This window comes from Tachyglossus aculeatus, assembly GCF_015852505.1.
Source record: "Tachyglossus aculeatus isolate mTacAcu1 chromosome 12 unlocalized genomic scaffold, mTacAcu1.pri SUPER_6_unloc_2, whole genome shotgun sequence".
Lineage (NCBI taxonomy): Eukaryota > Metazoa > Chordata > Mammalia > Monotremata > Tachyglossidae > Tachyglossus > Tachyglossus aculeatus.
Genome location: NW_024044829.1, coordinates 11,964,000 through 12,036,088, shown reverse-complemented (window position 1 = coordinate 12,036,088; position 72,089 = coordinate 11,964,000).

Here is a 72,089-nt window from a genome sequence, read left to right as displayed (position 1 = left end):
GGGGCTGGGACAAGCTTTCACGAGTCTGTAGCTCCTGGCGCACCTTTTGCCATAAGTTAAGATCGTAAGAAGCACCTTCAGGGAACCATGTACAATGATCCCGAATCCATACTAATAACTGAACCATTGGTATGGGTTGCACTTTAAACCCTTGCTCCTTTAAAATACGTTGCAAAATCTCAAGCTGCAACTTCTGCTTTCTCGTGGCTGATTGCCCCATGCAGTCAATTCTTCCGCGGCTGCTCACCTGTTCCTCCTGTGGATGGTGATTTCCTGGTAATCGGCCGAATCTTTTATGAATTCATATCCTACGTCCAGCCTCGGGTACACCACCGGATCATAAGTTCAGATTTGTATTCCCGATTCGGGTGCCATTTGTGGTGTATGAAGACAGGGACTCCGGCTAGGGTAAGCACGAAATCGTTTATTGGGTTAAGCAGCAAGACTTTTATATCTTTCAGTCACATTCTGTATTTTTCCATGTTCCTGTGTTTATAGCTAACACCGCAATTCTGTAACCTTCAAGGCCAGTAACAAGTAACACCCATCTATGCAAGGCTGTAGGGCTGATAACAAGTAACTCTTGCCTGTACAAGGCTGTGATAACAGAGACCAGCCTTTTGGCCACAGCTTTCCTCTCTATTCCTTGTTTACTTGGCCCTGCTGTTCCCCACAATAGAAGAAAGAGGGAAATATACGGAGGAGAAAGATGAGTATGTGAAAAAGCAGGAATCAATCAATCAATCAATCGTTTTTATCGAGCACTTACTGTGTGCAGAGCACTGTACTAAGAGCTTGGGAAGTACAAGTTGGCAACATATAGAGACAGTCCCTACCCAACAGTGGGCTCACAGTCTAGAGGGGGGAGACAGAGAACAAAACCAAACATATTAACAAAATAAATAAATGGAATAGATATGTACAAGTCAAATAAATAAATAAATAGAGTAATAAATACCTACAAACATATATACATATATACAGGTGTTGTGGGGAAAGGAAGGAGGCAAGGTGGGGGGGATGGAGAGGGGAAGGAGGGGGAGGCAGTTTGGGAAGGCCTTCTGGAGGAGGTGAGCTCTCAGTAGGACTTTGAAGAGAGGAAGAGAGCTAGCTTGGCAGATGTGAGGAGGGAGGGCATTCCAGGCTAGGGGGATGACATGGGCCGGGGTTAGACGGCGGGACAGGCGAGAACGAGGCACGGTGAGGTGATTAGCGGCAGAGGAGAAGAGGGTGCGGGCTGGGCTGTAGAAGGAGAGAAGGGAGGTGAGGTAGAAGGGGGCAAGGTGATGGACAGCCTTGAAGCCGACGGTGAGGAGTTTCTGCCTGATGCGCAGATTGACTGGTAGCCACTGGAGATTTTTGAAGAGGGGAGTAACATGCCCAGAGCGTTTCTGGACAAAGACAATCCAGGCAGCGGCGTGAAGTATGGATTGAAGTGGGGAGAGACAGGAGGATGGGAAATCGGAGAGGAGGCTGATATAGTAGTCCAGACGGGATAGGATGAGAACATGAACGAGCAAGGTAGCGGTTTGGATGGAGAGGAAAGGGAGGATCTTCGCAATGTTGCAGAGTTGAGACCGGCAGGTTTTGGTGATGGCTTGGATGTGAGGGGTGAACGAGAGAGCAGAGTCGAGGATGACACCAAGGTTGTGGGCTAGCAGGAAAGAAAACTGAAAGTACAAAATACTCCCAAAACATGGGAGAAATAAGTGGAGAAGACAGTAAAATGACTTGAAAAAAGAGATAAGCAGACGAAAAGGGCTAGTTAGATGTACCTGAATACAAAGTAAAAATACTTGCAAACAGTCTCCTCGACTTTGTGGAAGAAGCCAGTTTTGGGCTGGGATTTTCTCTATTGCTGTATTGTACTTTCCAAGAGCTTAGTACAGTGCTGTGCACACAGTAATCACTCAGTAAATATGATTGAATGAATTTCCCAAGTATTTGGGAAGACAAAATATTCTGGAGTCAAAATAGACACACATAAAAGGAAGGAGTCGAATAACAACGATCAAAAAAGAAACTCCTGCCCAGGAATCAGAAGGTGCTTTTAAAGGCAGGAAAATGTAAAATGTAAAAGAAAGAAAGGGGAGAGGCCACTAGAAGAAAATCAGGAAGAAGGAAAGGGAGAAGGAACAGGACAGGAGAAGACTATCATTTGAAAACCCAACCATATATTGACAGGATACACGTGTGTGTGTGTGTGTGTGTGTGTGTGTGTGTGTGTGTGTGTGTGTGCATGCACACTCACATTTAGTTTCATATTCTATTTTAAATACCATCATTATCCCCATCCCCAAATGTTTAGAAGAGTACACTCAAGTGTTGGCTGTGCAGAGACAAATAATAGTGAAACTGAGGTAGTGGAGAAGCAATAATATACTCAACACAACACTGTAGATTAGCAGTGGGGACAAATGAAAATGGGATAGTTGTTCCTGCCCAGATGTGTGCATATTTGCCAGCCTGATTTCCCCTTTTAGACTAACTGATGACCACCTCTAGAGTGACCTGAAGTTTAACGATCCTTACTTCCAATATCATTTCTCCGTATCCCAGTTAGAACAGGTACTAATGGGAAAAGATTCAGTCTCTTGATGCTGAAAGGCTGAAAAGTGTATGGATGGTGATCCAGTAGAATTTCATGGATCCAGTAGATTTCTGGCATCCCTTGGGGGACGAGAACTCCAATGAGCCCAACAAGTCAAGTTTCTCAGTCCTGCTTGGTTCCAACCATCTTAATTTGCAAAGTTTGGATCTCAAACACCCCTAGCCTCAAGTTAAGCTTCTCTTCTCTCTGATGAATCTGACATGATTCCCAGATTTACTGAAAATTTGTTTGTTCTGCAGGACTCTCAAGAGCTAAGCCATCTTTTCATCCACAGCTTAGGAGACCACAAGAATTAAATCTGTCACTGCTAGCATGACAAAGAAACACATTCAGTTAATCTCTCTGTAAGTATGAAAGATACGCTGGAAATGCTGTTTTGAAAAGGATTGAGCAGAGAGCAGGAATATTTAGGGGCCTTAAAGTGAGCTGGGGAGTTATTCTCCAGGGGCATTTTAACCAGATTCCCTCCGAAGTGTCACAAGCCAAAAACCAGATTTCATTTCCATTTCTCCCTGGACAGGAACAGAGTTCAAATGTTACCTCAGGTGAACTGTTTTCTTTTCTTCTCAGCTTCTCTCTAGGACTAGGCTCAGGGAGTTTTTCCACTGAATGTACAGTATATTTGCTGTAGTGCCGGAGAATTATGCTAAATTCCTCAGTCATTGATCAGGAAAAATGGACGAGCACTCCAGACCTGAACGATTATGTCAAGTAATGTCTGTAGTGCTCTTGGCTTGCACAGAATCATCCACATTCTCTCGTTTCTCCCTTACCGTGATCCCTCTGGGGCACAGAATGCAACAAGCAAGGAGATGGGCAGGAGTACAGAACATTGTGAAGTACCATCTTTGCCCACGTTATCCAGCCTCCGGTAGAACAAGGGGCTAGAAAACACAGATCTTCTGACTCCCAGAGCATGGCAGGGAATGTGTCTGTTTGTTATTGTATTGTACTCTCTTAAGCACTTAGTACAGTGTTTTCCTCACCTTAAGGTCTCGATAAATACTACTGAATGAATGAATGCGTGGCATGTCTGAGAAAACAAGGAAATTCAACCAAATGTCTCCCAAGGAGCAGCCTTCAGCGGCCTTGGAGAAAGGGGAGGGAAAAGGTGTAGTAAGCCTTGTAATTAGTCAACAGAGCAGGGTAGAGAATGAAGGATGGGTGCCAGGCTGGGATCAGATTACATCACATGACTAGCAGATATCAATCTTAGGCAACAAGGTTTATTGCTGGTCATAAATCAACCCCTTCTACTAAAGGTGGGTAGATCAGATAGGGGGCCCAGTTGAATCTGTAAACCAGTCAAACCCTTATTTCATAAACTGCACACTTTCTCCTCCCTCCCATAGGATACCCCCTCTCTGAGGCAATGTGAGTTCCCAGGAATAACACCTGGGCAACAAGAGCACTCACTCAAGCCTCCAAAGAGGTGCCCAGGGCTGCCCCTAAGACCACTGTTCTGGGAATGGGGAGGGTCACTCAAATCAGTGATCTTCAGGGCCACAAATCGTGATATCATTTATTGAGCATTTGCTCAGTGCATAGCACCATACTAAATATTTGGGAGAGTGCAATCGAGTTAGAAGGCATACTCCCAGTCCACAAGACATTCATAGTCTAGCAAGGATCTTCCAATGTGACTAAATGTAGGAATTGGTACTGTGGTGCTCAAGATATAGTCCTGCACAAGCCAAATTCCAGGTTCTCACTGGGCCATAATAAATGTGCCCTGAATCTAAGCCCACACCTGATGTTCCATTGGCCAAGCCCATTTGCAAATCACCTGACTTTCAGAAATTAGGGTGAGTTCCTCACAAGCATACTAATGATACACAAGTTTAATAGCCCCAGCAGTATTGTAAGCTTGTTGTGGATGGGGAACATGTCTGCTAATTCTGTTGTACTCTCCCAAGCACTTAGAACAGTGTTCTGCACATAGGAAATGCTCAATAAATACGGTTGATTGATTGACTGATTGGATAACACAGACTTCTCACATACATGAGGTACCATCTGTGTGTCCTTTTCGGTGGCCATATTTTCTAGAGGACAATCACAAAGGATAAATAATATCATACTTATTGAATATCCTGGGTGCTTACTGCATTAAGCACTTGAAAGTGTACATTGTAACAAAGTAGGTTGACACATACTTCCAAAGGAACTGAGAACAGTCTACAGAACAGGGGGTGGGGCCACTAGTATGTGTAGAGGTGTGGGTGGGGGGAAGGAGTGGAAGCCCAAAAGCAGAGAAGATGGCAACAGTGTGACCAGAGGGGAAAAGAGAGACAGAGAGGTCAGCTTTAATCTCCATTTTACCGACTGAGAAATTGAGGCAGAAAGTTGTTGGGTAATTTGCCTAAAGTCGTTACATTGGTCAAACTGTTTCCTGAATTCCAAATCCAATACTCCATTAACTATTTGGAAATCCTTTCAGGATAAATAGAGTTGTGCATACAGGGTGATGGTGAAAGAAGACAGAACGTATCCCCTAAAACTTGTCCACGGGTCTCATCTGTTCATTTATCTTGTGGTTTTAAGAAAAGTCTTTAATTTTCCATGACTTCAGCCCTGAAAAGGGAGTACGAAGCAGTATGTTCTACAGGAAACAGCAGAGAACTGGGAGCCAGACGACCTGGGTTCTAATCCCATCTCTACTAGCAGTGGTTTAGTGAATAAAGCATGGTCCTGGGAGTCAGAGCGATATGGGTTCTAAACCAAGCTCCACCACATTTCGTCTGTATGATCTTGGTCAAGTCACTTCACTTCTCTGGGCCTCAGTTCCCTCATCTGCAAAATGGGGATTCCTTGTTCTCCCTCCTCTTTATCCCTGAGCCCCATGTGAGATCTGATTAGCTTGTCTCTAGTACAGGGCTCGGCACATAGGAAGTGCATAACGAAACACTTATTATTATCATTATTATTATAAGTCTGACTTGGAAATGGAATGGGAATGATGTCTGGGAATGACAGGGGACAAAGGCCTGGCTGTGTAGAGTAGGGTTATGGACATCAGTCACACCTCCTCTCCAAGTGCTCATTTTCACTTACAGCATTGGCCTTGCTGGCCTGCTCCCAGACTGAGCCCCCTTCTTCCTCTTCTCCTCCCCATCCCCCTGCCCTACCTCCTTCCCCTCCTCACAGCACCCGTATATATGTTTGTACAGATTTATTACTCTATTTTACTTGTACATATTTACTATTCTATTATTTTGTTAATGATGTGCATCTAGCTTTATTTCTATTTATTCTGATGACTTGACACCTGTCCACATGTTTTGTTTTGTTTTTTTGTCTGCTTCCCCCTTCTAGACTGTGAGCCTGCTGTTGGGTAAGGACCATCTCTATATGTTGCCGACTTGTACTTTCCAAGTGCTTAGTACAGTGCTCTGCATACAATGTGCTCAATAGATACAATTGAATGAGTGAATGAATGAATGAATAGCAGGAGACTATGGATGCTAGCCTTGCCTCAGAGCTATCCCTAACATTACCCCTTACCTGAAATCTAATCCTAAAAATAGCCTAAACCCTAGTCCAACTAATAATACTAGCTAAATCAGATCCTGATTATACTCACTTTATACTCTGAAGGCTAAGTTTATTTGTAACAAGCTGCTCTTCCTTTTATTTGAGTGCTATATTCTCCCAAACCCACCTCAAATGAAGAGGTTGTCACCTAAATTCTTCTTCGCCCTTTCTTAAAATGCTTGCGAAAATGCTTGTGAAATATTTTGCATGAACAAGCTCCAGCCCCCACCTCCCACCACCCATTTCATTAGCCTATGGAGTTAATCTAACAACATAAATTGACACCAGAATATTTGATGATGCAAAACCCTAAATAATCTCCTAAAGTTCTTAAAGAGTCAGTGAAGCTCCTTCTGTGCCTCACCTACCACCAGGGAGTGACTTATACATATCCCACAGAAGAACTCACTGAAAACTAACATTTGCTGACACAGCACAACCCATACCAAAACACAATTTCTGTTCCCTAGAAGTTTACAATTAATTTTAGCATCATAATTAATTTTTCATCTCATTAAGCAGAAGCTTTTTTTTAGTGACAATGTCATTTCAAATTAAATAAGGAGATACACAACTGGGTAAGATACAGTCCCTGAGTTGGAGGAAGAAGCATCATGGCCTAATGGAAAGATCATTTGCCAGGGAGTCAGAGGCCTGGGCTCTAATCCCAATTCTGCCAATTGCCTGCTGTTTGATTTTGGGCAAATCACTTAATTTATCTGTGCCTCAGTTTGCCTGTTCTTCCTCCTACTTAGACTATGAGCGCCATGCAGGACAGGGATTGGTGCCAACCTCACTAACTTGCACCTATCCCAGCGCTTAGAACAGTGTTTGAACCATAGTAAGTACTTAGCATATACCATAAAAAGAAGGGATTATAATCTAAAACACAGGTAGACGTCATGTTCCTTCCAAGCCTATGGACAAAGAAACCTGTATTTGCAGCGCTATTGTTTGCAGTGCATTTGGAATGTACCCAAATGAGTAGGTAAATGACACCAAAGATAGCTAAGAATGGAGGGAGACATAGGAATACATTACATCTGCATGATTTTCTCTCTAAATGCAGTTTACAGCACCACACCTTCCTCATGGCTGTTTTCATTGCTCTGTTCCTCAGCGTGTAGATAAGGGGGTTGGACATGGGGGCAATGATGGCGTAAAACGGAGTGAATACCTTATCCTCGGGGAAGGTCTGGGCCGGCCGGAGGTAAATGAAGATGTAGGGCAAGAAAAGCAGTGCCACCACGGTGATATGGGAAACGGAGGTGGAGAAGGCTTTGTGACACCCTTCCGAAGAGGGGGTCCTCAGAGTGTCTAAAATGATGATGTAAGAGAAGATCAAGATGCAGGGATCAATGAGATCAATGAGATAAATCATTAAGATAAATCAATTTATCAATCTATTTATCAATGTATCAATGAGATAAATGAGATCAATGCAATTATCCCTGAATTGGCAAGGACTAAAAATCTTATCACGACAGTATCTGTGCAGGCCAGTTCCAGAAGAGCGTAAACATTTCAGAAATAGTGATCGATCTTATTGGGGCCACAGAAGGGCAAAAAAATGACAAGGAGCCACTGAACGATGGAATGGAGAAATGCTCCTCCCCAGCACACTGCAACCACTGTGGCACACCGCTGCTTGTTCATTATGACCACATACTGCAAGGGTTTGCAGATGGCAACATAGCGATCATAGGCCATCCCCACAAGGATGAAGACCTCAACTCCACCAAATAAGTGCATGGTAAAGAGCTGCATCATGCAGTCACTGAAGGAGATGGTTTTCTTCTCAGACAGCAAATATCGGACCAGTTTGGGAATGACCATGGAAGTGTAGCAGACATCCATGAGGGATAAATGGCAGAGAATGAAATACATGGGCTGTTTGTTAAGGGAACTGCCTCTGATGGTGATGAGGATGAGGAAATTCCCAAACAGGATTCCAACATAACAGGAGATAAACAGTCCAAAGCAGAATATCTGCACATTTGTGTCACTGGACAGTCCTAAGAGAACAAATTCTGTGACATTGTTCCTATTTTCCATCCTGGGAATAAGGAATATTCATCTGAAATGATTACAAAATGAAACACTGTAAACATTTAGAAAATGGCAGCTCATTGCACATATAATTTTAGACTTCATTTAATTTTAATTTAGACTAAATTTAATTTTAGTCTTTTAGACTATGAGTCCACTGTTGGGTAGGGACTGTCTCTATATGTTGCCAATTTGTACTTCCCAAGCGCTTAGTACAGTGCTCTGCACATAGTAAGCGCTCAATAAATACAATTGATGATTGATGATAATTGAATACGACCAGCAATATTGTTTCAATGTGTATGAGAACACGGCAAGAGAAATTTAATATCTTTTCTGAAAATACATCCCTTTCATTTCTAGTGAGATGATAACTTTTTTTATTTATTAAGCACTCACCACGTGCCAGGCATTGTGTTAAGAACTGCAATACAGACTAATCAGATAGGAAACAGTCCTGCCATATCGGGCTCACAATCTAAGAAGTAGAGAGAGGAAAAATTTAATCCCCATTTTACAGCTGAGAAAACTGAAGCACACAAGAAGAAGCCCCGCCTAATGGAAAGAGCATGGACCTGGGAGTCATGAGATTTGGGTTCTAATTCCAGCTTTGCCACCTGCCTGCTGTGTGACCTCGACCAAATCATTTAACATCTCTGTGCCTCAGTTTCGTCATTAAAGCCTACCACCCTCCTACCTAAACTGAGAGACTCAGATGGTATAGGGACTGTGCCTGGACTGATTATCTTGTATCTACCCTAGTGCTTAGTGAAGTGCTTGACAATAATATGGCTTTAACAAAAACCATGATAAAAATCATAAAAATAATAATTATCCTTCATCAATTCCTGTGCGTAACACAGAGTAAGTGCCTAATACCCTATTATAAATCAGGCAATCAATCGTATTCATTCATTCAATAGTATTTATTGAGGACTTACTGCATGCAGAGCACTGTACTAAGCACCTGGGAGAGTACAATATCACTGAATTGGTAGACACAATCACTGCCTATTCTCAGTATTGTTAATAAGAGATTGAGTGGCTTGCTCAAGGTCACCCAGCAGTCCAGCAGTCCAGGGGCAGAGCTGAGACTAGATCCAGGTTTCCCTCTCGCAGTCCTATGATCTTCTCACTGGCTCATGGTGGCCAAGAATAAATATATGTCTCTATAGATGATATCTGTCACATGAGGAGTTTCAGAAATTCCTGTCTCTAACAAAGCCCATCATTCATGGGATTCCTTTAAGAACTACCTGGTTAGGGCAAGGAAATCACATAAAAGTGTTTATTCAGATATTTTTAAAACAGATTTTGAGATCTGCCAAAAGAGATATGGAGGGTTAAAAATGAGTCTGGTCTGCCTCACGTTATTTTAGAATTATGCTGTGATTTAAATGAAGACCAAAATTTACACTCAACTTTCCAAGGAGAGTCAGCCAATTTGAACCTAGGTCTTTGCAATATGGCTTTCTTTTTATACTAAAATGACCAGGGACCTGCACAGGAAAAGTCCATGGACTAAAGCCTGAGAACTGAAAGATCAAGAGAGAATGGTCATGTTATAAAAAAGAAACAAAAACTCACCCCTTTGTTAGTCTTCCCACATTGATGCATTTCTATGTGGTTGAATCTTTATATCCAGTCATGTGTACCAAAAGGATTTTCACAGCTGCATCAGGACAGAACTCATAACTCAGTGGAAGTGCAACCTTCACAATGGATTGGGGCAGTTTCCGAGAAACTGGAGTTTCTGAATCTCTAGTCATCTCTGGTTTCCCAGGAGTCAAATTTATTTCCTTGGGTCTGTCTGAGGCATGCGCCCACCTGTTTCTTAGCTCAGAGGAAAAAAAAAAGAGACAACTACAAAGTTTTCCCCCTCAACCCAGAAAATATATGGGGCAGAGCTATCTTTGGGAAAAGTTTCTCCCAGAAGATGCAGCTAGCTGTTAAAGGTCCAGGGACCCTACCAGATCCCAAAGTCCCTGAAGTTCTTCCTTTGAGACTATGAGCTCCACGTGGGACAAGGATTATGTCCTACTCAATTTTCTTATATACACTCCAGTGCTTAGTACAGTGCCTGGAAAATAGTAAGTGCTTAACAATTATTATTATTATTATTATTATTATTATTATTATTATTATTGTTGTTGTTGTTGTTGTTGTTGTTGTTGTTGTTGTTGTTATTATCAGAGGTGGTTGTGGAACAAACCAGGAACTTTTCTTCAACATGTTGAAAACAAGCTCATGGGCGATTCTTTAACTTTGCCCATATTTTTTACTTTAATTGAACTCTTTGCTGATCATTTCCTTCTCCCCATATTATACCCTCTTAACTACTCACTCAGTTCCTTTGTGGCCATCCTTACCAATTAGGCACACAAAGGTTGATTTATGCTGTTATTTAACTACTTAATTATTCATTTATCCATCTTTCCATGTTATTTTTCATCCAATTGGAAATTATTCTTTACCAGTCACCCCCAATAGATTATAAGATCATTGAGCACAGGGATCACATCTTTTACCTCTATTGTATTACCTCATTGGTTTAGAATTCTGTTCTGCATACAGTCATCACTCAATATATACTATAGATTACTTCATGAGCCTGTTACAGAAAGCAAATGTTTAACGCTATCAGCCTAAGGAATAAAGGTTCATTCATTCTTAACTTTGAACTGTTTCATTCCACCAGTTGGCTACTGAATTAGGCAGTTACGAAAACACTGAAGGAACTCATAAAACAAAAACAAGAAAACACCATAGAGAAGAACTAGTAAAGTAATAAGTAACATAAATCTTGTGGTGCTGGGCCATTATAGTCCTTAATGGGTATAGACCCAAGTGCAAGGATGACGTGAAAATTCCTGAAGCGTTCCATATTTTTCTGACGATTTTGACACCTGTCTACATGTTTTGTTTTGTTGTCTGTCTCCCCCTTCTAGACTGTGAGCCCGTTGCTGGGTAGGGGCCGTCTCTATATGTTGCCAACTTGTACTTCCAAAGCACTTAGTACAGTACTCTGTACACAGTAAGAGCTCAATAAATATGATTGTGTGAATGAATGAATGAATTGGTGTAAGTGGAGCAAGATTTGAAAGCCAAGGTCTAGTAGGAGATCAGGATTTGTGTTAGTGCCCTCAGACTTTACCTGTTCCTCTAAATAATGTTTTCATGTTTTTGTTTTGTTTTTTTGTTTGCTTTTTATCTTCTTTCTATCAGTCTTGATTGTATGCTCTGTGGACAGGTATTGTGTCTACCTACTTGGTTGTACTGTACACCTCCAAGTGCTTAATACAGAGCCTCGCACAAGGTAAACACTCAATAAGTAGTAATAATAACAATAATAATGGTCTTTGTTAAGCACTTACTATGTGCCAGGCACTGTACTAGAGAAGCAGCGTTGCTCAGTGGAAAGTTCGCGGGCTTGGGAGTCACAGGTGGTGAGTTCTAGTCCCAGCTCTGCCATTTGTCAGCTGTGTGACTTTGGGAAAATCACTTCACGTCGCTGTGCTTCAGTTCCCTCATCTGTAAAATGGGAATTGCTGGGACTGTGGGCCCCACGTGGGACAACCTCATATTACCTTGTATTCCCCCACTCCAGAGCTTAGAATAGTGCTTGGCACATAGTAAGCACTTACCAAATACCATCATCATCATCACTATTATTATTATTGCTAAGCACTGGAGTGGATACAAGCTAAAGGGTTTGGACACAGTCCCTGTCCCACACGGGGCTCACAATCTTAATCTCCATTTTCCAGATGAGGTAATTGACGTCCAGAGAAGTGGTGTGACTTGCCCAAGGTCATCCAGTAAGGTCACCCAAGGTGGAGCTGGGATTAGAACCCAGGACCTTCTGACTCCCAGGCCCATGCTGTAGCCACTACAACATGCTGCTGCCTCCCAAGAAAAATTGATAAGTTGAATGATAGTAAGCAGAGACACCACCAAGCTAAGTCCTGCTCAGAGCCTGCACGGCAGCGTCGAGCTTTCCTCAGCTGAGACCAGTCCAGCCTGGCTCCCCTTGGCTCCTCCAGGTCCAGGTCTCCTCAGCTCTCTCGGGGCCAGCTCTGCCCTGCTCCGCCGTGCTCATCTCCATCTCTTCAGGGTGCCACTCCATACATTTTAGGGGAGGCCAGTTTGCCACTACATCCCAATTGCCTCCTGGGATCTAAACCCAACTTGAAATCTAGCCTAAAGTCAATCGTTCAATTCATTGTCATATTTATTAAGCACTTAGTGTGTGCAGAATGCTGATGTAAGTGCTTCGGAGAGTACACTATCACAATAAACAGACACATTCACGTCATAGTCTTAACTTTTGCAGAGTGACCTAGTGGATAGATCACGGGCTTGGGAGGACCTGGGTTCTATTCCTGCCTCCGCCACTTGCCAGCAATCAATCAATCAATCAATCGTATTTATTGAGCGCTTACTGTGTGCAGAGCACTGTACTAAGCGCTTGGGAAGTCCAAGTTGGCAACATATAGAGACGGTCCCTACCCAAAAGTGGGCTCACAGTCTAGAAGGGGGAGACAGAGAACAAAACCAAATATATTAACAAAATAAAATAAATAGAATATATATGTACAAGTAAAATAAATAAATAAATAGAGTAATAATAGAGTAGTAATATGTACAAACATATATACATATATATACATATAAACAGGTGCTGTGGGGAAGGGAAGGAGGTAAGACCGGGAGGATGGAGAGGGGGATGTGGGGAACAGACATTAAAACAAATAATTGTATAGTATTTATTAAATCGTAATATTTAAATATTAGATTGATATTTAAATATTAAATATTAATGTTGAATATTAATGCTTATTAAATACATATATAATTATAATAATTAATGATTTTGGTACTTGTTAAGTGCTTACTATGTGCCTAGCACTGTTCTAAGCGCTGGGGGAGATACAAGGTAATCAGGTTGTCCCACGTGGGGCTCCCAGTCTTCATCCCCATTTGACAGATGAGGGAACTGAGGCCCAGAGAAGTGAAGTGACTTGCCCAAAGTCACACAGCTGCCATGTGGAAGGATTAGAACCCATGACCTCTGACGCCCAAGCCCATGCTTTTTCCACCGAGCCATGCTGTTTCTCTAAATAAATTATTATTAGATATGTACCTAAGTGCTGTGGGGCCGAGGGTGGGGTGAATATCAATAATAATGATAATAACAATTAGGGTATTTGTTAAGCACTTACTATAATAATTCCTGCCTCCGCCACTTGCCAGCAATGTGATGTTGGGCAATTCACTCAACTTCTCTATGCCTTAGTTACCTCATCTGTAAAATGGGAATTAAGCCTGTGTATCCCACGTGGGACATGGACTGTATACAACCTGTTTGGATTGTATCTACCCCAGCACTAAAGTACACTGCCTGGAAAATAGTAGACAAATGCCATTTAAAAAAATCACTGACGTTAACACCCCTCATCATACTTCTGATAATAAACTGATTTTTTACCTGCCAATGATGGGCAAATAAGCTTCACGTTATAAAATAAAATGGTAACAAAGATATCTGAACATTCTCATGGGGGTGGTTCCTTATTGTCCCTTTGGCTTGTACATCCTATTCTTTAAACTCCATGGGCATGTACATTATTGTCTCTAGACTTTTTATAATTACGTTTCCCAGTATTTATTATCCATTCTAATAGTTTTTACATTTTTCCAATTATTCATTCATTCATTCAATCGTATTTATTGAGCGCTTACTGTGTGCAAAGCACTGTACTAAGCACTTGGGAAGTACAAGTCGGCAACATATAGAGACGGCCCCTACCCTTATCAGCAGCCATCTCCACATTCTGAGTTACTTGCTCTTTCAAGTCCTAAATCCTTACATCACAGTTGCAAGTGCAGAGGAAGGTACACCTAGAACACAGTCCCCTTTCCTTAAATGAAAAAATATGATCCCAAATAAATCCTTTCCACTGAGCAATTCCAGACCTCCCCAACACCTTTAAACCACCTCAGCCTGGGGAATTATTCCTTAGCAAAAGTTATTCACCAATAGACAGAGCAAAGTGAAGATTCCTTTTTTAAATGTTAAGTTTCTACTCTGTGCCAGGCACAGTAATATGTGCTGGAGTGGATACAAGATAATCAGGTTGGGCACAGTCTATATCCCCATGGGCCTCACTGTCTCAATTCTCATGTTACAGGTGACCTAACTGAGGTACAGAGATGATAAGTGACTTACCCAAGGTCACCCAGCAGCCAAGCATCAGAAACAGGGTTAGAACCCAAATCCTCTGACTACTAGGCTCGTGCTCTTTACTCTAGGCAACATCATTAAATAATACTGATTGCATTTGTTAAGAGCTTACTTATGGGCAAAGCTCTGTTCTAAGCACTGGGGTAGATACAAGGTAATCAGGATGTCTCACAGGGCTCACAGACTTCATCCCCATTTTACAGATGAGGGAACTCAGACCCAGAGAAGTGAAGTGACTTGCCCAAAGTCACACAGCAGACAAGTGGCAGAAGTGGGATTAGAGCCCACGACCTCTGACTCCCAAGCCCAGGCTCTTTCCACTAAGACATGCTCCATTCCACCTCCCCTATGTCTGAAAAGAGTTTTCAAACCCCGCTCTGTGCCTCACCTACCAGCAAGAATAGACTGAGGCAATTTTATGAGTAGAACCCACTGAAAACCCTGCTTTGCACATAAACATATAATAGAGACTGTAACTGCTAAAACCCACATCAGCCATCACTGCACAGCACATATCAAAGACATAATTCCCACTCTCTGAAGCTTACAATTAATTTCAACTTCAACTAAAGGCCATAATTAGTTTTCCATCGCAGTGAGCAGGAGTTATTCCTTTCTCTGAAAGTATTTTATTCGAAATGCCATAAAATTCTGGATGGCTGTATTAAATATAGACTTTGTGGTGGGGGAAGGGATGTTACAGTCTGATAAACAGTTGAAATTCACATATACCCTGAGCCTAGGAGAAAACACATGTCATTTGAACAGAACAGAGCTGGGTAGATAGAATAAGCCAAACACAGGAGGGGAAGGAGATGTAGACATCTGTTTCACCTGGCTGATTTTCCTTCCAAATGAGGCTTCCAACACCACATCTTTTTCATGGCCATTTTCATCTCTCTGTTCCTCAGCATGTAGATGAGAGGGTTGAACATGGGGGCGATGATGGTGTAAACAGAGTAAGCACCTTATCCTCGGGGAAGGACTGGGCCGGCCGCTGGTAAATGAAAATGGAGGGCAAGAAAAAAATACCACCATGGTGATGAGGGAAGCACAAGTGGAGAGGGCTTTGCAATGTCCTTCTGAAGAGCGGGTCCTCAGACTAGCTAAAATGGTGATTTAAGAGAAGACCAAGACTACAAATGGGATCAGTACAATTTTCCCTGAATCGGCGAGGACTAAAAATCTAGTCCAGTTGGTGTCTGAGCAGACCAGTTCCAAGAGAGGGTAAACATCGCAGAAATATTGATCGATCTTATAGAGGCCACAGAAGGGCAAAAAAATGACACGGAACCACTGAACGATGGAATGGAGATATCTTCCTCCCCAGCACACAGCAGCCACTGTAGCACACCGCTGCTTGTTCATGTCAACCACACAGAGCAAGGGTTTGCAGATGGCAACATAGCAATCGTAGGCCATCTCCACAAGGATGAAGACCTCAACTCCACCAAATAAGTGCATGGTAAAGGGCTGAATCTTGCAATCATGGAAGGAAATGGTTTTCTTCTCAGCAAATCTCTGACCAGTTTGGAAGTCACTGTAGCAGAAGTCCATGAGGGACAAGTGGCAGGGGAAGAAGTACCAGGGTTGTTTGATGAGAGAACTACTTCTGACAGTGATGAGGATGACGAGATTCCCTAAGAGGTTTGCAAAATACCAGGAGAGGAAGAGCCCAAAGCAGAATATCTGCAAGTTTCTATCACTTGACAGACCTAATAGAACAAATTCTGTGAAGTTGTTCCTATTTTCCACCCTGGGAATGAGGAATATTTACCTGAAATGATTGCAGAATCAAACATCGTAAAAAGCATTTAGAAAATTGCAGTGACCAGTTCATTCTACTTATAATTTAATGCCACTTACAATACTGTGCCGATGGATATGAGATCTGCAAAAGAAACTCTATATCTTTTCTGGATATGCATGTCTTTCATTTCTAGTGAGGTGATAATTTTTTTTATTCATTAAGTGCTCACCATGTGCCAGGCATTGTGTTAAGTACCAGAATACAGGCTAATTGGATAGAAAACAGACCTTCTTCCATATAGGGCTCACAATCTAAGAAGTAGGGAGGGGGTAAGTTTTATCTCCATTTTGCGAAGGAGAAAACTGAGGCACAAGAGAAGCAGCCTGGTCTAATGGAAAGAGCACAGACCTGGAAGTCACAGGATTTGAGTTCTAATTCTAGCTTACCCACCTCCCTGCTGTGTGACCTTGAACAATTCATTTAATGTCTTTGTGCCTCAGTTTCCCAAATGTAAAATGGGAATTAAATTCTACCCCCTCCTACTTGGACTCAGTTCCCCCATTTTGAAAAACTATCTGTTAAGTGCTAACTATGTGCCAGGCACCGTTCCAAGCACTGGGATAGGTACAACCTAATAAGGTTGGATAGGGTCTGTGTCCCACATGTTGACATGTTGAAGCCGACTGGCTTAGTGGAAAGAAGCCGGGGTTGGAAATCACAGGTGGTGGGTTCTAATCCCGGCTCTGCCACTTGTCAGTTGTGTGACATTGGGCGAGTCACTTAACTTCTCTGTGCCTCAGTTACCTCATCTGTAAAATGGGGATTAAGACTGGGAGCCACAAATGATACAACCTGATTACTTGTATCTGTCCTAGTGTTTATAACAGTGCTTGGCACATAATAAGCACTTAACAGTATTATTAGTATTATGTTAAAGTGATTTGCCCAAGGGCAAGCAGCAGACAGGTAGCAGAACCAGGATTAGAACCCTCAAGTTCTGACAATGACAATGAGGGCCATGCTTTATTGACTAGGTCACACCGCTTGTCTGCAATGATTATCTTTTATCTATCCTAATATTAGTACAGTGCTTAGTGCATAGGACTTAACAAATACCTTAATAAAATAATAACAAAAATAATTAATCCTGAATTTATTCCTGTGTATAACACAGAGTAAATCCTTAACAAATACCATAACTATTCTGAAACAAGCAATCAATGCTACTTATTGAGCACTTACTATACACGGAGCACTGTACGAGGCACATTGGAGAGTACACTATAACAGAGTTGATGCACACATTTTCTGCCCAATTATCATTAATATCATTATTAAGAGATTTAGTGGCTTGTCCACGATCACCCAGCAGTCCAGGAGCAGAGCAGGAACTAATAATAAAAATAATAAGAAGAGTAATGGTTACGGTACTCTTTAAGCACTTACCATGTGCCAAGCACTGTTCTAAGCTCTGGGGTAAATGCAAGTTAATGAGGTTGGACATAGACTCTGTCCCATATGGGGTTCCCATTCTTAATCCCCATTTTACAAATCTGAGGTACAGAGGTACAAATCTGAGGTACAAATCTGAGTTACAGAGAAGTGAAGTGACTTGCTCAAGGTCACACAGCAGCTATGTGGTGGAGCCGGAATTAGAACCCAGGTCCTTCTGCCTCCCAAACCTGTGCTCTATCCCCTAGGCCATGCTGCTTCCCTTATCCAGGTCTCTTTGTTCATTCATTCATTCATTCATTTATTCATTCAATCGTATTTATTGAGCGCTTACTGTGTGCAAAGCACTGTACTAAGCACTTGGGAAGTACAGGTTGGCAAAATATAGAGACGGTCCCTACTCAACAACGGGCTTACAGTAGAAGAGGGAGACAGACAACAAAACAAAAATACGGACAGGTGTCAAGTCATCAGAATAAATAGAAATAAAGATAGATGCATGTCATCAACAAAATAAATAGAATAGTAAATATGTGCAAGTAAAATAAATAGAGTAATAAATCTGTACAAACATATATACAGGTGCTGTGGGGAGGGGAAGGAGGTAGGGCGGGGGGGATGGGGAGGAGTAGAGGAAAAAGGGAGCTGAGTCTGGGAAAGCCTCCTAGAGGAGGTGAGCTCTCAGTAGGGCTTTGAAGTGGGGAAGAGGGGTAGCTTGGCGGATGTGCTGGGGGAGGGCATTCCAGGCCAGGGGGAGGACGTGGGCCGGCGTCGATGGTGGGGAAAGCGAGAACGAGGTATCGTGAGGAGGTTAATGGCAGAGGAGCGGAGGGTGCGGGCTGGGCTGTAGAAGGGAAGATGTGAGGTGAGGTAGGAGGGGGTGAGGTGATGGAGAGCCTTGAAGCCGAGAGTGAGGAGTCTCTCTCCCAATCCTATTATCTTTCTATTGGGCGATAGTGTCCAGCAATAAATATATTCCTCTAGAGATCATATCTGTCGCATGAGGATGTTTCACAATTCAAACAATCTAATTTCCTTTTTCTAATAAATCCCACTCTCCTTTGAATCTACACCTTATCTTGGTGGTATAGTTTGTGTATGCTGATGAAGCTCAGAGTTTAGAGCAAGAGAGCTATTCTCTCATTGGGGTTACCCATAATGGAAAGGTCTAAGCCAAAGCATCAGACAAAGTTGATTCACCTGTGCTGGGCAGCAGCAACACGGGAAAGAAGGCAATGGAAAACGAATTCCATATCTTTGACCAAGAAAATGCTATGGACTATGAACCAGAACAAGTACAGAAGAAAATGGGTTGTTCCGGAGAAGACGTGTCCAAGGAGTCACCATAGGTCAGAAACAACTCAAAGGCATACAACAACAACAATAAAGCCCATCAGTCACGGGATTCCTTTAAGGACCACTTGATTGGAACCAAGAAATCACATGACACTGTCTATTCCGATATTTTTTAAACAGTACTGGAGATCTGCCAAAAGAGAAACGGTGAACTAAAAACATGAATTTTGTCTGTCTCACAATATTTCAGAATTACGATTTTCCAAGGAGAGTCAGCCAATTCGAACCTAGGTCCTTGCAATCTGGCTTACTTTTTATATTAAAATGACTAGGGACCTACAAAGGAAAAGTCCATGAAGCAAAGAATGAGAACTGAGAAATTAAGAGAAAACTCTGTTGTTATAAAAAAGGGAAAAAAAAACTTTTCCCCCGTGTTAGTCGTCCCACAATGATGCATTTCTGTGTGCTTGGATCTTTATGTCCAGGCACAGGAAACAAAAGTATTTTCACAACTGCATCAGGACAGAACTCAAGTCTCATTGGAAGTCCAATCTTCACATTGGATGGAGGCAGTTTCCAAAACTCTGGAGTTTCTGAATCTCGAGGCATCTCTTGTTTCCCAAGAGTCAAATTTATTTCGTTGGGGCTGTCTGAGACTCAACCTCAGCCACCTATGTGTGAGCTCAGAGGGGAAAAAAAAACAAAGACAACTTCAAAATTTTCCCCGTCTACCCAGAAGATTTTTGGTGCAGAGCTATCTTTGGAAAAATATTTGCCTAGAAGACCCAGATGTTAAAGCAATACATTTTAAAGGTCCAGGGACTCTGCCAGTTCCCAGTGTTCCTGAAGATCTTCCTTATCAGAGGAGCGGGTGGAACAAATCCAGGAACATTTCTTCATCATGTTGAAAACAAGTTTGAGAACAGCTTCGTGGGCACTGCTATCAATTCTATAATTTTAGCTATATTTTTATTATAATTTAACCATTTGCTGATTATTTTCTTCTCCCCAGATTATACCCTCCCAACTACCCAGTCTGTTCATTTGCACTAACAGCCAGCCATACAACATAGACATTATTAAAGAATTTAATGATTCATTTAACCATCTTTCAATATTCTTTTTTATCCAATTGAAAGTTATTCTGTACCTCTCACTGCCAATAGATTGTAAGGTCCTTGAGGCCAGGGATCTTGTCGTTATCTTTATTATATTCCCTCAAGGGCTTAGGATTGTGCTCTGCATAGAGTCAATACTCAATAAATACTATATATTGTTTCATGAGCCAGCTACAGAAACCATACAATAATTCTAATGGTCAACATAAAGGATAAATGCTCATTCACCTTTAAATTTCAAACTATTTCATTCTACTAGTTAGCTACAGAATTATGCAGTTATGAAAACGTTGAAGAAACTAACAAATCACATAGCTAAGGTGTCTTGTTTAAAGAGAAGCTGGTAAAAAAATACCTTTTGGAAATACTAAATTATACATCATCCACGTGCATTGAAACTCAGGTTTACCTAGTTCTAAATCATGGAAGAACTCTTTCCAAATGGTCTTTAAATTTTTTTAGAATCAAAGAATCAACTGGAAATTTACTCATGGAGTTTGTGTCTCCCTCCAGAGCACAACCCACCCCAGCACGTGGAGTGACAAGCAGGTCAAAAACACAAAACCCAGCCATTTGTGGAGAAGGTCTCCAAGAGGCCTTCCCTGTATAAACTCTCTCTTCATTTACCTTCCCCACCCTCCTCTCTGCAATTACTCTGCACTTGACTGTGTACCTCTTAAGAACTTTGGTTTTTCTCCCCAGTCCCCATCATTTATATTACACCTCCTTATGCTCTAATGTTTCCCCAGCTGTAATTTATTTTAATGTCTACCTCCCCCTGTAAACTGTCAGCTCACTGTGGGCAGGGGTAGTGTCTACCAATTCTGTTGTATTCCACTTTCCCAAGTGCTAAGTAAAAGTACTTCAACTGCTTAAGATAGTGGTTTGCACACAGTAAGCACTCAATAAATACAATTGAAGGAAGCCCTTGTCGGCAGGGATTCTCTCTCCTTATTGTTATAGTGTACCAGTGTGCTTGGAATGCTCTGCACATGATAAGTGCTCCATAAACACAATTGATTGATTGACTAACAGCATCCCCTCCTGAGTTCAAGTGTTCTGGTACTATCACCCAGCACTGTTTTCCCAAGGGAAAACTAATAATCATTATGGTACTTGTTAAACACTGACTATGTTCCAAACGCTGGTCCAAGAGCTGGGGTATAAAGAATTTAATCTGGTTGGACACAGTCCCTGTCCTACATAAGACTCACACTCTTATCCCCATTTGATAGATGAGGTCACTCAGGCACAGAGAAGTGAAATGATTTGTCCAGGGTCACACAGCAGACAAGTAGCACTGCTGGAATTAGAACCCAGGTCCTTCTGACTCCCAGGCCCATGTTCTATACACTAAGCCCTGCTCCAGCCCTCCTGGTCTCAGAGGGAATAAAATACTTCTCTCATACCCTCCAATATTCCTGTCCCTTTTGTAAAGGTTCTCTATAGTGACTGGAGGTCTAAGAGAAGTAATAGAAATGTGATATTTGTTAAGTGCTATGTGCCAAAATGGTATTGAGCACCTGGGTAGATAGACAATAATCAGCTCAAACAGTCCCTTTCCCTCATAGGACTCACAGTCGATGAAGGAAGCAGAACAGGTGTAGAATCTTCATTTTACAGACGAGGAAACTGAAACACAGAGAAGTTAAGGGAGGTGCCCAAGGTCACACGGCAAGCAAGTGATCTTTATTATTATTATGGTATTTGTTATGTGCTTACTATATGGATATAAACCACCCCATGCTCCTTAAGGGAAGCCAGGGTTGACATTGTATTCCAATTCTCTCTTGGGATATAAATCCAACATGAAATCTAGGACAAATTCCAACCAGAGCCCTAGTTTGATTCATAGCCCTAACTCTTGCAACATTGCCTAGTTCCTTCTGGGAATCAGAAGGAACTGGATTCTTATCCTGGCTTCGCCACTGGATGCGTGAGACCCTGAGTAGGTCACTCAACTTCTCTGTGCCTTAATTACATCATCTGTAAAATGGGGATTTAGCCTGTTAGTCCCATGTGGAACACGGACTGTATCCAACTTGGTTAGCTTGCATCTATTCCAGTGCTTAAGTACAGTGCCTGACACACAGTAAGCACTTAAAGAATACCATTAGAAAAAGGAAAAAAAATAAGAAAAACTCTGACTCTAGTACCACGCATCATGCTTGCAAAAATCAGCTGGTAAGCAGTACACTTCTGATTGTCTACCTGCCAAGTGAGGGGCAAATTAGCTTCATATTATAACATAAAACTGCAACAAAGGTATCTGAACATTTTCATGGGGATATCTCCTTAATGCTGCTCTTACTTCTACATCATGCTTTCAAACTTCATGGATATGCGCATTATTGTCTCCAGCATTCTGAAAGCTACTTTTCACAGCATTTGTCCACCACTCTAGTAGGTTTTCCATTTTATCTTATTTAACAGCAGCCATCTCCCTATTCTGAGTTTCTTTTTCTTTCAAGCTCTAAATCCTCACATCATAGTTTCAATAGCAGAAGAACATACCACTGAGAACATTGTCCCGTTTACTTAAATGAAAAATATGATCTCAAATAAATCCCTTCCATTGAGTTATTCCAGGACTCCCCAACTTGTTTAAATGACTTCAGCCTAATGAATTAGTCCCTTAGCAATGTTATGCACTAATATTATGCATTAAGTGATGAAAAAGATGCTTTAAATCATCTTTGTTAAGTGCTTACTGTGTGCCAGGTGCTGAACCAAGTGCTGGGATAGATTTTAGATAATCATTTTGAACACAGTCTCGATTCCACATGGGGCTCTGAGTCTCAATCTCCATTTTACATATGAGGTAACTGAGGCACACAGACAGATGTTAAGTGACTTGCCCAAGGTCAGACACAGGCAAGTGGCAGAAACGGGATTACAACCCAAATCCTTTGACTACTTGACTTGTGCTCTTTCCACTAAACACAGTACTTACCACTTAAAAGTATAAATGCTTCCCCCTCCATTTCAGAAAAGAGTTTTCAACCCCTGTTCTGTGCCTCATCTACTAGCAAGGAGGGACTGAGGCAATTGTATGAGTAGTACCCACTCATACAATTGGGTACTGTCCCTGCCCACAAGGAGCTTAGTCTACAGGTAATGCTAATGATATTTTCCTAAAAACTTGACCATGGACTTTCTCAGAAATGAGGTGAATCAGTGAGAAAGCAGGTCAATTTAGAGACTTTCAACTTTTATTGAGAAGCAGCATGGTTTAGTGAAAAGAGCACGGGCTTGGGAGTCAGAGGTTGTGGGTTCTAATCCTGACTCCACCACTTATCTGATGTGTGAATTTGGGCAAGTCACTTACCTTCTCTGTGCCTCAGTTACATCATCTGTAAAATGGAGATTAAGAGTGTGAGCCCTGCGTGTGCCAATCTAATCACCTTATACCTACCCCAGTGCTTAGAGCAGTGCTTCGCACATGGTAAGTACTTAACAAATACTATTATTAATATTATTATTATTATTGTATTTAATAAAAAGAAAATGAAGAGCATTTGGATACCACCCTCATACTACATTTGCTTTGCACTCAGTCATTTATTCTAGCAAAGAGTACAAGCCTGTTGAAAGGGCTCAGTGGTAGAAATCACTGCTTCAAGAGAAGCAGGTCTTTGATAGAACTGCTACTTCAAGAGACATCGCAGGGTTTAATGGGTAGAGCAGGGCTTGAGAGTCAGAAGGACCTGGGTTCTAATCCTGGCTTTACCACTCATCTGCTGTGTGACCCTGGGCAACTCTTTTCACTTTTCTGTGCCTCAGTTACCTCATCTGGAAAAATGGGGATTAAGACTATGAGTCCCATGTGGGACAGGGACTGTGTCCAACCTAATTAGCTTGTATTTATTCCATGGCATAATAGATGTCTGGCATATAGCATGTAGCAAATACCATTTAAAAAAATACACACAAACACACACCACCACCACCACCACCACAACAACAACAACAGCAACAACAACGACAACAACAAAACCTTTAGCCTGGTGCCACTTTGGCCCAAGAGGGATTTTGGCAATACCCAAACCATGACTTATGCACAGTCACCTGAAAGGTGAACACTTTCCCCTTCCTATTTCTGTACTTGTGCCACACTCCCCCTTCTCTTCCTCCTCCTCATTCCCCATATTCTATCTTCCATTTTTCGTCTTCATTTCTCAAAGAACTCTAAGTTCACTTCAAAGAGTCCACTTCAAAGCTGCCCCTCTGAAGAATACCAAGCCACTCAGTCTTTCGTTTGGGGATCTTCAGGTTTTAATTTGGTGATAGGCTTTAAAGGAAAGATAGTGAATAGAGGTTTTTGCTATAAAAATGTGTATAGTTTAGAAAAATCAGGATATTAAAAAACAAATAAGCCTGAAATGACCTCACAGGGAACGAAAAAGTACTGTTGTTTATCTCAGTGTCTTAATGACAGAACTGCAATTCAGAGATGAAATCTGAATTTGTAGGAAGCATTTTCTAAGTGGGCCAGGAGATTGAGAATGCTGGATACTGGAAAGAAGTCTTGGTTCAGATCAAAGGAAGATGAGATTTCCTTTGGTTTGGTTCGAATATCAGTCAGTCAATCAATGGTATTTATGGATTCTGATCAAGGCTCTGCCACTTGTCTGCTGTGTGACCTTGGGCAAGTCACTTTACTTCTCTGTGCCCCTGTGACCTCATCTGTAAAATGGGAATTAAGACTGTGTGCCCTATGTGGGACAGGGATTGTGCCCAACATGATTAACTTATATCTACCCCAGAGCTTAGTACGGTGCCGGACATAAAGTGCTTGACAGTTCCATTAAAAAAAAAGTGTTTGGGAAATTACAACAGTTAGTAGACACGTTCCCAAAATGATGCAAGTGTGAGGAGATGGGGCCTGACAAATGAAGGTTTGGTGGGATTCATGTAGGCTGGGAAGATGTCTACTAAGCCTGTTGTACACCCACAAGTACATAGTACAGTGCTCTTTAAACGGGAAGTGCTCAATAAATACCACTGATTGATGTTTCCTTTATTTAAAAACACAATAGGAAGCAACGTAGGGGAATCATCTATATGGGGGGCAGGAAACCTGGTTTTATGGATGAATAATATCTTGAGATTTTATAATGCATTCATTTTTACTAGTAATCATGCTGTTTACTTCACTTTGCCCTCAGAATAACCTAGGAGATAGGGAGGAACAACATCATCGTGTAGCAGATAGAGCATGTGCCTGGGAGTTGGGAGGTCATGGTTTCTAATCCTGGCTCTGCCACTTTTCTACTGAGTGACCTTGGGCAAGTCACTTTACTTATCTATGCCTCAGTTTCCTCATCTGTAAAATGGGGCTTGAGACTGTGAGCCCCACATAGGACAGGGACCATGTCCAACCGGATTTACTAGTATCTACCCCAGCACTTAGTACAGTGCAGGTACATAGTAAGCGCTTAACAAATACCATTTGGAGTCAGAGGTAAGGGGTTCAAATCCCGGCTCTGTCAATTGTCAGCTGTGTGACATTGGGCAAGTCACTTCACTTCTCTGTGCCTCAGTTACCTCATCTGTAAAATGGGGATTAAGACTGTGAGCCCCCGTGGGACAACCTGATCACCTTGTAACCTCCCCAGCGCTTAGAACAGTGTTTTGCACATAGTAAGCGCTTAATAAATGCCATCATTGTTATCAGAGCTTAGAACAGTGCTTTGCACATAGTAAGCGCTTAATAAATGCCATCATTATTATTATTATTATTGCAGTGTTTTATGCGCAGTAAGTGCACAATAAATACGATGGAATGAATGAGGAACAGGTGGTATTGTTCCCATTTTACAGATGCAGAACCTGAGGGCCAAAGAGGTTCAGGGGCTTGTCTGAGATGCCCCAGTAGACCAGTGGCAGATCAGGGAGGTTGAAGCCCTCTGCCTTATACACCTCGAACAGCCTACCCTGCCACCACAGCGCACTGTATGCCACAATCCCCATACCCTGCATGGCAGGGAGTTAGCAGGGACTGAGACAAATAGGTTTTGGTGCCCTCTTAAACCCCCTGGGTTCAAGAGTGTTCTCCTTCCCCTGCCAAAATAGATTCTGGGAGACTGCCATGCTTTATAACTAAGAACTGTTTTGCTTGGAGCAAGAACGGTTCATTTACTTGTCTTTATGTTGTTGCCCGGGTTGGTTTAATATTGCTGTTTGCAACCCATTGTTAGCATTGTTTTTAATCTGTCCACTCCTACCTATATCGTGAACACCGTATGGGACAGGGACTGGGTGATATTTGCATATACTCCAGTTTGCTTGGCGCACACTAGAACGTTATATATACCATAACTTCCAAAAACTAACTTGAATGCAGTTCTTCCACTTTCAGAGTACCCAACCCTTTCCACTAGACCACAGCCTTCCAAACCTTTTAGTCTCATCTCTGTAGATGATTTGAGTGTCCCCTTCCCTTCAATCCTGAGTCTTCTTAATAATTATAATGATAATAGTAATAGTAATAATGGTATTTGTTAAGCACTTACTTGTGTCAAACACGGTTTTAAGCCCTCTTCCTTCTTTTTCTCTCCCTCCCCTACTTGTCTTTGCTCATCTGTTTCAACCCCTTCTTTGTCTTGTGAAATTTCCATTTAGATTAAACAAACCAATGGCTGTTTTGGGGAGTCTACTCTGTGCCACACATTGTACCCTTAGAGAGCACAATTGAAGAAGACAACTAGGAAGGGAAAAACATCCCATATTTTGCCCAAGGCTTTACTCAAATGGTTTATCAATATGTTCTGTCGGTTTTATGACCATAATCTCTTAAAGTGCAGGGATGGGGCTGTGGTTGCATTTCATTTCTGTATGGTTCAGGATAGTACTATGTGGAAGTGGGCAAAGATTTGTTCTGGTTATTTGGATAACACTGGGACTGATGCAGAAAACCATAGGCACAAAACTCTGTGTCTCTCTAAAATCCTTCCTGTTCAGAAACCCCCATCTGGGGCTACTTTCCGTAGATTGTCTGGAATTGAATTAGACCCTGGGGAGGGGTTGCCTGGGTCACTATGTAGAGCAAATAGTTTTCCATCTTATTGATCAATTGTATTTATTTTACAGTTTGTGCCGAGCACAGTACTAAGTGCTTGAGGGAGTATAATATGACAGAGTTCATAGACACCTTCCCTGTCCACTAAATCATCTCCAGCGTCCCCAGAAATGCCCAGATGAGATTAGGAAAGCTTCCTAAATTCAGCAGATCTACCGTGTCCTTAGGCATCAGTCAAATAAAGCCATAAGAGCAGTTCTGAAGGAGACAGAAGTCATCTGAGGCCTCTTTGCTGGATTACTTTTGCTTTTTAATAGGGATTTTACCCCTCAGTAGGCTTATTGAGAGTCAAAGCTCCCTAATCACTTGTTGATGCTACCATTTCTGGTGATATCACCAGAGAGGTAGGGTGGAGTAAGAAAAAAAGATCAGGTGGGCAAGCCAAAGGCCCAGGGATCTGCTTGTGCATCTAGTAACTACTTCCTCTTTCTGCTTCTTGCCAGTAGGGTGGCAATCAAGAAGGCTCTTTTACTCAGAAAACTTTTTAAAGGAAGGTTTGGAGAAGAAGAAGAGAGTGTGGTTTCGGTATTATTTTTTTTTTTTGGTAAAAAAGTACGTCTGAGTGTAAGCCACATTCCCTGTTTTTAGGGTATGAGGCTTTAATTTGGCCTCATCTAAGCCTGATCTAAGTAGTGGAGAAATGGACTAGGAAATGGTTCATGGGGCTTTTTAGAGGGAGGGTACTGTAAATGAAAGTACCCTAAAGTGCTGTATGCTTTATGTATATTAGAATCCCTGTGATAACTCGTCTAAATGCAATAAGTACTGTACACATATTAGAATCCCTGAGATATGTTATAAGGACGGAATGCATCACCATTGCTTTGAAAATAGCTACTCTTCCATGGGGATCCCAGTCCTCCAAAGGGAACATGTTGTACTGTACTCTCCCAAGGGCTTAGTACAGTGCTCTGCATGCAGGAATAAGTACCATTGATTGATTGTACCGATATTGCTTTTGAAAAATACTCTTCCAGTTTCATAGTTTGGACAACCGGGGCACAAGAGGTTTCATAATTTTTCGAATTATGTCACCCAGATGGTAAAGAAGGAACCAAAATGAATTTAGTGTTGTGATGTCCGATATAGTGCTCTATCCAAAAATGGTACCTGCTGATCTGTGAGGGGTTGAGGGAAGGTAACGGAGCAGGAAGGAAGACAAGAAAATATCTGCTTCTCAGCAGGAACTGTGTCTTTGGGTGTAGATTGCAAGTTCCTAGTGGGCAGCGAATGTATATACCAATTTTGTATTCTCCTGATCATCAGTCAAATTTACTGAATGCTTACTGTATGCAGAGCACTGTACTAAGCAGTTGGGAAAGTACAGTATAATAGAATTAGTAGACAAGTTCCCTACCCAGTTCCCTTACAGTGCAGAAGGGGAGACAGACAATAATAAATAAATAACAGACATGTACATACGTTCTGTGAGGCTGAAGGGATGGTGAATAAAGGTTGCAAATCCTAGTGCAAGGGAGATGTAGAAGGGAGTGGAAGAAGAGGAAATGATGTCAGGGTAGAGCTCTTGGAGACAATGTGATTTTAATAATAATTATGGTATTTGTTAAGTTCTTACTACGTGCCAGGCACTGTACTAAGCACTGGGGAGGATACAAGCAAATCGAGTTGGACACAGTCCAGGTCCCATACAAGGCTCACATTCCCTATTTTACATATGAGGTAACTGAGAAACAGAGAAGTGAGGTGGCTTGCCTAAAGCCACACAGCAGACAAGTAAGCACTGAAGGCAGGGAAAGTGATCATCGGTTGGATGTTGGGCAGGAGGGAGTTCCGGACAACCACTGGAAGTTCTCAGGAAGTGAAGGAACACGGACTGAATGGTTGTCTAGAAAAATCATTTGGATTTTGAGGAAAAATGTATTAAGCTCCCAAGTGTTCAGTACAGTGTTCTGCACACGGTAAGCACTCCATAACTTGCATTGATTGACTGATTGATCACTAGCTCAGCAATCACAGCCCTGTGAGGGAGTAAAGGATCTACAGGAGTCAGGGCTGAACTCTACCTCTTTTCATTCATCAGTCATATTTATTGAGCACTTACTATGAGCAGAGAACTTTACTAAGCGCTTGGGAAAGTACAATTACTGTAATAAAGAGAGGGAATCCCTGCCCATAACGAGCTCACCTCCCCACATGCCTATTTTGTAGTAAAAATAATAATGGGGGTATGTGCTAAGCTCTTACAATATAATAATTGTAAATATAATAATTATATAATAATAATTATTATAAATAATATACTTCTTATAAATAATAATTATGATAATTAATAATAATAATTGTTAATATAATTGTCAATATAATAATTGTTCTAATCGTTGGGGAAGATACAAGGTAAACAGGTTGGACATGGGGTTCACAGTCTTAATATCCATTTTAGAGGGATTGAGCCACAGCGAAGTTAAGTGACTTGCCCAAGGTCACCTAGCAGAGAACAAGAAGAGCCAGGATTAGAACACAGGTCCCTCTGATTCCCAGGTCCGTGCTCAATTCACTAGACAACACTGCTTCTCTGGACTACTACTATATGTCAAGAACTGTGCTAAGCGTTGGGTTAGATACGAGACCATCAGAGCTCAGATCCAGTCTCCATACCCCAAGGAGACGTCTACTGTGTGCTGCCAGTGTAGTTGGATGCTTTCCACCATTTACCCCTAAAGGGAGATGCAGAGATGGTGAGTCTCTGTACTCTCAAAGTTCTGTTACGTGGGCAGAACCTAATAGAGGAGACCCTATTTTCTAGTTGAGGAGCCTGACCCAAAATAAAGTCTCTAGAACCTGGAGGAAGGGGGATATTGGCATGGTATCTGTGATCTTTCCATAAGAGATGCGGTTACTGTGATCTCTTAAATTTCTCATGAACCACCTTCTAAGACTCGACTCTGAACCCCGAGGTACAAGAAAAAGGGGCCTTTCATTGACTGCCAGACTCTGGAATGGTGCTTGTTCCTTGGTGGTCTGCCCTTCGCTCTCTAATCGGTAGCGTTGTTGCCTGGATTTAATTTATCATCTTCAAATGGAATGCTCTAATCCCCAGCCACTGAAAACATATTAGGCAATTGTGTCTCTCATTTTGGCTCATTGTAGACCCTTATTGTATTTGTGAGGTTTCTGCTCACACAGAGAATGGAACAGGAAGCTTAAAAATAGTGGTTCATTCATTTGCACCATGCTGCACCTTAAAGCTGAGCATCCAACTGGTGTTTCTCAGTGACGGGGGGCCTGAACCCCAAATGAAGAAAAGATATGAAGAGTTTTTACCATTTTGCCATGCGTGGTCTTCATCAGTGAAATGTGAAGACTGGTTGGAGAAGAGGAAGCTTCCATTTGTTTTTAAAGATCCTCCTCCTTAATGCAGGGTCATCCCTGTTGGCAAGGGAAAAAGGGGAGGAGAAGAAATTCTATACAGGACATGGATAACAAAGCCTTTCTGTATTGGCCTGTGGCCATTGTGAATACTGCTATTGGATACTCCTTTTCTCCCAAAATAAAGCTATCAGCCTGGTTGGGCTTTGGTTTTCATTCTGAAGCCACAAATGAGGAGTTATTCAATAGGATGGTTCCTGCTAAACTGAGATCCTGGGAAGTTCTGGAGTAGAACTTTCATAAACATGAATGAAGGAAACCAAGGATTGCTGGTTTCCCTGTGTTCCTGCACAATAAGCAGGTTGGATTCGAAATCAAATACAGTTGCCTTGCACATCTACTATGAGGAAATGATTAAACTAACACCAATTTTGTGATTTTAGCATTTAAGAAAATTATATACATTTAATAGTGCCTTAAGCAACCTTTGGGATCAGGATAAACACAGTAGAGGGTGAGGTAGTAGCTAGAGGTTTGGAAGTCAAACATACTAACATATCTGTTAATCAATTGAATAACATATGAGAACCCATGTGGCCTAGTGGGAATAGCCCAAGCCTGGGAGTCAGAGGGCTTTAATCCTGGCTCCACCACTTGTCTGTTCTGTGACCTTAGGTGCATCCTTTCATTTCTGTGCCTGGCACACAGAAAATGCTTAACAAATAACATTGCTATTAACAGTAGTAGCAATAGTAGTAGTAGTAGTAGTAGTAGTAGTAGTAGTAGTAGTAGTAGTAGTAGTAGTAGTAATAGTAGTAGTAGTAATAGCAGTAATAGTAGCTGTGCCTCAGTTCCTTCATCGGTAAAATGGGGATTAATAATAATAATAATAATAATGGCATCTGTTAAATGCTAATCATGTCCCAAGCACTGTTCAAAGCACTAGGGTAGACATAAGAAAATGTCAGGTTGTCCCACGTGGAGCCCACAGTCTTAATCCCGATTTTACAGATGAGGTAACTGGGACACAGAGAAGTCAAGTGACTCGCCCAAAGTCATACAACTGATAAGTGTTGGAACCGGGATTAGAACACACAACATCTGACTCCCAAGCCCTTGCTCTTTTTACTAAGCCATGCTGCTTCTCTGATTAAGATTCTGAGTCCTACATGGGACATGGATAGTGTCCATCCTCAATAACTTGAATCTACCCCAGCACTTAGTACAGTGTCTGGCACATAATAAGAGTTCAACAAATGTCATTAAAAAATTGATCCATTGAGTGCTTACTGACAGTGTGCAAAACACTTTATTAAGTACTTGGACGAGTACTACTGAGTTAGTAGACATGTTGACTGCCCACAAGGAACCTGCAATTTAGCAGGGAAGTCAGATACTATAAAAAATCACAGAGAAGTGATAATAACTGAATATGTGAGCCCGTCTTCTAAACTGTGAGTCCGTTGGTGGGTAAGGACCATCTCTATATGTTGCTGACTTGTATTTCCCAAGCGCTTAGTACAGTGCTCTGCACACAGGAAGCACTCAATAAACACGATTGAATGAATAATACTTTAAGCTAAACTTGTTATGGTCAGGGAGTTTGTCTGTTATATTCCCCCAAGCGTTTAGTATAGTGCTCTGCATGCATTAAGTGCTCAAAAAATACGACTGACTGACTGATTGACATAAATTGTTATGGGCAATGGGACTACCCAAGTGCCTATGTGACACTTGACACAAGGAGGGATACAGAGTGAAGGCGTGGGAGATTAATCAAAGAAGACATCCTGGAAATCTGATTTCAGAAGATTGGAAAAACAGTGGTCTGCCAGATGAGATGGGGGAAAGCATGAATGCCTGGCAGGGGGGAGGGCATTTCTGCAATAGGTTGCCAATGGAACAGATAAGAACGAAGAACAATAAGTAAATTGGTTTGACAGAAACAAAGAATGGGAACTGGAGTGTAATGAGAGAGGAGACAATAAGTAGTGAGGACAGCTGATGGAGTGTCTTACAGTCAGTGGACAGGTGTAGGGATGGACAACCATCGGAGGTTTTTGAAGACTGGGGAGAAGTACACAGAATGATGTTTTAGTAAATGATCCGGACAGCAGAGAATTCACAGCAGAGAATTCTGGATTGGAGAGCGGAGAGAATGGAGGAGACCAGTGAGAAGGCTAATGGATGGGATATCCATTTATCTTCGATAAATTCTGCATGCAGAATTACTGCAATCAACTCCCGGGCTATCCACTTATCAACAATGTATGCCACATCCCAAAATATTGCAATCAACTAAATGTAGCAGCAGTCCATGGTATTTAACATGACCATGTACAATCAGTGTTTCAATTTCTAGTAGTACTAGTAGTAACAATGTTTATTAGGCATTTACCAGGTGCTAAGCACTGAAAGAGAAAGACGTGTATATGGTATGGACATGACCCCTGTCCCCAGGCCCCAGAGGATTCACAATCTAAGATAAAGGGTAGGATAAGCATGGGCAACAGGCACTAAAGGAAAGGCAACCCAAAAGACAAAGATTAATTATTATTTCTTCAGGTCAGCATGGCCTAATGGATAGAGCACGGGCCTGTGAATCAGAAGGACCAGGGTTTTAATCTCGGCTCCATCAGTTATCTGCTGTGTGATCCTGGGCAAGTCACTTGATTTCCCTGTGCCTCACCTGTAAAATGGGGATCAAGACTGTGAGCCACAAGTAGAATGGGGACTGAATCCAACTGGATTTGCTTGTACCAACCCTAGCTCTTAGTACAGTGCCTGGTACACAGTATGGTCTTAGCATACTATTATTATTAGCTACTTGCTATTCAAAGCTGTATATAAACTAGTGGCCAATGACAAACATGCTAACCTAGTATGCATGAGGTAATCGTGATTACATTTAGCTAAATTTGCAATGGGGAAAACAATTGACAGCTTAGACTCTCCCATAAGCAAGGTCTAGGAGCATTGTTGAGTCAATAGACCCACCTATGCAGCAATCTTCAAGTACTAGGGCATCTGCCCACTTCACGGTACTATATTAATATTTATCTAATTTGCAAATGGGAAAATGATTTTCAACTGAATTCACAGATGAAGATTGTCAGTCACTGGAAAGTGTTCTTCAGGGCAAGGTTGGGAAACAATAGCAACAAATGTACAGAATTTCTGTTGAATAGTATCAATCGTATTTATAGAGCACATACGGTGTGCAGAGCCCTGTACTACGTGCTTCGGAGAGTACGATTTAACAGAGTTGGTAGACACATTCCCTGCCCACAGTGAGCTTACAGTCTAATTCATTCATTCATTCAATCGTATTTATTGAGTGGTTACTGGGTGCAGAGCACTGTAATAAGCGCTTGGGAAGTACACATCGGCAACATTTAGAGACGGTCCCTACCCATCAACGGGCTCACAGTCTAGAAGGGGGAGACAGACAACAAAACAAAACAGGCAGACAGATGTCAAAATCGTCCGAACAAATACAATTAAAGCTATATGCACATTAACAAAATAAATAGAATAGTAAATATGTACAAATAAAATAAATGGAGTAATAAATCTGCATAAATATATATACAAGGGCTATGGGGAGGGGAAGGAGGAAGGGTGGGGGTGGGGAATAGGAGAGGAAAAAGGGGGCTCAGTTTGGGAAGGCCTCCTGGAAGAAGTGAGCTATCAGTAGGGCTTTGAAGGGAAGAAGAGAGCTAGCTTGGCAGATGTATGAAGGGAGAGAATTCCAGGCCAGAGGAAGGACTTGGGCCGGGGTCGATGGTGGGACAGCCTAGAACGAGGCACAGTGAGGAGGTTAGTGGCACAGCAGCAGAGGGCGTGGTCTGGGCTGTAGAAGGAGAGAAGGGAGGTGAGGTAGGAGGGGGCGAGAGCCTTGAAGCCGAGAGTGAGGGGTTTTTGCTTGATTCGTAGGTTGACAGGCAGCCACAGGAGATGTTTGAGGAGGGGAGAAACATGCCCAGAGCGTTTCTACACAAAGATGATCCGGGCAGTAGACTGAGGAATAGACTGATGTGGGGAGAGACAGAAGGATGGGAGATCACAAAGGAGGCTAATGCAGTAATCCAGTCGAGATAGAATGAGAGATTTAACCAGCAAGGTATCGGTTTGGATGGAGAGGAAAGGGCAGATTTTGGCGATGCTGTGGAGTTGAGACTGGCAGGTTCTGGTGACAGATTGGATATGTGGGGTGACCGAGAGAGCAGAGCCAAGGATGACACCAAGGTTGCAGGCTTGTGAGACGGGAAGGATGGTAGTGCCATCTATAGTGATGGGAAAGTCAGGGAGAGGGCAGGGTTTGGGAGGGAAGACAAGGAGTTCAGTCTTGGACATATTGCGTTTTAGATGGTAGGCATACATCCAGATGGAGATGTCCTGAAGGCAGGAGGAGACACGAGCCTGAAGGGAGGGAGAGAGAGCAGGGGCACAGATGTACATTTGGGTGTAATCAGCGTACAGATGATAGTTGAAGCCGTGGGAGTGAATGAGTTCACCAAGGGAGTGAGTGCAGATAAAGAATAGAAGGGGACCAAGCACTGACCCTTAAGGAACCCCTACCATAAGGAGATGGGAGGCGGTGGAGAAGCCAAGGAGTCTGTGAAGCCAAAGTTGGATAGCGTGTTGAGGAGAAGTGTCCTCAACACAGTGTCGAAGGCAGCTGAGAGGTCGAGGAGGATTAGGTTGGTGTAGGAGCCATTGGATTTGTCTAGAAGGAGGTCATCAGGTCCGACCTCCCCAAAGTCTCTTCCCCCCTTTCTCCAACCCCCCGGCTCTCAACATTCTCTGCTACTCTCCCATCCTTCCCAGTGGTATCCTCAGAGGAACTCTCCTCCCTCCTCTCAAGTGCTACTCCGGCCACCTGTGCTTCTGACCCCATTCCCTCTCATCTTATGAAATCTCTCGCTCCATCCCTTCTCCCCTCCTTAACTTCCATCTTCAACCGCTCACTCTCCACTGGTTCCTTCCCCTCTGCCTTCAAACATGCCCATGTCTCTCCCATCCTAAAAAAACCCTCTCTTGACCCCACCTCACCTTCTAGTTATCGTCCCATATCCCTCCTACCATTCCTTTCCAAACTCCTTGAACGAGTTGTCTACACGCGCTGCCTAGAATTCCTCAACAACAACTCTCTCCTCGACCCCCTCCAGTCTGGCTTCCGTCCCCTTCATTCCACGGAAACTGCGCTCTCAAAGGTCACCAATGACCTCCTGCTTGCCAAATCCAACGGCTCATACTCTGTCCTAATCCTCCTCGACCTCTCAGCTGCCTTTGACACTGTGGACCACCCCCTTCTCCTCAACACGTTATCTGACCTTGGCTTCACAGACTCCGTCCTCTCCTGGTTCTCCTCTTATCTCTCCGGTCGTTCTTTCTCAGTCTCTTTTGCAGGCTCCTCCTCCCCCTCCCATCCTCTTACTGTGGGAGTTCCCCAAGGTTCAGTGCTTGGTCCCCTTCTGTTCTCAATCTACACTCACTCCCTTGGTGACCTCATTCGCTCCCACGGCTTCAACTATCACCTCTACGCTGATGACACCCAGATCTACATCTCTGCCCCTGCTCTCTCCCCCTCCCTCCAGGCTCGCATCTCCTCCTGCCTTCAGGACATCTCCATCTGGATGTCCGCCCGCCACCTAAAGCTCAACATGTCGAAGACTGAGCTCCTTGTCTTCCCTCCCAAACCTTGTCCTCTCCTTGACTTTCCCATCTCTGTTGACGGCACTACCATCCTTCCCGTCTCACAAGCCCGCAACCTTGGTGTCATCCTCGACTCCACTCTCTCATTCACCCCTCACATCCAAGCCGTCACCAAAACCTGCCGGTCTCAGCTCCGCAACATTGCCAAGATCCGCCCTTTCCTCTCCATCCAAACCGCTACCCTGCTAATTCAAGCTCTCATCCTATCCCGTCTGGACTACTGCACTAGCCTTCTCTCTGATCTCCCATCCTCGTGTCTCTCTCCACTTCAATCCATACTTCATGCTGCTGCCCGGATTATCTTTGTCCAGAAACGCTCTGGACATATCACTCCCCTCCTCAAAAACCTCCAATGGCTACCGATCAATCTGCGCATCAGGCAGAAACTCCTCACCCTGGGCTTCAAGGCTCTCCATCACCTCGCCCCCTCCTACCTCACCTCCCTTCTCTCCTTCTACTGCCCAGCCCGCCCCCTCCGCTCCTCCACCACTAATCTCCTCACTGTACCTCGCTCTCGCCTGTCCCGCCATCGACCCCCGGCCCACGTCATCCCCCGGGCCTGGAATGCCCTCCCTCTGCCCATCCGCCAAGCTAGCTCTCTTCCTCCCTTCAAGGCCCTGCTGAGAGCTCACCTCCTCCAGGAGGCCTTCCCAGATTGAGCCCCTTCTTTCCTCTCCCCCTCGTCCCCCTCTCCATCCCCCCGCCTTACCGCCTTCCCCTCCCCACAGCACCTGTATATATGTATATATGGTTGTACATATTTATTACTCTGTTTATTTATTTATTTATTTATTTTACTTGTACATTTCTATCCTACTTATTTTATTTTGTTGGTATGTTTGGTTCTGTTCTCTGTCTCCCCCTTTTAGACTGTGAGCCCACTATCGGGTAGGGACTGTCTCTATGTGATGCCAATTTGTACTTCCCAAGCGCTTAGTACAGTGCTCTGCACATAGTAAGCGCTCAATAAATACGATTGATTGATTGATTGATAGAGAGGGCAGTGTCGGTGGAGTGTAGAGGACGGAAGCCAGATTGGAGGGGGTCAAGTAGAGAGTTGGCATTGAAGAATTGGAGGCAACGGGTGTAGACGACTCGTTCTAGGAATTTGGAAAGGAAGGGTAGGAGGGAGCTAGGACGAGTCTCGACTAAATGTCCTATTGGGAGGAGGAAGGTGAGCACCTTAACCCATTCAGCTCACACAGCCTATCCACAAGAGACCAAATTTGAAATTTAGTGGACGTGGGCCGGGGATCGACGGGGGGACGGGCGAGAGCGAGGCCCAGTGAGGAGGTTAGCGGTGGTAGAAGAGCGGAGGCCGCAGGCTGGGCTGGGGAGGGAGAGAAGGGAGGTGAGGCACATCGCGCGGCCCCGCTGCTCCCGGTAGGATCCTCTCCTCAGAACACGTCCATAGGAGCCCGGGATTCCGATCCTGAGAGGCCTGCCTGCCATCACACCGTGCGGCCCTGCTGCTTCCGGAAGGATCCTCTCGTCCGGACACCGCCGCGAGGGCCAGGGCTTCCCGACCTACCCTCCCTCCATCCGGCCGTTCCCGAGCAGCCTGCTATCGGGCTCCCATGCCCCACAGCCGGGCTCCTGGCCGTCCCCCTCTGGGACATCTGCATCCCCTCCCGACGACCCCGAGGACCCTGGGCTGGGCCTTCACCCCCCCACATCATCAGTAGACTCACCCCTCGAAGCCACCTCAACTCTGTCCATGTAGCCAACTGGGATCGTGGGACATTGTGTCCCCCTGTTTGAATGTGGCTATTGAGTCCTCCTGCTTCCATCCCCCCCCCCCCCATACCCTATAAGCGACCTTCCTTGAGGAGCCTCCCCACTCCCCCCTTCCTGGTCCAGACCTGAATGATCCCCCACCACCACCTCCCGCTCCCCTCCTCTGGGAAAAAGGCCCTTGCTATTATCGAGTTACTTTAACAACAAGCTTATTCGCACCTAGTCAGCCCACCCATGCTATCTGGCTGTTCACTCCTCTCCCCAGGCATCTTCGCTCCCATGACCCTCCCTTAACAGTTCTGCCCTACTCCAGGACTTCCCTCCAGAGGACTCCATCCTCCATCACCTCAGAGATATTTTTGCCAAGAGCCCCTGGACTCTCTTTGCCATTAACCTCTTTGATTCGATTTGACTGACCTATGGACAATTCATCCTTCTGCTTTGAGCATTACCTGCCAATTTTATGGTTGCTTATGCATGTTAAGTATTAACTGTTTTCTGTGATATCATCTGCTTATTTTATTCTTCCCATCGAATGTTAATTGTTAACGTCTCTCAATGATGTCATCGCCTGCTTATTTTACTACCATTGCATGGTAATTGTTAACTGCTCTCTGTGATGTCATCATCTGCTTTTTTCCATCACATATCAGTAGTTATCAGCTCTCTGTGAAATCATCATCTGCTTATTTTATTATTGCCATGGCATGTTAATTGTTAACTACTCTCTGTGATGTCATCACCTACTTATTTTATTATTGCTACTGCATGTTAATTGTTAACTACCTGCTGTGCTGTCATTTACCTTGCTGACCTCACCATGAGCTATCAATTGCCCTGCTCCCAACTGCCCTTCCCATTCGTCACCTTCCCCTTCTCACCTCCCACCTAGCTCTTTCCCTCCATTTCCCCCCTACCACTCCCCCCACCCCTCCCCAGAATCACTGTGTACCAATGCCAACCCTCAATTCCTCCCCTCCCACCCCCTCCCTCCCCTCCTCCCTGCCCCCACCCCATCCCAGTTCTCCTTTCTCTTCGCCACCCCTTTTCCCCTTCTCCCTGCCCAGGCCCCTGCCAATTCATCCCAATCCAAGCCCTCCTCACCCCTCGCACCCTTCCCCCTCCCTTCCTTCCCTCCACGGCTACTACCAAGTGCGGCCTTTGGAACCCCCGCTCCATTATATTTAAGCTCCCTTTCATCCTGGACCTATTCCTTTCCAGCTCTCTACTCCTCCTCACCTTAACCGATATATGGCTCTCTCAGGATGACACGGTCTCCTCTGCTGCTCTTTCCAGACTCACCAAAAAAGGAGGAGGTGTAGGTATCCTTCTCGCTCCCCAATGTCGCTTTCGCGCTATTTCTCCTCCCCCTTCCCTTTCCTTCCCTTCCTTTGAAGCCCACTTTATTTGCCTCTACTACCCCCTCCGGATTCCTGAAGCCGTCATCTACTGCCCTCCTCTGGCCCCACCTCCAATTTCTTCAATTATTTTGACCCCTTTCTCACCTTCCTTCTCTCCTTTTCCATGCCCACTCTGATCCTCAGAGATTTCAACATCCACATGGATGTCCCTGGTGACTCATCTGCTGCACGAAGACGCTGACACCCTCCTGGTGCACCCCACCTCGCCTACTCACCAACTTGGTCACACCCTTGACCTAATCATCTCCTACCGCTGCACTATCTCCACCTTCATCAACTCTGAAATCCCTCTCTCTGATCATAACCTTCTCACCTGCCTCCTCAATCACACTCCTCTCCCCTGTAAATCTATATTACTACCTCACAAAGACCTCCACTCTCTCGAACACATCCATGTTTCTCAGAACATCACACCCCAACTCGCCTGCCTTTCCTCTCTACCCAATCTTGATGACCAGATTACCGCTCTCAATTCTACCCTTTCTACTCAACTCAACTTGCACGCTCCCCTTTCCCTTTGCCATCTCGTGCCACTAACCCACAGTCTTGGATCACTGCCACTGTCTGCCTCCTTCGATCTTATGCTCGAGCTGCTGAACGCTGCTGGCAAATGTCTACTTCATTAGTAAAATTAACTGCATCAGATCTGACCTCCCCAAAGTCACTCCTCCCCCTTCTCCAACCTCCCTGCTCTCAACCCTCTCTGCTACTCTCCTATCCTTCCCAGCAGTATCTTCAGATGAGATCTCCTCCATCCTCTCAAGTGCTGCTCCATCCACCTGTGCTTCAGACCCCATTCCCTCTCATTTTATCACGTCTCTCGCCTCTTCACTCCTCCCCTCCTTAACTTCCATCTTCAACCGCTCACTCTCCACTGGTTCCTTCCCCTTTGCCTTGAAACATGCAGACATCTCCCCCATCCTAAAAAACCCTCTCTTGACCACACCTCCCCTTCTAGTTATCGTCCTATCTCCCTCCTACCATTCAATTCAATTCAATTCAATCATATTTATTGAGCGCTTACTGTGTGCAGAGCACTGTGCTAAGCGCTTGGGAAATACAAGTTGGCAACATATAGAGATGGTCCCTACCCAACATTGGGCTCACAGTCTAGAAGGGGGAGACAGAGAACAAAACAAAACATATTAACAAAATCGAATAAATAAAATAAATATGTACAAATAAAATAAATCAATGAATACAGTAATAAATACATACAAACATATATACATATATACAGGTGCTGTGGGGAGGGGAAGGGCGGGGAGAATGGAAGGGGAGGGGGAGAGGAAAGAGGGTGCTCAGTCTGGGAAGGCCTCTTGGAGGAGGTGAGCTCTCAGTAGGGCCTTGAAGGGAGGAAGAGAGCTAGCTTGGCGGATGTACGGAGGGAGGGCATTCCAGGCCAGGGGGATGACGTGGGCCGGGGGCCGATGGCGGGACAGACGAGAACGAGACACGGTGAGGAGATTAGCGGCAGAGGAGCGGAGGGGGCAGGATGAGCTGTAGAAGGAGAGAAGGGAGGTGAACCTACCAACCATGAACCTACCTTTGACTTAACCTAAACTTTCACCTAACCATTGCCCTACTAATAGTGCTAACATTAACTCTCGTATTATCCCTAGGCCCACGCCTAGTCCTAGACTCAACCCTAATCCAAACCCTAACTCTAACCCTAATGCAAACCTTAGCCCAACAAAAGCACTAACCCTAACCCTAAACCTAGACCTAATCCTAACCCTCACTCTCACTCTAACCTTTGCCTTATCCATGATGCTAACATTAACCCAATGCACATGCTCATCCAAGACCTAACCATAACTCAAACCTTAGCCCTAGCCCTAACCCTAACCTTAACACTAGCCCTAACCTTAATCTCAACCCTAACCTAGTCCTAGCTCTAACCTTAATACTCATTCTAACACTAAAGCTAACACTAACCCTAACTCACCAGGACTGCAGAAGCAGACCACGGGGCTCCTGTGGTTAGGCCGTTTCATCCCTAAGAATGCCATTCAACTTATAACTTTCCCAGGGCAACAAACTGTCCTAAACCTACTCCTAACCCTAACCCTAATCCTAAACACTGGGGTAGATTCAAACTAATCTTGTGGGGCACAGTCTTTTTCCACATGGACTCACAGTCTTCACCGTCCCTTTAACAGATGAGCTAACCGAGGCCCTCAGAAATCATTCATTTCTTCGTTCATTCATTCATTAATACAATCATATTGATGGAGCACTGACTGTATGCAAAGCACTGTCCTCAGAAGTTAGGAGAGTAACCTCTACCAATAAACAGACACATTCCCTTCCCAGAGTGAGTTCACAGTCTAGAAAGGGAGACAAAGGTTAATATACAGAAATAAAGAAGGAAAGAAAAAACTTAATCAGTAGATTACAGAAAGGTGACTTGCCCGCAGGGTTACCTAGTGCACTGTACAAAACTCTTGGGGAAAATAGAATCCAACAACATAACGGACACATTTCCTGGCCACAAGGATCTTTCAGTCAGTAGTGAGAGAGAGACACCTAAAGGGAAAATTGGATTCCTGGTATAGACAGAAGTTCTGGGGGACTGAGGTTTGTGCGGAGCAGATCAGCAGATGTCGGCGCCACCGGAGCATCGCTCACCGCCGCTCTTTGCCTGTCTGAATATCGACCTCCCGACAACGACCCTAAGCCCAAACGGGACTGGTAGTTCCGTAGGCAGAAGTGAAAGCTGTCCAGAGCAAGCAAAAGACTACAATGCCCAAAATTCGTTGGGCCTCAAGCCTCCACTAAAAATCCTATGACAGAGTATGGATGTCTGGATGGGTGCCTGGGCTGGGCTATATAGGAACCCGACGAGAGGGTGGGAACCACTGAGAGTTCTGTCGTGTGGGAGGATCTTGAGGAGGGCCAGGGACAGCTGCCTGGACCAGCTCAGAGCGGGATCATGCCACTGAAAGGATGATGTAAATCCCCTCCCGTTCATTCCTTCATTCCTTCATTCATTCAATGGAAATGACTGAGTAATTAATGTATGCAAAGCACTGTCGTCAGTGCTTTGGAGAGTAAACTATTACAATAAACCCTTTCCCTACTACAGTGAGCTCACAGGCTAGGGGGAGAGACAGAGGAAAGAGAGAAAGAAAGAGAAAAAGAAAGAAAGAAAGAGAGAAAGAAAGAGAAAAAGAAAGAAAGAAGAAAGAAAGAGAGAGAGAGAAAGAAAGAAAGAAAGAAAGAAAGAAAGAAAGAAAGAAAGAAAGAAAGAAAGAAAGAAAGAAAGAAAGAAAGAAAGAAAGAAAGAAAGAAAGAAAGAAAGAAAGAAAGAAAGAAAGAAAGTAAATTACAGATAGGTGACATACTCACAGGGTCACTTTTTCGAGTGCTGGTCTTAGAACTCCAACCACCAGGTCAAGCAGCTTTCCCATCGCCCTAGATTATACCACATTTTTCCCGTCCCAAAAGCTTGATTCTTTGGAGGTATCTTTAACTCAGTTAGTCGCTCAATTGTGTTGATTGAGTGCATTCTGCATGCACACTTCTGTCCTAAGCTCTTGGGGCAGGACAACACAGTACTATAACAGACACATTGTGAGCCCACTGTTGGGTAGGGACTGTCTCTATATGTTGCCAACTTGTACTTCCCAAGCGCTTAGTACAGTGCTCTGCACACAGTAAGCACTCAATAAATACGACTGATTGATTGATTGATTGGCCATAAGGAGCATTCAGTGTCCAGGGAGAGAGAGATATCTAAAGGAATAGTTGGATTACTGGTAAAGACGTAAATCCTGGGAGGCTGGGGTTGGTGGGAAAGGGCTCAGCCGACCTCAGCGCGGTCGCAGCTCCAAGCTGAATATGAGCTTCAGTCAGCTTCTGCACACCATTGCCGAATCGGCTGTGAGCCCTTGCGAGAGGCACGAGGGAACTGGTATTTTGGTAGGAGGAGACGAAAGCTGTCCAAAGCGAGCGAAAGAGTTTGGGCTTCGAGCCACTACTGAAACCCCTATTATAAGGTCTGGATGTCTGGGTGGTTTTGGGGGCAGGGCTACATGGTAACCCGATGGAGCGAGGTGGGGAGACTAATCAGGGTTTGGTCCTGTGGGAGGATCTTGCGGAGGGCCAAAGGCAGCTGCTTGGAACAAATCAGAACGGGATTATGCCACTGAAAGGGTGATGTAAAACCCCGCCCGTGTAAGAGGCCTGCCCTCCGTTCGAGGGGCCACTTAGTGTTCTCATCATTGGTTGTTTGGTAAACTCTCCCTGGAGGGAATGGGATTAAAGATGCTTGATTTAGAGTAAGTTTGGGGTCTCTGTATTCTCTTCGATACACTACGCTACACCTCATTTGGATCTCCGTCCAATGGCTGCGGGCACCGCTGCAGGAAACCTTAGATGTGGTAGTTCTTTAGGCAGAAGTGACAACCCTTTTATGGCATTTATTAAGCGCTTACTATGTGCAAAGCACTGTTCTAAGCGCTGGGGACGTTACAAGGTGATCAGGTTGTTCCACCCTTAAGAGCTAGCATCAAAGTACGACTCTCAGAAGCCTTTGTGCTGCGTACTGCCACGCCTCCCTCCCTCCCCTGGCCACATGGCCCGATTGGCTGGGTGCCGGGACCTGGACTGGCCCCAGTTTACCCGCATTATCGAAGTGGTGTTGGTTCAGCCATCATTCATGGACAATCGCGGGTGTGGGGACTTTCGGCATAGAGCAGAGGCAGCCTGCGTCCCACGTCGGAGCTCGCAGCCTGTGGAAGAGTGTTAACAGTCAGTTCATTCTCAAATTCACAGGTGCGGCAGCTGAAACACACAGATTACAAAATGTCTTGACCAAAGTGTCACACAGCGCAAAAGTATCGCCACTGGAACCTGGTCCCAGGTCTGCCACATCCCAGCTCTGCGCCCTTTCCCAATTTGCTTCGCTGCTTCTTAACGTGATGCGAGGTTGTTCCGATGGCAACGGGCTTCGGGATATCCAGAGTCAGCCGGGTCCAGATGAAGCCGGGGAATTGCCCTCTTGTGGCAGCTCTGGAGTATTACATCAGCCCTCAACCGATGATTTGGTCCTTTTGTACTTCGTCATCCTCTATGACGTCCTTCTACTGGGAAAGCATATTTTTTTGTCCCTCCTCCCGTCTACATTATCCAGTTCCTTGGGCCAGGGCTCATTTGTTCTAGGGCCCTCCTACACCTCCAACTACACAGGTCCAAAACCATCCTCCTTCTCTTCCAATTCAAAACCTGTCCTGACACCTGCATTTTTAATGGTCTCTTTGCTTTTTCTTCTACCGATATGTTTTCTTAAGCACTGGCTAGGTGCCAGGTACCATCCTCGGAGCTGGGGTAAATTCAAGCTATTCTTTTTGGGCACACTCCTGTCCTACATGGGACTCACAGACTTAACCTTCCCGTTTTACAGATGAGGCCAGTGAGGCCCCGAGAATTCACTCATTTATTCCTTCCTTCATCATTCATTCATTCAATAACATTCATTGAGCACTTCCTGTGTGCAAAGCACTGTCCTCAGAGCTTGGGAGAGTATTCTATAACAATAAACAGGCATAATCCCTGCCCACAGTGAGCTCACAATCTAGAGGGGGAGACAGAAGTTAATATACGGAAATAAATGAGGAAAGAAAAAATTTGATCAATCAGTCAATTACAAAGAAGGGACTTGCCCACAGGGTGACATAGCCAAGAGCTTGGAATTAGAGCTCTCACTATCAGATCCAGCTGCTTTCCTTTCACATCACTGTAAATCGTACGACCTTTCTTCCTGTTTCACATGTCTGTGTTTTGGTGACTGAATATCAGCTACCCGAGCCTGCTGCTAGCCCCCCAACGGCCTCAGGATTGGCCGTGGGGCACTACCGTGATGGTAGTTTGGTAGGTGAAGGCGATCGCTGTCCAGAGAGATCTTCAGACTACGACTCCCAGAGGTCATTGGGCCTCGAGCCTCCACAGAAACCTCCTGACATGGTCTGATTGACTGGGTCAATGCCTGTGTTGGGCTTTGTGGGAATCTGATGGAGAGCTCGGGGTACTAAAGAGGGTTGGCTCCCGTGAGAGAATCTTGCGGAGGACCAAGGACAGTTGCCTGGACCAACGATGAGTGGGTTCATGCCAGTGAAAGAATGTGTAAAACCCCCTCCTGATTTAAGGGCCCGGCCTTCAGTACATTGGGACGCTCAGTGCCTTGGCGGTTGGTTGTGTGGTAAACTCTCCCGAGAGTGAATGGGATGAAAGGAGCCCGATTTGGACGGAGTTCGCGGTCTCTGTGTTCTCTGCACTACACCCCACAGAGAGTGCAGCAATTATTTTTAAAATGTCATAATTACTATCAATCCCAACCGGAAGAAGTTCTAAACAACCCCCGCTTGTGCCTTCCGCGCTCTGGCCCATAGCTCCTTGGCTGGGCACGATGCGACTGGTAGTTCAGGAGGCTGAGGTGAACGCCAGTGAAGAGAGAGGTTCAGATAACGACTCCCCAAAATCTTTGTGACATGATCCGCCACGCCACGCCCCCTCCCACCGCCAAACACCCGGATAGTTTGTGTGAGTGCCTGGGTTGGCCTCTGTCGCCTCCCCTTTCATGCAGTGCGATTGGTTCAGCGATTACTGCTGGCCAACCGCGGTTGTAGGGACCGTACAACCAGAGCAGAGGCAGCCTGCATCTCACATCGGGACTCACAGCCTGTGGAAGAGAGTTAACACGTAGTTCATCTTCAGGTTTAGAGGTGTGGCAACTGAGACACACGGATCCCGGAGCGTGGAATCCCCACTTTTCAGGTGAGGGAACTGAGGCAGTTGCCCAAGGTCACACAGCAGAAAGGTGGCAGAGCCAGGATTACAGTCTCAAGGTCACACAGCAGAAAAGTGGAAAAGCCAGGATTACAGTCCAGGTCCTCTGACCGCCAAGCCTATGGACTTTCCACTAGGTCACACTGCTTCTCAAAATCCAATGCAAAAACCAGGTTCAAGTTCTTGTAATAGCATCTTCAAGAGATACAAAGCCATCTGCATTCGACAGCGCGGAGTGGGCTCATTCAAACGCAAGGATGTGTTATAACCTAGCTCGGGTGAGATGTCCGAATACAGAATGTGGATTCTGTCAGTGCACTGCCTTGACACTTGGTAGAGGGGTAAGCTCTTTTGGGAGGGAATGGGATTAAAGGTACCTAATTTGGAGCGAGATTCGTGTCTCCGTGTTCTCTATGCGACACCTCATGGGGAGTGGTTACAGGTACTTAACAAACACCATAATTACAATCATAATGAATGAGAAAATGCACTGAACATCCACCTCCCGCGCCTTCTGTGCTCCGCAAACTGGACGCGACTCCCCCGCAGGGCATGATGGGAGTGGTACCCTTTACCGAAGGTGAACGCTCAATAAAGCGAGCATCACACTGCTACTCATAGACGTCTTTGTGTCCCGAGCTGCCATGCCACTTTCTCTCTCTCCTTGCGTAGGGCCAGATATGGCCACCTGCCTTGCCACAGGCCATTACAGGAGTGGTAGTCCTTAAGGTGGTGGTGATCGCTGTCTAGAACAAGCACCATATTACTACTCTCAGAGTCTTTGTGCCCCGAGCCGCCATTCCACTCTCCCTCTCATTAAGTCATTCATTTATGCATTCAATCGTATTTATTGAGCGCTTACAGTGTGTAGAGCACTGTGCTAAGCGCTTGGGAAGTACAAGTTGGCAACATATAGAGACAGTCCCTACCCAGCAACGGGCTAACAGTCTAGAAGGGGGAGACAGACAACAAAATAAAACACTTGGACAGGTGTCAAGTCGTCAGAACAAATAGAATTAAAGCTAAAAGCACATCATTAACAAAATAAATAGAATAGTAAATATGTACAAGTAAAATAAATGGAGTAATAAATCTGTACAAACATATATACAGGTGCTGTGGGGAGGGGAAGGAGGTGGGGCGGGGGGGATGGGGAGGAGGAGAGGTAAAAGGGGGCTGAGTCTGAGAAGGCCTCTTGGAGGAGGTGAGCTCTCAGTAGGGCTTTGAAGGGAGGAAGAGAGCTAGCTTGGTGGACGTGTGGAGGGAGGACATTCCCGTCCAGGGGAAGGACGTGGGCCGGGGGTCGACAGCGGGACAGTCGAGAACGAGGTACAGTGATGAGGTTAGCAGCAGAGGAACAGAGGGTGCGGGCTGGGCTATAGAAGGAGAGAAGGGAGGTGAGGTAGGGCGAGGTGATGGAGAGCCTTGAAGCCGAGAGTGAGGAGTTTTTGCTTGATGCATAGGTTGCCAGGCAGCCACTGGAGGTTTTTTGAGGAGGGGAGTAACATGCACAGAGCGTTTCTGCACAAAGATGATTCGTCCAGCAGCGTGAAGTATAGACTGAATTGGGGAGAGACAGAAGGATGGGAGATCAGAGAGGAGGCTGGTGCTGTAATCCAGTCAGGATAAGATGAGGGATTGAACCAGCAAGGTAGTGGTTTGGATGGAGAGGAAACTGTGGATCTTGGGAATGTTGTGGAGGTGATACCGGCAGGTTTTTGTAACAGATTGGATGTGAAGGGTGAACGAGAGAGCAGAGTCGAGGATGACACCAAGGTTGTGGGCTTGTGAGATGGGAAGGATGGTAGTGCCGTCTACAATGACAGTAAAGTCAGGGAGAGGGCAGGGGTTGGGAGCGAAGATACGGAGTTCAGTCTTGGACATACTGAGTTTTAAATGGCTGGCAGACATCCAGAAGGAGATGTCTTGAAGCCTCTGGTCCCGGCAGGGCCAGACATGGCCACGGGCCCTGCCACGGCGCATGACAGGAGTGATAGTTCGGGAGGCATAAGTGAAGGCTGCCTAGAACGCGCATCATAGTACAACTCCCAGAAGACTTTGTGCCCCGGGTCGCCCCGCCAATCTCCTCCTCGTGAACTAATGAGGGTTCGCTTTTGTGGGAGCATTTTGGGGAGGGAAAAGGGCAGCTGCCTGGACCAGCGGGGAACGGGCTCATGCCACTGAAAGGATGCATAAAAACCTTTCGTGATTTAAGGGGCCGGCCCGCAGTATATGGGGCCACTCAGTGCGTTGGTGGTTAGTTGTGTGGTAAAAAACCTCCGAGAGCGAGTGGGATGAAAGGAGCCCTATTTGGACCGAGCATGGGCTCTGTGTGTTCTCTGTGCTACACCTCACAGGGAGTGATAGCAAGTACTTTAAGAAATACCATAGTTACTATCAATTCCAAGCAGAAAACGTTTTAACCAACCGCTGCCCATGCCTTCTGCTCTCGGGGCGAGTTGGGAGTGGGAGTTCGGTAGATGGAGGTGAACGCCAGTCAAGAACGACCGTCAGACTACGACTCCCAGAAGCCTTTGTTCCGATCTGCGATGCCACACTTCCTTCCACCGCCACCTGTCCGGATTGTTTGGGTAGATGCCTGGGCTGGCCTCTGTCACTTTTGCTTTCTCACAGTGCTGTAGTTCACCGATTACTCTAGGCCACTCGCTGGTTTCAGGACCGTATGACCAGAGCAGAGGCTGCCTGCCTCCCACATTGGGTCTCACAGCCTGTGGAGGAGAGTTAACACGGTAGTTCATCCTTAGATTTACAGGTGTAGCAGCTGAGTCACACAGATTGCAAAGTGTCTTGGCCAAGGTCAAATAGCTCAAACGTGTCACAACCAGGACTTCGTCCCAGGTCTGCCACATTCCAGCCCTGTGCCCTTTCCAAATTACTTCGCTGCTTCTTAAGGGTGATGCAAGCTCGCTTCGATGGCAGCGGGGCTCTGGGAATCCACAGGAGCCGACTGGGGCCAGATGAGGCCTAGTAACTGCCCTCTTGTGGCAACATTTGAGTGTTAGATCCGCACTCAACCGATGCTTCAGTCCTTTTGTACTTCTTCGTCCACTACGACGTCCTCCTACTGGGAAATATATATTTTTGTTCCTCTTCCCATTTTTATTGTCCAGTTCCTTGGGCCAGGGACCATGTGTAATAGGGCCCTGTGCCCATGTGATCCTGGGCCCGGCTATCCCAAGATTAAAATGCTACCTGTGACATAAATTTTCTGGCCGGAGGGGGCGTGGCAGAAAGATAGGTGTCCCTCACCTCAGTGCCGACCAAATAAGGTATGGCGGATGAAAGGGGCGGAGATTGAGCAAGCAGAAGCCGGAAGCCAGGACGGCCTAAATCACAGGTAATAAATCCCTTTCGCCTCTGACCTTCTGGGCAAAAGACCAAGAAGTGCAGCAGCAGCAGCTGCTGCAGCAGCGACCCAATGTGTCTTCCTCTGCCCAGAAGGCCAGATGCCCGCTCTGCAACCAGGACCAACCCACCGAGGAAGGGTCACGGGACGGGTGAGTGTCTCGCTGAACGTTGGTGGGTGGGATCCAGGTGCTCCACTACGGGCGGGGAAATCATAAGTGAATTCTTCCCCAAGTGGGACTGGAGGTGACGAGGGCCAGCCGCCTCACCACGTGCGGGTATCGTACAAGTGTATTCCTCCCGTTAGGGAGGCTCTAATATTACTAATTCATCACATTCCTCCTGAAAGGGAAGTTCAATTCACTGCACCTAAACGATTAAATAATTCAATTCGCCTCGCGGAATACATTTTGTATAAATTACAAATTATAAATCCCCAGCATATCTCTCTCTCTCCCTCTCTCTCTCCCTCTCTCTCTCTCTCTCTCTCTCTCTCTCTCTCTCTCTCTCTCTCTCTCTTTTTCACCGCCCAATTCCTGAACGAACCCGTCCCCGGGCGACGGGTGACATAAATGGGGATGGGATCGGTGATATGCGACAGAGAGCTAAGAGGGCTGTTTGAATTCCTTGTGGATCAGGGATGGAAAACCACGAGGTGGCACAGCTTGGGTGGAGGGCCACTGGGAGGATACGGCCTATCTGGTGAGGGAGTTTTGTGATTGGCAGAAGGCTACCAAACCAGGAAAAGGGACGGAAAGTCCGCCCTCCTCGGTCTCCTAGCAATGGCACTGCAAGCTGCCCCCCGGGGTTGACGACGGTGGTGGCAGGAAAGGGAAGCCCTAGAGGCGAAACTAAAGGAACGTGACATGAAATGCTTCTTACTGCAGACAGAAGCTGAGGTAAAAGTGCAGCAGGCGATCCTTTTAGAGCAGAAATTGGCACCCCGGGATGCTAAGGAGTTAGAAGAGTGGAGGAAACTCCCCATTACTTAACAGGAACTTAAGCAGTTAATGTACTCGGGGCTGGGTGGGGAAAAATCCTCTGAGGATGGGGAGGGAGATCCTGATCCCTTACCAGAACTAAAACCACCCCTGTCCCCGCGGGATTGGGAGGTGCCCCTGCAGAAGCCCAAGAGGTAGCCCAAGACTCTCTACCCTATTCTAAAGGAAGAGCAGAATCCTGAGGGAAAGGTCACCACCCAGACTACAAGCTTCACAGCCACTGAGCTCAGGCATCTCTTTAGAGAGTTTTCCCTGGACCCCGGGAAACCGGTGGTAGGCTGGCTGTCCAGGGTATGGAAGGGAGCAGCCGCCCAGGTGGACATCAGCCAAAATGAATGGAGCCGTCTAGATTTGGGGCCAGGGGTGGATGTGACCCACACTCACATGCAAGGTCGTACCCTCTGGACCCTCGTGGTACATTGGGTTCGAACAGTCCCCCGGAGAGAACAGGGAAGGGCTGGCACCCTCCCGTAGAATGACTCAGCTGCATTAAACCAGCGTCTTCTGGTGCTTGGAATTGAACAACTCCTGGATGATAGGGAGAAAACTGAGGAACCTGGCCCCTGGTCCCTCCCTTCCCAAGAGGGCCTATTTTGTGCAATAGTAATGGGTACACCACCAGGGCCAAAGCTCGGGCTGGCCCACCATTTGAGGGATAGGGCCACTGGGGCACAATCCTGGAGCACTTTGGCCGATGTGGTCAACAGTGACTGGTCCCTATTCCAGTCCTCTGAGGTGCCAATTACCCAGGGTGTAGCAGCCTTGAAGGGGAAAGGCCTGGGTTCAGGAGGACAAGTCAGGTTCCAACGAATACTAAAGGGACATCTGCTGTGGGGGTCGGTGGGTCAGTTCAGCAAGAGTGGGCTCAGGAGAACGTGTGGCCGTATGGTGGAAGTATGGTGAAAGCAGGGCTTTCCTATGGATGAGCTGGATCGGCTGCCAACCCATATCCTGAAACTGCGCACTCAGGAAGGTAGACCAACGGCCCTACCCACCACGGAACAGGGAAACTAGAAGGGGGATCCTGTGGCCCAGCCGATGGATGGCAGCCGCAGGCCTGTCACAGCCCGAGTGCTCCCCATATTTGACCGTCCTAGTAAACCGTCCTAGGAACAACTGTAGGCGTGGTGATTTAACGATTATTTCTGAAATTCTACTACCTTAAATTTCGCTAAATTGGTAAAAGAAGTAGAAGCAAATCAAAGTGTCATCTTGTTATATTTAGAATGATAATTGAATCCGACTGGGCAAACCTGTGCGGCTAGTAGCTATGAGAGCTGCCCACTAACTCTGGTAGAGGCTTGGAAATCCTCCAAGATCTAGACCCTTCTCTCTTGCAGACACTACGCCTGGGAGTGGGGAAATGACAATACATCACTCTTTGAAACCGTTTGGCCTGCTCATCATCTAACTTGTTAAATATTATTAGGAAAAAGCTATTATTTCAAACTCTATCAATCGTATTTGGCTGTATTATGCTCCTGGGTACTTCTGTACCTCACAATTCAATGGTTAGGTTTGCCTCACTTCTGGACAGGTCAAGCAGGAATCATCATTGAAATAAATCCCAGGGAGTCTGTCTCCCATCTTGGCCATGCCGTAACAGCATTAGGGAAAGGAACCTGTTTCTATCGGACCACCTGTTTCAACATGACTGGTGCTCCTCCCTCCTTCATTCTGGTGAATCTGGACAATTGGACACGATGATCTCTGGGAATGTACCATGCAGCTCACGAGGTGTCAACGCCACTAGAGGTGTTTGGGACTGGTTCCGTGGACTCTTTAAACTGGGGGGAGCTCGCTAGTCCATGAGTTGCTGCTACCTTTGCTCCTGGCGGTGAGCTTAGTGTGAGGATGCTAGGTACTAAGTTGCTGTTGCTCGGCCCTATCCACATAGGTCCGACGAACTCTACAGCAGCTCCAAGCTCCCGCGTCTGTGCGCTATCCTAAGACCTTTGTAGTCCACCACTCACCCTCGCTACCTTTGGTCTGCACACCTTGAGGGCTCCGCCTCCTGTCACGCCTGGCCAGGGGATGGGCCCAGGCCTCTGCCCCAACCCATGGATCCACTTTCCCAGCTTCCGTGGCTAGCTAGGGAAGAACATTGGTCCTTGAGGTCAGGGGAGACACGGTGCTGGAGGGCACGGTCTCCAATCAATCAATCAATCAATCAATCGTATTTATGGAGCGCTTACTGTGTACAGAGCACTGTACTAAGAGCTTGGGAAGTACAAGTTGGAGCGCCACACCACCACCACCCACATCAGAAGGGAGGTAGGAAATGTTGGGGTCAGGTGGGTATGTGTGGCTAGGGCCAAGGGGTTGGTATGCGCCAAGGCGACCCTGGGCACCGGCCATCCCAAGGTCAAAATGCTACCTCTGATGTAACTTTTCTGGCCAGTGGGGGTAGGGCGGAAAGAGAGGCATCCCTCACCTCCATGCCGACCGTGAAGCAGCGGCCCAACCTATCCTTCTCTGCCCAGAACGCCAGACACCCGCTGTGCAACCAGGACTAACCCACTGAGGAGAGGGCCGCCAGATGGGGGAGTGTCTCGCTGAACGTTTGTGAGTGGGAGCCAGGTGCCCCGCATAACATAACATAAGTGGATTCCTCCCGTTTAGGGAGAGCACATGGTAAGGGCTAGGTGCCTCACCACACACGCGGACAACGCATGAGTGAATTCCTCCTGAGTGGGGCACATGTGTGCGAGAGCTAGCTGCCCCACCACGTGCGGGGAACGTAAGTGGATTCTTCCCGGGTGTGAAAGCACGTGGATTCTTCCAATGTGGGAAAGCACGTGGCCAGAGCTAGCCGCCTCACCCACGTGTGACTAACGTATGAGTGTGTTCCTCCCGTTAGGGAAGCTCTAATATTACTAATTAATCACATTCCTCCCGAAATGAAAGTTCAATTCATTGTGCCTAAACAATGAAATAATTCAATTCGCCTCGCAGAATAAATTTTATATAAAACTCAGGCTTTCCGTCCCCGGAATCTCTCTCCCTCTTGTGCACCGCACTGATTCCCGAATGAACCCGTCCCCAGGCGACGGGTGACAGCGACCCCATGACCACTTTGCCTGTAGACAAAACCGTGGCTGTGTAACCTGCATGCCAAACCTCCTAATCTACACTCTTAGAAATGCAGAGGTGCAAAATGCCATGAGGAAACTATGGAGCAGAAAAGTGTCAATACACAAGATAAATGGTCTAAAACGAAACTGAAATGAGAGAAACAGCTGACTTTGTAAGAGAAGATGAATCGGGAGAAATGTGGCCTGGCCACTGGTGTTGTGGTCAGAAACTAATTGTGTGTTCCCTTTCATTAGTTAGAAACCTCTCCAGGTTTTAGGTGCTTCTTTCCCATCTTTTTCCAGCAGTGTATAGTGTGAGTTTTTAGCTTTCTACAGAGAATAATAATAATAATAATTCTGGTATTTGTTAAGTGCTTACTGTGTGCCAGACTCTATACTGAGCACTGGAGTGGATACAAGCAAAGTGGTTTGGATGCAGTCTCTGTCCCACGTGGGGCTCAAAGTCTTAATACCCATTTTACGGATGAGGAAATTGGGGCACAGAGAAGTGAAGTGACTTGCCCAAGGTCACACATCAGACGAGTGGCAGAGCTGGGATTGGAACCCACTACCTTCTGACTCCCAGGTGCTTGCTCTATCCCCTATGATATGCTGCTTCTCAACCCCCCTGCTGCTCGAGTCTGGGGTCTGTTTTCTGGATGAACACTACTTTCTACTCTAATTTACAAAAAAAAAAAACCAAAACAAAGAAACCCTACCCAAAGCCCCCTAAACAGTAGCATTATTCATAGTGTCTTTGTCCTAGCGTTCTATTAAGACCATTCTTGTCTGGCTATAATCAGTGGTGGGTATCTTTGCCCAGAGGGATAATATCAATCAATCAATCAATCAATCAATCGTATTTATTGAGCGCTTACTGTGTGCAGAGCACTGTACTAAGCGCTTGGGAAGTACAAGTTGGCAACATATAGAGACAGTCCCTACACAACAGTGGGCTCACAGTCTAAAAGAATAAAAGAATTAAAAATAATAATAATAATATAATAATTTAATGCCCCAGGTGGTGCACAGAGAGGATGTTCATGCCTTTTTATGGTATTTTTAAAGCACGTACTATGTGCCAAGCAATGTTCTAAGCATTGGAGTAGATACAAGGTAATCAGGGTGTCCCACGTGGGGTTCACAGTCGTAGTCCCCACTTTACAGATGAGGTAATTGAGGCACAGATAAGTCATTCAGCAGGCAGGTGGTGGAGCCGGCATTAAAACCCACATCCTCTGACTCTCAAGCCCGTGCTATTTCCACCAAGCCACTTTACTTCAGGATAATTTCAGTTGGAGTCTTTGGCTGTACACCAAGTCCAGGAGGGATTTGCAGTGGGTGGAATGGGTTGGAGAGGTCTGAAAACGAGCAATTCCTGCTGTTACTATATTGAGGGTCAATCGTGCTATTTGCAAAATTGCACCCAGTTTCCCAGAGGGACAATTGCTGAAAGCATTGCTGAATTCTTCAGTTTCTCTGCACATTCTCTCCCACTGAGGGAAGCACTGAGGTGACAAATCGAAGTACACTAACTACAAGGAGAGGAAAAATATACAAACAAGAATGATAGAAAACTGGGGTAAACTCATCAGTGTTCAACTCCTACCTGATACTCACCACTTAAACTCAGTACCAAGCTCCCAAGTGAATGCCCCTTTTTTGGACTCTTCTGATGCTTCTGGAACTCTAACCCGACCTAGTTTCTCCCAAAGGAAGATCATCTGGCTGTATGTCCTACCTACTATCTCACAATGGGGGTTAATGAATGGGAAGAGGAAGTAGGCCAGAAACTGGATGGATGGATCAGAAACTGAGGAGCATCAGTTAATCAAAAAGGTTTATTGAGCACGTCCTAGGTGTAGAGCACTGTATTAAGCGATTGAGAAAGTACAATACAAGAGTTGGTAGATGTGATGCCTGCTCACAAGGAGCTTATACCTACAGAAGCAAGGCCTGCTGGTGGTAGTCCAGACTATCCCCTTTATAGCAATCAATCAACGTTATTTATTGTTTACTGTGTGCAGAGAACTGGACTAAGTAATTGGGTGAGAATAAGAGGGAGAAACAGCATGGCCTAGTGGAAAGACCATGGGCCTGGGAGTCAGAGTACCTGAGTTCTTATCCCATCTCGGCCACTTGCCTGCTGTGTGACCTTGGGCAAGTCACTTGGCTTCCTGTGCTTCAGTTCCCTCATCGGCAAAATGGGGATTAACTACCTGTTCTCCCTCCTACTTAGACTGTGAGGCCCATGTAGGACCTGGTCAGCCCTTAGTACAGTGCCTTGGCACACAGTAAGCACTTAACAAATACCAGAATTATTATTATTATTATCTCATATCTGCACTAGTATTTAGCACAGTGCTTGATGTATACTAAGCACTGAAAAATTGCCACCATTATAATTATTATTACAATACAACAGAGCTGGTAGACACATTCCCTGCCCACAAGTAGTTTACACACCTCAGTGATGTCTGAGGAAGGCTCAGCTGAATGGCAATTGACTAGAGGAGGGACACTATTTTCATGGATAAAGCGTGCAAGAGAGAGTCTTTCTTAATATTACACTCATGGATACAGCCTCATCAGTGGTAGGACAATTATGGACTCTAAAGCCAAGGAAAGGCATGGAAAGGTGAGATCAGCTTAGAAAAAATGAAGAGTATGGGAAGTATTCCCTCTGTTTCATCCAAACCATCTTGTTTGCGTTCCACAGTTAAATTAAATGTAGTAGTCTAAATGCTTACATGGATTGGTCTTCTGAGCTCCAAATCTGCTTATTGTGACTGCAGCATTCAATCAATCAATCAATCAATCAATCGTATTTATTGAGCGCTTACTGTGTGCAGAGCACTGTACTAAGCGCTTGAGAAGTACAAGTTGGCAACATATAGAGACAGTCCCTACCCAATAGTGGGCTCACAGTCGAAAAGGGGGAGACAGAGAACAAAACCAAACATGCTAATAAAATAAAATAAATAGAATAGATATGTACAAGTAAAATAAATAGAGTAACAAATATGTACAAACATATATACATATGTACAGGTGCTGTGGGGAAGGGAAGGAGGTAAGATGGGGGGATGGAGAGGGGGACGAGGGGGAGAGGAAGGAAGGGGCTCAGTCTGGGAAGGCCTCCTGTAGGAGGTGAGCTCTCAGTAGGGTCTTGAAAGGAGGAAGAGAGCTAGCTTGGCAGATGTGCAGAGGGAGGGTATTCCAGGCCCGGAGGATGACGTGGGCCGGGGATCGATGGCGGGACAGGTGAGAAAGAGGCATGGTGAGGAGATTAGCGGCAGAGGAGCAGAGGGTGCGGGGTGGGCTGTAGAAGGAGAGAAGGGAGGTGAGGTAGGAGGGGGCAAGGTGATGGAGAGCCTTATAGCCAAAGGTGAGGAGTTTCTGCCTGATGCGCAGATTGATTGGTAGCCACTGGAGATTTTTGAGGAGGGGAGTAACATGCCCAGAGCATTTCTGGACAAAGACAATCCGGGCAGCAGCATGAAGTATGGACTGAAGTGGGGAGAGACATGAGGATGGGAGATCAGAGAGAAGGCTGATACAGTAGTCCAGACGGGATAGGATGAGAGCTTGAACGAGCAGGGTAGTGGTTTGGATGGAGAGGAAAGGGCGGATCTTGGCAATGTTGCCGAGCTGAGACAGGCACGTTTTGGTGAGGGCTTGGATGTGAGGGGTGAATGAGAGAGCGGAGTCGAGGATGACACCAAGTTTCCGGGCTTGTGAGACGGGAAGGATGGTAGTGCCGTCAACAGAGATGGGAAAGTCAGGGAGAGGGCAGGGTTTGGGAGGGAAGGCAAGGAGTTCAGTCTTGGACATGTTGAGTTTTAGGTGGCGGGTAGATATCCAGATGGAGATGTCCTGAAGGCAGGAGGAGATGCGAGCCTGGAGAGAGGGGGAGAGAGCAGGGGCAGAGATGTAGATCTGGGTGTCATCAGCATAGAGGTGATAGTTGAAGCCGTGGGAGCGAATGAGGTTACCAAGGGAGTGAGTTTAGATCGAGAACAGAAGGGGACCAAGCACTGAACCTTGGGGAACCCCCACAGTAAGGGGATGGGAGGGTGAGGAGGAGCCTGCAAAAGAGACTGAGAATGAACGACCAGAGAGATAAGAGGAGAACCAGGAGAGGACGGAGTCTGTGAAGCCAAGGTCGGATAGTGTGTTGAGGATAAGGGGGTGGTCCACAGTGTCTTAGGCAGCTGAGAGGTCGAGGAGGATTAGGATCGAGTAAGAGCCGTTGGACTTGGCAAGCAGGAGGTCGTTGGTGACCTTTGAGAGGGCAGTTTCCGTGCAATGTTGGGGACAGAAGCCAGACTGGAGGGGGTCGAGGAGAGAGTTGGTGTGGAGGAATTCTCGGCAGCGCGTGTAGACAACTCGTTCAAGGAGTTTGGAAAGGAATGGTAGGAGGGAGATGGGGCGATAAATAGAAGGTGAGGTGGGGTCAAGAGAGGGTTTTTTTAGGATGGGAGAGACGTGGGCATGTTTGAAGGCAGAGGTGAAGGAACCAGTGGAGAGTGAGCAGTTGAAGATGGAAGTTAAGGAGGAGAGAAGGGATGGAGCGAGAGATTTCATGAGATGAGAGGGAATGGGGTGAGAAGCACAGGTGGCCGGAGTAGCACTTGAGAGGAGGGAGGAGAGCTCCTCTGAGGATACTGCTGGGAAGAATGGGAGAGTAGCAGAGAGTGCTGAGAGCCGGGATGTTGGAGAAAGCGGGGTGGGGGAGTGACTTTGGGGAGGTCGGACCTGATGGATTTAATTTTGTTAATGTAGTAGGAGGCCAGATCGTTGTGGGTGAGGGAAGGAGTAGGGGGAGGAACCGGGGGCCTGAGAAGGGAGTTGAATGTACGGAAGAGCTGGCTGGGATGATGGACATGGTTGTTAATAAGGGAGGAGAAACAGTTTTGTCTGGCGGAGAGGGCTGAGTTAAGGCAGGAAAGGATAATCCTGAAGTGAACGAAGTTGGCATGGTTGGAAAACATTCCAAAATGTTTTCTTGGATTGGATTTACTAAATCTCAAAGCATCAAACTCGTCTCATCTCTGTGTCTCCATTTTCTTACCCTATGCATCGGTCGATAAAACCTGCATTTAGGATGCTGGCACCCACTCACAATCCATCTTCATCCCTTCCCAATAGAGAAAAAAGCTTGGTCAGTCAATCAATCAGTTGTAGTTTTTGAGTGCTTACTCTGTAAGGGCACTGAACTAAACGCTTGGGAAAGTAGAGATGGGAATAGTGCTTGGCCCATAGTAAGTGCTACACAAATATCATCATCATTATTATATAATGGACACGTTTCCTGCCCACAGCGAGCTTACAGCCTAGAGGGCCTGGTCCCCATGTAATCATTTAAGGTGCTGAATGAATGTTCTTGAGTAATCAATTCCTTTTTCAACTAGATTCAGTCCTTACTCACTTGTAACTAGGAGTGGCATCCTGTAATAATATGATAATAGGAAGCAGTGTGGCATAGTTGAAACAGCACAGGTCTGGGAGTCAGAGGACCTGGCTTCTAATTAAGGCTCGCCACTCGTCTGCTGGGTGACCTTGGGAAAATCACTTCACTTCTCTGTACCTCAGGTAACTCAGTTGTAAAATGGGGATTCAACATCTGTTCTCCCTCCTACTTAGACTGTGGGCCTGTGGGAAGAGTGACCTATCTGGGAATTCACCCCCTCCATCCACCTGAGCAACCCACAGCAAGAACACAAAACTGCTACACTATAAGGTTGCAGAACGGGAACTGTCCCAATCAGATAGACATCCTGGGACTACTGGGAGGGCTAATCGTTACGAGGGGGCTTCGTATATAAGAGGTATTGCTGCTATTTTGAATTGTAGGTGTTTAGACCGAGCACTGCAGTGCCTGCCCTGCTGATTTGGACTTGGAACCCTTTCCTCACTTCCTTGCTTCACTATAGCCCTGTGAGTACACCCAATAAAGCAGCAGAACTGATCACTCTGGCTCGGTGTCTAGTCTTTGGCTGACGAGAACCAGGAGTCAAAAGAACTTTATGCGGGATTCCTACAAATAGCAAATAAGACCGCCGAAGGAGCAGTCGAGAAAGGGGTCATCTTAGGATACAGACTGGTAAATTTGAAGGGGCAACTGAAGGGCTGCCCCAGGGTATGGGCACTTATAATAGGCTCCAACTGGGACCCGGACGCCTGGCACCCAGACGAAGAATGGGGTGACGATGAAATGATAGACATCATAGAAGAAGACACTGATGACATTCCTCATCACTCAGGAAACTAAAACTATCCTGAGCTCTGAAGGGATAGGGGATCCCGAACCCAGAGACCACATCACAGATGGAGGTCCACAAGCAATACCAGCAACAGCCTCGAGAAACGCTTCTGTCCTGGATGGTCCGACGCTGGGACTAGGTAGGTGATGGGATTATGTTAAGAGCACAGGAATAATAATAATAACGATAATAATCATAATAATAATGATATTTGTTAAGTGCTTACTATGTGTGAAGCACTGTTCTAAGAACTGGTGGGAATACAAGGTGATTAGGTTATCCCACGTGGGGCTTACAGTCTTAATTCCCATTTTACAGTTGAGGTAACTGAGGCACAGAGAAGTTAAGTGACTTGCCCAAAGTCAAACACTAGACAAGCGGAAGAGCCGGGATTAGAACCCATGACCTCTGACTCTAAGCAACCCATGACCTCTGACTCTAAGCAACCCATGACCTCTGACTCCCAAGCCCGTACTCTTTCCACTGAGCCATCATCATCATCATCATCAATCGTATTTATTGAGCGCTTACTATGTGCAGAGCACTGTACTAAGCGCTTGGGAAGTACAAATTGGCAACATATAGAGACAGTCCCTACCCAACAGTGGGCTCACAGTCTAAAAGGGGGAGACAGAGAACAAAACCAAACATACTAACAAAATAAAATAAATAGAATAGATATGTACAAATAAATAAATAAATAAATAAATAGAGTAAAAAAAATATGTACAAACATATATACATATATACAGGTGCTGTGGGGAAGGGAAGGAGGTAAGATGGGGGGATGGAGAGGGGGACGAGGGGGAGAGGAAGGAAGGGGCTCAGTCTGGGAAGGCCTCCTGGAGGAGGTGAGCTCTCAGCAGGGCCTTGAAGGGAGGAAGAGAGCTAGCTTGGCGGATGGGCAGAGGGAGGGCATTCCAGGCCCAGGGGATGACGTGGGCCGGGGGTCAATGGCGGAACAGGCGAGAGCGAGGTACGGTGAGGAGATCAGCGGTGGAGGAGCGGAGTGTGCGGACTGGGCTGTAGAAGGAGAGAAGGGAGGTGAGGTAGGAGGGGGCGAGGTGATGGAGAGCCTTGAAGCCCAAGGTGAGGAGTTTCTGCCTGATGCGCAGATTGATTGGTAGCCACTGGAGATTTTTGAGGAGGGGAGTGATATGCCCAGAGCGTTTCTGGACAAAGATAATCCGGGCAGCAGCATGAAGTATGGATTGGAGTGGAGAGAGACGCGAGGATGGGAGATCAGAGAGAATGAGGCAGTAGCCAATCTAGCTGGAGTAGCAGCTACCCCCCAAGTGAGGCAGTCGTTGAAGTTTAGTTAGGCCAACAGGGGTAACCACTCCCTGATGGATTGGGTATTGGCCAACGCCTGGGGCAGCCCAGACGAGCTACCCGTTGAACCAGAAGATTGGGTGGATATAGAAGGGGCATGCACGTTATTGAGAAGGTTGGGAATGAGTCAGCAAATATATACTGCGTGAGATTATAGCCCCAGTGCAGAAACCTTGAATTCCGGGATGCTCATTCATTCATTCATTCAATCGTATTTATTGAGCGCTTACTGTGTGCAGAGCACTGTACTAAGCACTTGGGAAGTACAAGTTGGCAACATATAGAGACGGTCCCTACCCAACAGTGGGCTCACAGTCTAGAAGGGGGAGACAGAACAAAACAAAACATATTAACAGAATAAAATAAATAGAATAAATATGTACAAGTAAAATAAATAGAGTAATAAATACGTACAAACATATATACATATATACAGGTAGTTGTAGTTGTAGTAGTAGTTGTAGTTGTACAGGTAGTTGTGTAGTTGTTGTAGTACTAGTAGTAATATAACAGTAGCAGTAGCAGCTGTAATAGCAGCAACAGCAGCAGCAGTAGTAATATAATAGTAGAAGCAGTAGCAGTTGTAGTAGCAGTTTCATCTCCTTAGACTGTGAGCCCACTGTTGGGTAATTTCTTTGCCAATTTGTACTTCCCAAGCGCTTAGTACAGTGCTCTGCACATAGTAAGCGGTCAATAAATAAGATTGATGATGATGATCTCCTCCGGGGTGTCTTCCCCGATCACACCTGGATTGGAATAGCTCCTTTACGTTTCCAAATTGCTGTCAATGATTCTCATTTTACCCATCTGACAGCCCCTCCAGTAAGCTCAGTAAGCTGCTCCGGTCAGCACCCCCATCACATGCAGGGAGTGTTCCTGCTCCTGGTTGAGGAAAAGATGGGCAAGCCTGTCATAGATCTTATACAGGCTTTGGGGAATCTGAAGGGGCTGATTGCAAAGACTAGCAGGATAATTATGGTACTGGTTAAGCACTTCCTATGTGCCAAGCATTGGTCTAAACTCTGAGATAGATACCAATTAATCTGTTTAGACACAGTTCCTGTCCCACATAGAGCTCGTTCATTCATTCAATTGTAATTTTTGAGTGCTTACTGTGTACAGAGCACTGTACCAAGTGCTTGGACAGTACAATTCAGTAATAAAGAGAGACAATCCCTGCCCACACTCTTAATCCCCATTTTACACATGAGAGATTTGAGGTACAGAGAAGTTAAGTGACTTGCCCAAGATCACATAGCAGACATGTGGCAGCACTAGGATTAGAACCCAGGTCCATCTGATGTCCAGGCCCATGCTCTAACCACTATACAACACTACTTACTGTCTAGATTGCTGTATAAATCGAGGGTGCATGTATTTTTGTACTTGGGAGAAGCTCAACTGTTTTAGAGAGAACAATAAGGAGATAGGAGGTGATAGCTTTCACCTTTGCTTCTAAGGATCTTATTAAAGAACTTCTCCGTGCCTCAGATATCTCATCTGTAAAATGGGGATTATGACTGTGAGTCCCATTTGGGACATGGATTGTGTCCATCCGGGTTCATTCATTCATTCAATCGAATTTATTGAGTGCTTACTGTGTGCAGAGCATTGCACTAAGCACTTGGGAAGTAGAAGTCGGCAACATATAGAGATGGTCCTTATGCAACAACAGGCTCAGATTCTAGAAGGAGGTTATCCTGTATCTAACCCAGTGTTAGAGTTAGTAACCCAGTAACCCAGTGTACCAGTGTTTAATACAGTGCCTGGCACATAACTAATACTTAACAAATGTTATAAAAGGGTCCAGCAAGCCAGCACAGAGCACCTAGTAACTCATTTGAATGTCAGAGCTCGGAGTGGAAGCCAGGTCAGATGCTTGGACGATGCATGTGCTCATGGTCAATTAAAGCAGGATCAAGGAGGAGCTGGGGGTCATCAGGAATCCAACAATGGCCTGCCCCAAATACCAGAGACAATACACCCATGGGGGCCCAGCTCTGGAGGAGGGTTAAGAATCTTATAGGTGGTCCTCTCAGGAAAAAGGTGAAGGACCAGAGGCCCTCAGTAAAGAACATGTGAGCTGAATGCCAGGGGGTTTTAGAGAGCTTCAGAGATGATTCAGCCAATAGGAATCCTCCCTAAGGAAGTTGGCTGGGAATACAACATAGCTTGGTGGGAAGACCCTGAGCCTGGAAATGGACAGATCCAGAGGACTCAGTCTCCAGCTCTGACACTGGCCTGTTCTGTGACTTTGGGGAACCACATTGCTTCTCTATGCCTCAGTTCCCTCAGCTATAAAATGGGAAGTAGATAGCTAGAGTTCTGGTTTCCCCTTAGATAATGGATCATGTGTGGAACAGAGACTGTCTGATCTGATTATCCTGTAGATACCCCAGTGCATATCAGAGTGCAAGTGGTTAATAAATGCTACAATAATTATTCTATAACCCTGGTTGTGGGTTGTGTGTGTGTGTGTGTGTGTGTGTGTGTGTGTGTGTGTGTGTGTGAGAGAGAGAGAGAGAGAGAGAGAGAGAGAGAGAGAGAGAGAGAGAGAGAGAAGGAGAGTTGAAGTACTTTCTTTTGGAACATTCCCATGATTACATAACTTTGAAGCCTCCAGCTCTCTTTCCCTCAAGTTCCTTTTGATGATTTACTTGGAAGCACTGGGAAAAATCCATGGCTATGGGATGTGAGTCCCACAAAGGGCTTACAATCAGTTCCTTAGAAACCCATCTTTGGCCACTTTTTATTCGTACTTGCAATAACTTTGCCTTCTTATCCATTCACTGACACTACTTCTCCCCATGATTCCCTTTGTCATTGCACCCAACAACTATCCCAGATGTTAAATTCCCTCCTGAAGTCTCAGTTCTCCAACATTCCCAACGCCCTTGTCAACTACTTTGTTGACAAAATTGAAACCATCAGGCATAAGAAACAGCATGGCTTAGTGGAAAGAGAGCGGTCTTGGGAGTCAGAGGGCATGGGTTCTAATCTCAGCTCTGGCACTTGTCTGCCGTCTGACCTTGGGCAAATCACTTAACTTCTCTATGACTCACTTCCCTCATCTGTAAAATAGGGATTAAGACTGTGAGCTCCACGTGGGACAACCTGATTACTTTGTGTCTACCCCAGCGCTTAGAACAGTGCTTGGCACATAGTAAGCACTTAACAAATATTATTATTATTATTACTATTATTGAGAAATGAAAGATTTTTATTCTAATAGGAAGAAGTCTGTTCACTCAGGGAAAGGGTGGGAGGTTAGGAACAGAAGAAGGGGAGGGGAAACGATGAGTCAAACAATATCTCTTATGATTTGCTTAGTTGACAAAACATATTAAGGTAGAAAGTAATTACTTGGGCAAGATCTGTGGTGAAAATTCCAAGCTTCAACATAAGCAATTTGATCCAAACCAACTTAGTGAACCTAATGTGTTCAGGTCCTTGCTGCATCAGGTAGAGTCAGGAAAGTAGACCTTTTGTACATAGTTGTGTATGGTCGCAAGCTCTTTGTGGTCAGGGAATGTAATGATAATAATAGTGGTATTTGTTAAGCACTTACTATGTGCCAAGCACTCTACTAAGCACTGGGGTGGTTAAAAGCAAATCGGGTTGGTCACAGTCCCTGTCCCATGTGGGGCTCACAGTCTCAATCCTCATTTTATAGATGAGGTAGCTGAGGCACAGAGAAGTGAAGTGACTTGCCAAAGGTCACACATCAGAGAAGTGGCAGAGCTGGGATTAGAACCCATGAGTCCCAGGCCTTTGCTCTGCCGTCTATGTCATACTGTTTCTCTGTGTACCAACGTGTCTACCAATTCTGTTGTACTCTTATATTGTACTCTCTCAAGTGTTTAGGACAGTACATACAAGTGATTAATTGATTGAATAGTTTCGAATATAGGTTGGGTGTGGGGTTTAAGGTCCAGTAACTCAGCAGAGCCCTAACCTTCACCCAGGCAGCTGCACATACAACCAAAGAGTTTCATCACTGACACAGAGTTTAATGTCATGATTAGAAAATGAAACCACTCTAGATGTAGTCACATAGAAGACAACACAGTCTGCACGTTCTTCCCTGATGCATCATTTCACTCTGCATTTGAGCTAGAATGTGACAGAAGAATTTGGTAATATTCTTCTGACAACGTGTGTCTGACAGAAATCAGTGCAATGCAGTGTTGGAAAAAACAGTTGTACACACAAAGGTATGATGTTGGACACAGGGTGAGTACCACAATACAACTTTTACTTAACCCAAAGTTTTGCAAAGAATGCCATCCCAGTGCATTTAATTTTAATATGTAAAATTCTACTGCTACAATTTAAATAACCAGTAATTTCAGGGAACATTGAGAAATATGAGTTTACTGATTTATAATATTGCTGCTGACCACATTAATTCACCCTAAAACATTCCTCTCTATCACTTTTCTCAAGGCCTCATTCACAACTCTGTAACACAGGCTATACATCAGGAGTTCAACACGGGAACGATGAGACTATAAAACACAGAGGATCCTTTGTCATACGGCAAGGTATGGTTTGTATTTCGCTGTTGAAAGTACATAGAGAAGAGGGTCCCATAAAACTAAACAATGATGGCCTGGTGGGTTACACAGGTAGAAAAAGACTTGCACCTTTCCTCTCCTGAAGTGAATTTCAGGACCACAGCAAAGATGCAACAGTATGAGAGAAAGAACACCAACAGAGAGCTGACAAGATTCAATGTGGAAATAACGGAAATCTGTTTCTCTTCAATTTGAATGTCAGAGCAGGAAAGAGATAGCAGAGGCGGGTCAGCGCAGTAGACGAGATTAATGGCATTGGAGTCGCAAAATGAGGCTTGTAAAGTCATAGTGGTCTGTATCAGTGAACTGAGGAAACCATAAATATGCACTGTAACTGCCAGCTCACTGCAGACTCTATTAGATGTGATGACTGTGTAGAGCAATGGATTGCAGATGGCTACAAAACGACCAAGGCCATGGTCGCCAACAGAAAACATTCCTTAGTCACTAAAGTACTGGAGAAATACATCTGGGTGAAGCAACCAGTAAAGAAAATGACTTTTTCCTTCATGAAAATATTTGCCAGTATCTTGTACACGATAGAGGAGACATAACACATATCAACAAAAGAGAGTTGACTGAGGAAAAAATACATGGCAGTGTGGAGTCGAGTGCTGATCCTGATTAGCCCCATCATCCCAAGGTTCCCTATCAGGGTGATGAGATAAATTTACTAGAAATATCACAAAAAGCAGAATCTGCAGGTCCAGCTGATCTGTAAATCCCAGAAGGATGAACTCTGTCACCATGGTTTGGTTCCTTCTGGCCATTTTCTCTTCAATATTCAATCTTCTCTCTGTAGGATTGACAAGGTTTATTGAGAAAAGGTCCAGTGTGTGCAGGAAACTGTACTAAGCATCTGGGAGGGTACAATATAACAATAATTGAATGCTGATAGTGTTTATGCTCCAAGGCATCTCTAACTTTCCCCTACCATTGATTCATTCACTCATTCACTTGTATTTACTGAGTGCTTAATGTGTGCAGAACATTGTCCTAAGCGCTTGGGAGAGTACAATACAATAATAAACAGACACATTCCCTGCTTACAATAACTTCCAGTCTACAGTGAATGACTGGCCTCACTAGCCATGTGCTGGAAAGCCAGCAAAATTCTGAAATCCTAAGTCCCATTCTTCTCTAGTTCCTGTTATTCAATGAGCATCCCAGAAGGAATTACGTTGGAGAATAAAGAGCACTGACAATGTCTTCTAGATTGTAAGGTAACTGTGGGCAGGGGATGTATCTGTTTATTGTTGCATTGTACTCTCTCAAACATTTAGCACTCAATAAATACAACTGACTGACTGCATGACCTGAGTCTTGATTCCAGCTGTACTTTCATGGGGCTGTACTAGGTAAACTCCATTAGATTATGTTCCCAGGTTCACCAAGCTCATTTCCCCGGAAATGCTAGGAATGGGGTTAGGGTGCTTTCTCAGCTATTTTGTCGTATTTCTAAGCCTGAATTTTTCATTCAATGGATTTATATCCATCCCTGCATATTTGTGTATTCAATGCACACCGACATGGTGGCCGACAGTGAGCCCTAGTCCAAGGTATTTGAGATCACAGACTTCACCACTGCCTCTGAGTGGGAACGGTTTATTTCAAAAGTTGAAGAAGTTTTGAATGACTGGAAACTAATCAGTGCTTAGAACAGTGCTTTGCACATAGTAAGTGCTTAACAAATACCATCATTATAATTGGAAACTCATTTGGCACACCACTTGAGAAGGCCATCAAGGAAAGGAGCCGGTGTTGGTGTCTGCACTGGTCCTTTGTGTTTGTTTGAAGAATCCAAAGTAGAGCCAGAACTTCCCATCTCTGACTGACCATTTTGATGCTAGTGATACCTGTCTACTTGTTTAGTTTTATTGTCTGTCTCCCCCTTCTAGACTGTGAGCCCGTTGTTGGGTAGGGATTGTCTCCCTGTTGCCTAATTGTACTTTCCAAGCACTTAGTACAGTGTTCTGCACACAGTAAGCTCTCAATAAATATGATTGAATGAATTACATACATTGATCACAATAGTTGTAATTATTTTTATATCTTCCTCAATTAGAATATAAGCATGTTGGCTTGTGTGGAACATGCCACATAATAATAATAATAATAATAATAATAATAATAATAATAATAATAATAATATTTGATAAGCGCTTACTGTGTGCCAAGCACTGTTCTAAGCACTGGGGTAGATAAAGGTAATTCGGTTGTCCCACGTTGGGCTCACAGTCTTAATCCCCATTATACAGATGAGGTAACTGAGGCAGTGAGAAGTTAAGTGACTTGCCCAAAGTCACACAGCTGACAAGCGGTGGAGCCGGCATTAGAACCCATTACCTCTGACTCCCAATCCCAGGCTTTTGCCACTAAGCCATGCTGCTTCTTTATTCTGCACTTCCCAAATGCCTTATTCTTCATCGCATTGCATCAAGTGGGAATTCAATTGATTCTACTGGGTCTAATGCAACTACTACTAGTAGTAATATGAATACCACTACCACTATTACTACTAAGCAGCATGTCCTAGTGTATAGAGCACGGGCTTGGGTGTCATAGGAACCTTGGGTCTAATCCTGGCTCTTCCACTTGTCTTCTGGAGACCTCGGGCAAATCACTTAACTTCTCTGTGCCTCAGTTACTTCATCTGTAGAATGGGGATTAAGACTGTGAGCGCCATGTGGGACAGAAACTGTGTCGAACCTGACAAGCTTATAGCTATCCCAGTACTTAGAACATTGTTCGACATAAAGTACATGCTTAAAAAATGTCATTATGATTATTATTGTTATTACTACTACTACTTCTACAATTATTGCAACTTCTACTATTACTACTGCTAAAATCGGGTTTCAGTGTTATTAGTCTAAAATATTTTCAATCTCCAAGATGCCAAGAAAATCTTTTCAGTTCCATTCTCATGCATGGGTAGGATCTCATGACAAAAAATAGCTGTATTTATGGCTCTGCCATTGCTATACTTTTTAGAGCATATTACAGACATTTGGCATTATATTCTTAAAGGTTCAGTGTTTTCCTACATAGATGTGTTTTCTTTGCTCTCCCAAAGAAATGCAGGGAAATAGCTGCAAAATGAGATATTCAGTTATTTTTCCCATGGTTTTTTGTTTTATAGTTGAAGAAACTGAGTCGAAATGACTTTTTGCTAACATCAACTGGAAAGCATTTTAAGATGTCTATCTCACCAGCTCCTTGTGGGTAGGGAACATATCTGCCAAATCTGGGGTATTTTACTCCTCCAACCTCTTAGTATAGTGATCTGCACATAGTAAGCACTCAATATAATGCCACTGATTGATTTATTGATAGTAAGAGCTCAATAAATACCATTGATGATGATGATGACGATTATTAAATAATTGGAATATTATATCTGTCATTTTATAGTCATATCATTTTACACCTTGAAATCACCACTAAAAAGTTATTTGGAGAGCAGATACTGGAATCTTAAAAACAATAGGAATTATTAATGTGTTCTTTCTTATTGCTTGCTTTCATAACCCCAATTTTGAAGTTACTGTATTTGTTCCACAATTACAGCCAAAGTTAGTATTTTTAACAGCAATTTCCATAAGCTATTTTTAAAACTGCTAAAACTGTCAAATGCTACATTCTTGCAAAACTATTATTTAAAAAAGGTTTCCAACTTCCATGATTAAAAAATAAAAATTTATGATGGCTTTTTTAATGCTGGGACCTCTTTAAATAGAAGTCAGAATTTAGCATCTTAAATTTTTCTTTCATTTCCACTAAGGTGTATTTAGATGTATCTTTGGGTGCCATCAGCATAGAGATGATAGCTGAAGCCGTGGGAGTGAATGAGTCCACCAAGGGAGTGAGTGTAGATAGCGAACAGAAGGGGACCAGGAACTGACCCTTGAGGAACCCCTACAGTAAGGGGATGTGAGGGGAAGGAGGAATCAGCAAAGGAGACTGAGAATGAATGACCAGAGAGATAAGAGGAGAACCAGGAGAGGACGGTGTCTGTGAAACCAAGGTTGGATAGCGTGTTGAGGAGAAGGGGGTGATCCACAGTGTCGAGGGCAGCTGAGAGATCGAGGAGGATTAGAATAGATTAGGAGCCACTGGACAAAAGGAGGTCATTGGTGACCTTTGAGAGGGCAGTTTCAGTGGCGTGTAGGGGACAGAAGTCAGATTGGAGGTGGTCAAGGACAGAGTTTGTGTTGACGAATTTGAGACAGCGAATGTAGATGACTCGTTCTAGGAGTTTGGAAAGGAAGGGTAGGAGAGAGATAGGGTGATAATTAGACGGGGAGGTGGGGTCAAGAGAGGGTTTTTTTAGGATGGGGAGACGTGGACATGTTTGAAGGCAGAGGGGAAGGAACCAGTGGAGAGTGAGCAGTTGAAGATGAAAGTTAAGGAGGGTAGGAGGGAAGGAGCAAGAGATTTCATAAGATGAGAGGGAATGGGGAATGCACAGGTGGATGGAGTAGCACCTGAGAGGAGGGAGGAGCTCTCATCTGAAGATACTGCTAGGAAGGATGGAAGAGAAGTGGAGAGGGTTGAGAGTGGGGGGATGGAGAAAGGCTGGAGGGGTGACTTTGGGGAGCTCAGACCTGATGGAGTTAATTTTACTAATGACGTAGGAGGCTATAACGTTGGGAGTGAGGGATGGAGGAGGGGGAGGAACAGGGGGACTGAGAAGGGAGTTAAATGTATGGAACAGCTGATGGGGATGATGGGCATGGGAGTCAGTAAGGGAGGAAAAATAGTTTTGCCTGGCAGAGGAGAGGGCAGAGTTAAGGCAGGAAAGGATAAACTTAAAGTGAACAAGTTTTGCTTGGTGTTTAGACTTTCACCAGTAGCGTTCAGCAGCTCGAGCATAAGAACGAAGGAGGCAGAAATTGACAGTGACCCAAGGCTGTGGGTTAGTGGTACGAGAGCAGCGAAGGGAAAGGGCAGCGATCGAGTTGAGCTGAGTAGATAAGGTGGAGTTGAGAGCAGTAATCTGGTCATCAAGATTGGGTAGGGAGGATAGGGAGGCGAGGTGCGGTGTGATGCGCTGAGAAAGGTGGATGAGATCAAGAGAGTGGAGGTCTCTGTGGGGTAGTAATATAGATTTACGGGGGGAGGAGTGTGAGTGAGGAGGCAGTTGAGAAGGTTATGATCAGAGAGAGGAATTTCAGAATTGGTGAGGGTGGTTCAAAAGCGGTAGGAGATGATGAGGTAGAGGGTGTGACCAGATTGGTGAGTGGACAATGTTGGGTGGAGCAGGAGGTTGGCAGCGTCAAGGAGAGATAGAAGGCGGGCGGCAGAGGAGTCACCAGCATCCATGTGGATGTTGAAGTCTCTGAGGATCAGAGTGCTCATGGATAAGGAGAGAAGAAAGCTGAGAAAGGGGTCAAAATCGTTAAAAAAACAGTTGGAGGTGGGGCCAGGGGACAGAATATGATGGCTACAAGATTATGGAGGGGGTGGTAGAGGCGAATAATATGAGCTTCAAAGGAGAGGAAGGAAAGGGAAGGGGGAGGAGGGATATTGCTAAAGCGACATTGGGGTGCGAGAAGAAAGCCGATACCTCCTTCTTTCCGGTGAGTCTGGGGGAGTGGTTGAAAAAGAGGCTTCCACTGGCGACAGCAGCAGAATAGACCGTGTCATCCGGAGTGAGCCATGTTTCGGTTAGGGCGAGGAGGAGGAGAGAGCTGGAAAGGAACAGTCAAGGATGAAAGGGAGCTTACCTATAATGGAGCGGGAGTTCCAAAGACCACACTTGGCAGCTGATGTGGAGGGAGGAAAGGGAGGGGGAAGGGTGCGAGGGGTGGGGAGGGTTTGGATTGGAATTAATTCATTCATTCAATCGTATTTATTGAGCGCTTAATGTGTGCAGAGCACTGTACTAAGCGCTTGGGAAGTACACGTTGGCAACATATAGAAACAGTCCCTACCCAACAGCGGGCTCACAGTATAGAAGGGGGATACAGACAACAAAACAAGGCACATTAACAAAACAAAATAAATAGAATAATAAATATGTACAAGTAAAATAAACAAAGTAATAAATCTGTACAAACATATACACAGGTGCTGTGGGGAAGGGAAGGAGGTAGGGTGGGGGGGATGGGGAAGGGGAGAGGAATGGGGAGGCTTAGTCTGGGAAAGACTCCTGAAGGAAGTGAGCTCTCAGTAGGGCTTTGAAGGGAGGAAAAGAGCTAGCTTGGCAGATGTGCGGAGGGAGGGCATTCCAGGCCAGGGTGAGGACGTGAGCCAGGGGTCGACGACGGGACAGGTGAGAACGAGGCGCAGTGAGGAGGTTAGCAGCAAAGGAATGGAGGGTGCGGGCTGGGCTGTGGAAGGA